Source organism: Nycticebus coucang, chromosome 12 (genome assembly GCF_027406575.1).
Source record: "Nycticebus coucang isolate mNycCou1 chromosome 12, mNycCou1.pri, whole genome shotgun sequence".
Lineage (NCBI taxonomy): Eukaryota > Metazoa > Chordata > Mammalia > Primates > Lorisidae > Nycticebus > Nycticebus coucang.
In genome coordinates, this window is record NC_069791.1 from 69,726,303 (window position 1) to 69,797,534 (window position 71,232).

General features: G+C 43.1%; 3 protein-coding genes and 1 non-coding gene across 8 annotated transcripts in view; 3 read left to right on the top strand and 1 right to left on the bottom strand.

Moving 5' to 3' along the window:
* Positions 1-1,150: 1,150 nt before the first annotated feature.
* On the top strand, positions 1,151-34,819 carry TMEM225B (transmembrane protein 225B). Of its 3 annotated transcripts, none has more exons than XM_053555381.1 (6): positions 1,151-1,217; positions 21,593-21,647; positions 23,522-23,732; positions 24,663-24,809; positions 25,569-25,706; positions 34,419-34,819. In XM_053555381.1, the coding sequence occupies exons 3-6, from the start codon at positions 23,525-23,527 to the stop codon at positions 34,586-34,588; spliced, it is 663 nt and encodes a 220-aa protein (XP_053411356.1). In that variant the 5' UTR covers positions 1,151-1,217; positions 21,593-21,647; positions 23,522-23,524; the 3' UTR covers positions 34,589-34,819. The 3 variants fall into 3 exon arrangements, with proteins under 3 accessions (XP_053411356.1, XP_053411357.1, XP_053411358.1); XM_053555382.1 differs by having other exon boundaries at positions 1,155-1,217; positions 21,593-21,770; XM_053555383.1 differs by lacking the exons at positions 1,151-1,217; positions 21,593-21,647 and adding an exon at positions 23,160-23,182.
* LOC128562837 (U6 spliceosomal RNA) lies at positions 32,778-32,884 on the bottom strand. The gene has a single exon (XR_008373537.1). It is a non-coding gene; the product is annotated as a U6 spliceosomal RNA (small nuclear RNA).
* Positions 34,820-35,936: 1,117 nt separating the features above from the next.
* Positions 35,937-37,849, top strand: LOC128561795 (UPF0415 protein C7orf25-like). The gene has a single exon (XM_053556383.1). It carries the CDS (start codon positions 36,249-36,251, stop codon positions 37,512-37,514), a length of 1,266 nt encoding a protein of 421 aa, XP_053412358.1. The 5' UTR covers positions 35,937-36,248; the 3' UTR covers positions 37,515-37,849.
* Positions 37,850-63,758: 25,909 nt separating this feature from the next.
* ZSCAN25 (zinc finger and SCAN domain containing 25) overlaps positions 63,759-71,232 on the top strand; it is a 14,242-nt gene continuing 6,768 nt past the window's right edge. The window contains exons 1-5 of one of the 3 annotated variants that reach the window (XM_053557443.1): positions 63,762-64,092; positions 66,260-66,694; positions 67,891-68,092; positions 68,677-68,768; positions 70,077-70,200. In XM_053557443.1, coding sequence (XP_053413418.1) covers positions 66,308-66,694; positions 67,891-68,092; positions 68,677-68,768; positions 70,077-70,200 — 805 coding nt within the window. In that variant the 5' untranslated portion in view covers positions 63,762-64,092; positions 66,260-66,307. The other 2 variants (XM_053557444.1, XM_053557446.1) reach the window with 2 other exon arrangements.

Here is a 71,232-nt window from a genome sequence, read left to right on the forward strand (position 1 = left end):
TAGGAATTGCATCCCCAAAGCAATCCCTTCTGGAGTCAGCAAACTCACATCTGTCTCTTTTTTCTAACTTTCATTATCATACTGCATCAGATCTTAAATTCCCTTCAAAATATGAGTGTGAGAAGGAGCCAATGTTTAGCCTAAGACTACGAATGATTTCAAACAGATGGTGCCCTTTACAAATCAACAAGAAAAAAAGTACTGGAATTTTAAATTTATTTTGGCAACACTTTATTCTCTTCACTCTTATATTTGAATTTCATTCATGTTAAGGGACTTTACCTAACAAATGTAATCAATGCAACCTGTTTCTTTGTACCTTCAATGAATCCCCAACAATAAAAAGAATTTCATTCATGTTTATAAATTTACAACTAGGATATAATTACAAGCGACTGTCTTGTGTTTTTCTTATTTGCTCATGTTACCAAATCTCCAGTCTTCATTGGCTCGGGCTCTGGGTGAGTAGGCTAAGGCTCAAATGCAAACTCTGCATCTGCTGGCGGGTAATATAATTTAAAAAAGCCACCTTGGTGGGATTGTTGTGAAGAATAATGATGTCAGTTTAAGTGCTCCATAACTGGTAGCTGCAGTTTCCAAGTTTAACAGGAGACTGTTTATCACAAACACATCTTTAACCTTTTCTTGTATTCTTCCTCCACGTATGGAACGTGCCTCTGCAGACCCATACTCTTGGTTTGGTAGGCGGTGAGGACCCTGGCCCTTTTCCTGAGGCTTTTGGTAGTGCGTGTCCTGCTCCTCTGTGTACTCCAGGCAAAGCTGGGAGGCGCTGGAGGAGCGACAGAGGGGAGGACAGGTTGGAAGTTCTGGCCCGGCAGGGTCAGCCTGGCCTTGATCATCAAGGGCGGTGGGGATAAGTGGTGACACAGGGTGGTGACAAAGGGCAGGACAACTGGGGAGCACACGGGGACAGTGGCAATTTCAAGGCAACAACCAAATTATATTCTGGGACCCCCTTTGGGTGATGAAGGGCAGGTAAAGAAATCGGTTCAGTGTTCCTCCAGTCCCTTCTCTGGGAAGGATAACGTACAGAGGGAGCCCCCACCCCTCAACCCTCTGGACCGGCTCCCCAGCGGATCCCAGAGAACCCACGATCGAGATTAGGCCTCCGAGCTGCCTAGACGGGCTCCGGAAATGCACGCCGCCGACTCCAAGGCTCGGCTTTCCCTCGGGGAGGCTTTGGAGCACCGTTCCAGGTGAGTGAGGGGCGCCCCGGCTTTGGGCCGAGTTGGATGGCTCCGGCTCCGCCCAGGATCCAGGTTGGGTTGACCAGGCACCCAGCGTTAGCATCGCAGAGGCCGGGAGGCCTCTGTTTTGTGCTCGCCTGGCTTCGCCCTGTGGTTAACCGTCAGGAGCCGTTGATTTCTCCCATCCTTTCCACAACAAAAACGACATTTCTAATGCCTTCTGGGTTGGAACTCTCTGGGGAAAGCTTCACCTACCATTGCCCTTATATATTTCCTCTTCTCTCACCCTTTCCTGAAGTGATTGCCTGTCTCTTACATCCTACTCTGAAGAACTTTATAGAGATCTTGGCCTTGCAGCAGCGTCAGAGATCGGATTCAGCCCTTGGAAAAGCTGCCTGAGCAGATGTCCCTGGAGTCCATGTGTCCATTCCCAGAACAGGAGCCTTGAAAGAGCAAGGGTGAGGAGGTGAACTAGCTGGCTTATCTTTGTCATTTAGACAAAGTTTAGGCAGAGTTTATTTGTTCTTCCAGCCATGGTCCCAGATCAGATGGACAAGATTACCCTTACATTTAGAGTTATCCTGGTGCAAGGCTACTGACTTTTTTTTTTTTTTTAACCTGAAGGTCTATCACATGTAAATAAATCTTGTAGCTAATGTTTCCCTGCTCTGTGGCCCAAAGCTGCTGCAGCAGCACTGTCATTGCACTGCTAAGAATTTGTCGTTCCAGCATCTGTTAACTTGCTTGGCATTCAGAGAGTCTCATTACTGTTACATGTTGTGTGAATAAACAAATGAACCCAGTCAAGTATGTCCCATACCCCAAATACAAGGTGAAAGGAGAAGAGTGGACATCTGCCTACTCTACCTCTACCCAAGAAATAAACTCCAAGAAGGCACCTTGTCTATAGAGGGCAACAAACAAGACAGCCACCTGCTGATGGAAAATGAAGTGAGACTATATTAACATTTAGATTTCATTCTGCCACCCCACCATTGTACAGTGTGCAACCATTTAGAGAAAATGAAGTTGGTTAATTTAATTAGGGGATAAAGGTTTGGATAATTTATTTCATGGACTTTGAGATGGCTTATGTTTAGAGGATTTTCTTTCACACGTTTAGTTTTCTCATGTGCTTAGGCCAATTTTTTTTTTTTTTTTTTTTGTAGAGACAGAGTCTCACTTTACTGCCCTCAGTAGAGTGCCGTGGCGTCACACGGCTCACAGCAACCTCTGGCTCCTGGGCTTAAGCGATTCTCTTGCCTCAGCCTCCCGAGTAGCTGGGACTACAGGCGCCCGCCACAACGCCCAGCTATATGGGGCCGGCGCCCTACTCACTGAGCCACAGGCGCTGCCCACTTAGGCCAATTTTTAACTTACTAAGTATTGAGTAATTATTATGACGTGCTGAGACTCTTTTTTTTTTTTTTTTTTTGTAGAGACAGAGTCTCACTTTATGGCCCTCGGTAGAGTGCCGTGGCCTCACACAGCTCACAGCAACCTCCAACTCCTGGGCTTAAGCGATTCTCTTGCCTCAGCCTCCCGAGTAGCTGGGACTACAGGCGCCCGCCACAACGCCCGGCTATGTTTTGGTTGCAGTTCTGCCGGGACCGGGCTTGAACCCGTCACCCTCGGTATATGGGGCCGGCGCCCTACTCACTGAGCCACAGGCGCCACGGGTGCTGAGACTCTTAATAATTGAGTTGAAAGAAAACTTAACCCCTTCCCACCTATGATTAGTATTGAGTTGAAATAGTCAACTATGAACGCTGTAGGACAATAAGCAATGCTGGAGTTCACAAGATGAGAGCAGTGTGAATGGGATTTTGGCCAGGGAGTGTTAGAAGGTCATGAATTTGGCCTTAAGAGAGTTTTGAATAAGAAAGGAATCAGAATTTAGATGAGGACAGAGGCCTTGTCATAGGCTCCCTGCTGCTATCTTTCTAAGAGGTCAAGTGTCTTTGTTAACCTGCCTGAAAGATTCATTTACTCAAGTAGTTCCTAGTGCCTGCTGGAATCCATACTCCCTAACATGAATTCAGGGTCCTCTTCAATCTGGCTTTAAAGTCTTACCTCAGTGGTCCCAAGATAAACCCAGACATTTTGTCCCATCCACCATTGTGGTTTTTTGTCCTTTGCTTATGTTCTCTGCCAGACCCCACACATCCCTGAATGTAATCAAAATGTCTTCCTTTCAATATTTTCTTTATCTTTGGGTAAAGACAAAAGTCATTGGACACCAGATCAGATGAGTAAGGAGGGTGTTCCAATATAGTTATTTGTTTGTTGGCTAAAAACTCCCTCACAGACAGTGCTGTGTGAGCTGGTGCATGGTCATGATGCAAGAGCCATGAGTTGTTGGCCGAGATTTTCAGCTAAGATTTTCCTAACTGCTTCTCTATTAAGATTTACTTGGATTGTCTTCTCACAGCTGACAATTTTGAAGCACATTTTGATGAACTGTTGCAATGTTTTGGTTAGTTTGCTGGTTACTGGCTGTCCTGACCTCTTATCATTAGTAATGCTATCTCTCCCCTCAGAAAAATGTATTATCCATTTGTATATTGCCATTTTCTTCATAAACTTGGACTAACGTGTCCCTGAATTCACTTCCACTCTATTCTTGCCAAGTTTAACAAGAAATTTAGTGTTTGTTTGTTGTTCTAATTCAACATAACAGCACACAAAACACCCAACAACCCTAATGAATGCCACTTAGCAGACACTGCCACACATTGACATGAATACAGCTGTGAGACGCTGATATACTAAGGTTATGAAACCTTACTGAGTTATTTGTATAGTGCTGCCAATGTAAGTGCATGGTGGCAAGTTTGTGAACTTAACTGTCAGACTTCATATATGCATGAAAAGTGCAGGACTTGGTGGTTGACTGAGCAGTAGCAGAAATCATGTGCAATCACCTGTGTTCCCTTCCTTATCATACCTCTTTAAAATAAAACCTTCACCAGTTGCTATTATCCTCTTAATCACCATTCACCTCTCCGTGCAGGGCGCTGCTTCTTTTCCATCAAAAGTGATTTTTATCAAAGTTATAGTGGGTTAATGCACAAATCCATTGGACACATTCTTTCAGCCCTTAATTTTTGAACCCCTTAGGTATGATCTTTCATTGCAACTCTTGTTCCTTGGTTTTGGAAGTGCCATTTTCATCTTGTCTACCTCTTGCCTTTTGTTAATTTTTGCCTGTTCCTCCTACTTCTCCATCTTTCCCTTTTCTCTTTCTTTCTCTCCCTCCCTCCCTTCTTTCTGACATGGGTCTCATTCCATTACTCAGCCTGGAGTACAGCGGCTTGATCATAGCTCACTGCAACCTCAAACTCCTGGGTTGGAGCTATCCTCCCTGCTCAGCCTCCCAATCCCCAAGTAGCTAGGACTATAGGCACACCCCACCACTCCTGTCTAAGTTTTAATTTTTTTATGTGTAGCGAACAGGGTTTTGCTATCTGGTCTAGGCTGGTCTTAAACTCCTAGCTTCAAGAAATCCTCCCACTTTGGCCTCCCAAAACACTAGCATTACAGATGTGAACCAGCATGCCAGGTTCCACCTGTTTTGTTTGTTTGTTTGTTTGCACTTTGTTGCCCTTGGTAGAGTGCCATGGCATCATAGCTCACAGCAACCTCAAACTCTTGGGCTCAAGTGATCCTTCTTGCCTCAGCCTCCCCAGTAGCTGGGACTACAGGTGCCTGCCCCATGCCTGGCTATTTTTTTTTAGAGATGGGGTCTCACTTTTGCTCAGGCTGGTCTTGAACTCAGGCAATCCACCTGCCTCAGCTTCCCAGAGTGCTAGGATTACAGGCATGAGCTATTGCACTCAGCCTTCCACCTGTTTCTTAAACATCGATTTTTCCCAAGACTGTTTTTAGCACTCTTTTCCCTTCACTCCTGTGGTGATCCTATCCCCTTCTGTGACTTTGGGTGCCACTATGTGGCCTGGCTTCCAGTTAACTCTTTTTTTTTTTTTTTTTGAGACAGAGTTTCACTCTGCTGCCCATGTTAGAGCATGGTGGCATCATCCTCTAGCTCACAGCAACCTCAAACTCCTGGGTTCAAGTGATCCTCCTGCCTTATCCTCCTGAGTAGCTGGTACTACAGGCATACATCACCTTGTCCAGCTCATTTTTCTATTTTTAGAAAAGAGGGGTCTCACTTTTGCTCAGGTGTGTCTTGAATTCCTGGGCTCAAGTAAGCTTCCTGCCTCAGCCTCCCAGAGTGCTAGGATTACAAGTGTGAGCCCTGGTGCCCAGCCCCAGCTAACTCTTGAATACTATATATTTATAGGTACACTTTCACATACATCCTTTTATGCTACTCTCTACTTTCTCATGACTACCTTGGTTAATCTTGGTAACTGGTTGTTCCAAGCTACAAAACTGGGAGTCATTCTCCTTCCTTCCATAATCATTCAATCAGCAAATCTTTTTTTTTTTAAATTAATTAATTTATTTTTATTGTTAAATCATAGCTCTGTACATTAGTGTAATCAAGGGGTACAATGTGCTGGTTTCATATACAATCTGAAATATTCTCATCAAACTGTTCAACATAGCCTTCGTGGCATTTTCTTAGTTACTGTATGTAGGCATTTGTATTCTGCATTTAGTAAGTTTCACCTGTACCCATTCTAAGATGCCCCACCCATTGCCTTTCCTCCACCATAACCTCCCCCCTCCCTTACCCTTCCTTGGCCCTTTCCCCATAGTCTTGTGCTATAGTTGGGTTATAGCCTTCATGTGAAAGCTATAATTTAGCTTCATAGTAGAGCTGAGTACATGGGATACTTTTTCTTCCATTCCTGAGATACTTTGCTAAGAAGAATATGTTCCAGCTCCATCCATGTAAAGATGAAAGAGGTAAAGTCTCCATCTTTAAGGCTGGATAATATTCCATGGTATACATGTACCACAATTTGCTAGTCCATTCGTGGGTCGATGGGCACTTGGGCTTCTTCCATGACTTAGCAATTATGAATTGGGCTGCAATAAACATTCTGGTACAGATGTCTTTGTTATATTGTGATTTTTGGTCTTCTGGGTATAAACCTAGTAAAGGAATTATAGGATCAAATGGCAGGTCTATTTTTAGGTCTCTAAGTATTCTCCAAACATCCTTCCAGAAGGAACGTATTAGTGTGCATTCCCACCAGCAGTGTAGAAGTGTGCCCTTTTCTCCACATCCACGCCAACATCTCTGGTTTTGGGATTTTGTTATGTGGGCTACTCTTACTGGGGTTAGGTGATATCTCAAAGTAGTTTTGATTTGCATTTCTCTGATGATTAAGGATGATGAGCTTTTTTTCATGTGTTTGTAGATTGTGCATCTGTCTTCTTTAGAGAAGTTTCTCTTCAAGTCCCTTGCCCACCCTGAGATGGGGTCACGTGTTCTTTTCTTGCTAATACGTTTGAGTTCTCTGTGGATTCTGGTTATTAGACCTTTATTGGAGGTATAACCTGCAAATATCTTCTCCCATTCTGAGGGCTGTCTGCTTGCTTTACTTACTGTGTTCTTGGCTATGCAGAAGCTTTGTAGTTTGATCAGGTCCCAGTAGTGTATTTTTGATACTGCTTCAATTGCCTGGGGAGTCCTCCTCATAAAATATTCACCCAGGCCGTCAATCAGCAAATCTTACCAGTTTTTTTTTTTCAGAAAAGGTTGATTCTGTTGTTTAATACTGCCACTTCCTTATTCCTTCCCTGTTATATTTTTCCTGGATTGTTAACATATTGCTGTGCTATTGGTCCATTCCCCACCCTGGCTGTCCTCCACATTGCTGTCAGAATAAACTTCTTTCAATTAAGTCTCATCATGTTATTCTATGTCCAAAATGCTGAGTGTAGATTTTAGGTCTTTTCATTCTCTGGCTCTATATTTTTCTGCCTTATCTCCTACTTCCTGCCCACATGGAGAATACATTTCACTTACACTGATTTTTTTTTATTACTCCTTAAACTTAGTTGGCTTTTATGTTTCTTTGACTACATATATGCTATTATTTATTACTGGGAATACTCTACCTTGTTGATCCTGATCATAGTTCAAGACCCAGCTTGATGTCATTCTTTGGGAATGCCATTCCCAACTCACTTTGGTAGAGGTGGACATTCTTAATTTTGTGCTTCCAAGCACTTTGGTCATATGTATCCATTATAGTCCTACCAGTATCTTATTGTAGTAGTTGTTACATAGATGTTTGTTGACTGGTGAAATAAAACTCTAGTCATTTCCCAGGGCTATGGTAACAAATCACCACAGTTGCATGGCTTAAAACAAAAGAAATATATTCTCTCACAGTTCTGGAGGCTAGAAGTCTAAAATCAAGGTGCTGGCAGGGCAGTGCTTCCTCTTAAGCGCTAGGGAAGGATCCTTCCTTAATTCTTCCAGCTCCTGGTAGCCCCTGCAATCCTTAGTGCTTCTTGGCTTATATCTGCATTACTCTAATCTCTGCCCCATTGTCACATGGCCTTCTTCCCTGTGTGTGTCTGTGTTTGAATTTTCCTCTCCTTTCTCTTATAAAGATACCAGTCCTTGGTTAGGGCCCCCCAATTTATTTTTATTTTATATTAACTATTTTACCTTTGCAAAGACCCTATTTCCAAATCAGGTCTCATTCTGAGGTTCCAGGTGGACATGAATTTTTAGGAAGACTACATTTGACTCTTCAGGAAGCATCACTTAATGTCTTCTGCTGTTAGAAGTAAATGTGCTTGGGATCACATAGCTTTGTAGTTAAACTATGTGAAGAACTTCATAAGTTTTTCCCCTTCCTTTAAATTAGAAGCATATCAGCCAAGAAACATTTTTTTTTAAGCATTCCTCCACAGGGACATATTTAATTTGCCTGTTGTATCAGAAGGAAGCTGCTCTCTTGCTGGGTTACTCTAGCTCTGTCAGCTGAGGCATTCCAGGGGCTCCTGCCATCCAAGTTTCTGATATTTCTTCTACAAGCTTTACAAGTAGTTCAGACCCCTTAGGAGACATACCTCTCTGAATTCTGAGTCTCAGTCCTGAAGACTGTTTAATAAATGGATATATTAGAAATTTATAGATTTTCATAGCCGGGCGTTGTGGCGGGCGCCTGTAGTCCCACCTGCTCGGGAGGCTGAGACAAGAGAATCGCGTAAGCCCAAGAGTTAGAGGTTGCTGTGAGCTGTGTGACGCCACGGCACTCTACCCGAGGGCGGTACAGTGAGACTCTGTCTCTACGGAAAAAAAAAAAGAAATTTATAGATTTTCCTTCTAACAGAATAGAACTTCCTTTTAATGGATTGCTAGGAATTAATCAGGAGCATTTTTAAGCACTTAATATGATAGTTCTTTACATAGTTCTTATGTTGGAGAAAAAGAAATGGAAGATAAGGCAGCGCCTGTGGCTCAAGGAGTAGGGCGCGGGTCCCATATGCCGGAGGTGGCAGGTTCAAACCTAGCCCCTGCCAAAAAAAAAAAAAAGAAAGAAATGGAAGATAATCTACAGACGGAAGCATCGACCAATATAGTCAGTATAAATTGAAGGGAACACACACTCTCTCTCTCTCCTCCCACCCGCGGGGAGGGGCCCAAAGACAGAATGTTACTAAATGCCCTAAGGGAGGCAGGAACTATATGCTTTACATGTTCAAAGGAAAAGGATCCCTTCCATCTGGGGGCTGGAGCAGTTTTTTCAGGTTTCAAGGAGGATGTTGCCTGTAGGCTGCACTGGTTTTGACACATAAAATTGTAATAGGTGAGGCTTATTGTACCCTCAATGAATCCCCAACAATAAAAAAAAAAAAATTGTAATAGGTGAGATAGGTGAAGGTAGAAGGGAGGCTGTTCTAAGTGGAGGGGTGGAGAAGGAAATGCCTGGGGATAGAAATGTTCAGGAAACAGAATCTTAGATTGACTAGAATTTGGAGACGATGTGACAGTGAATGAGATGGTGAAGGTGGAGTGGAGTGCGAGGTGGGAATGAATGCCAGGTCAAAGAGTTCAGATTTTGTCTGGGGGATGTCAGGGAATGGTTAACTTTTCATAAAGGAGAGTGGCAGATGAGCATTGTACGTCAAGGGAGATCAGTCTGATAGTTGCCTAGCGTGGTATGGGATAGGGAATTAGGAAAACATTAGCACACAGAGGCCAATAAGAAGCTGGAGATGAGAAGCTGGTAATTAGGATCTGATTTTAGGACAAAGCAGTGAAAACAGGAAGGCAGGGGTATAATCTTTCATGAGGGGATATAGGGGGAAGAGAAGAGAAGCATTTATTGTCACAGCCTTCCCCTGTGCGCATCTTGAAAAACAGCAGTGGAAGAGTTGCAAGAATATTATGCCCAATACCATACACCAGAGGGAGGAGCAGGTTTGGGACATGGTGATCTGAAGAGATTGGTACAAGAGCTATGTGGAGGGCAGCGCCTGTGGCTCACTGGGTAGGGTGCCGGCCCCATATACTGAGGATGCGAGTTCTGGCCTGGCCAAACTGCAACAAAAAATACCTGGGCGTTGTGGCAGGCGCCTGTAGTCCCAGCTACTCCGGAGGCTGAGGCAAGAGAATTGCCTAAGCCCAGGAGTTGGAGGTTGCTGTGAACTATGATGCCATGGCACTCTACTGAGGGCGATAAAGTGACACTCTGTCTCTAAAAAAAAAAGAGCTATGTGGAACTGTCTTTTTAGATTATTGGAGAAGCTGTAGCTGTAGCTGTATTCCCCATCTCGGTGGATAGTAACACCATCCTGCCCAGCTACTCAACTCAGAGAGAACTTTTTTTTTTTATTAGTCAATAATCCCATCGACATGATCATTTGCATTTTTTTCAGAATCCAAGTACTTCTTACCACTGCCTCTCCAGCAACCCCCCTCTCAATTGGTTGTCCTGCCTCTACCTTTGCCTCCTTGCAGTCTCTGTCCAGCATAGCAACCAGAATGATCTGTTACAATGCCACATCTCGTCATCCTCTGATTAAAACCCTCCACTTAGTAGAAGCAAAGTTCTTATAGCAACGCAGGACTGTCCTCTCTTCACCTTGAGATGTCTCTGCCTGCATTCCTGACTACTCTCTGCCTTGCTTATTCCGCTCCAGTCACACTTTTCTCCTTGAACATCCAGGGCACTTGCTGTTTCCTCCACGTGTAAGGCTCTTTATCAAGATATCCATTTTTCCCTCAAGTCTTTGCTTGCATGTCGTTTCTTAGTGAGTCCTTTGGCCATTTAAAATTGTAGCCCTTTTCCTACTCCTTCAGGGGCACTCTACTCTGCAGTCCTTGCTTTTCTTCTCTATAGTACTTTTATTACCTTGTGATAATAGGTAATTTAGGTAGCGTATTATCTGTTTCCTCTATTAAAATTAAAGATCTTAGAAGGCAGGATTTTTGTTCATTTTGTTCAGATATATCTCAGAGCTTGGAACCCGGCATATTTGGTACTCAGTAAAATGTACTAAATGAATATGTATGAGTGAAGTGTCATGATCATAAAGATGAGAAGAGTTACAGGAGAAGGGTCACTGTCAGCTTCATGGAGAAAGTGATATTGAGCAGGGCCTGAAAGCAGTAAGTAGGGTTTATGTTCTTGAATATGTCGGGCAGGTGTTTAAATCTGGCAATGGGGCTGGGTGTGGTGGCTCATGCCTATAATCCTAGCATTCTGGGAGGCTGAGGCAGGTGGATTGCTTGAGCTCAGGAGTTCGAGACCAGCCTTAGCAAAAGTGAGACCCCATCTCTACTAAAAATAGAAAAACTGAGGTGAGAGGATCACTTGAGCCCGAGAGTAGGAGGTTGCTGTGAGCTATGATGTCATGGTACTCTACCTATGGCAATAGCTTGAGATTCTGTCTCAAAAAACCAAAAACTAACAAACGAACAAAAAAACAGCCTGGTAAATCTCTGGCAATGGGCTAAATAAAAGGCCAACATTCTCTAGAGCATGTAAGCCTTAGCGTGTCATGGGAAACAAGGTCTGCTTCCATGGACAAAGAGGCCTGTGTTGGGGAGAAGATCAGCACAAGGCTGGTAAGACAGGTGAGAGCTTAGTCATGGAAATGAAGGAGAAACCCTCATTTTGATATTTGTTTACACTGAGTACAGAGGAAAGTCTACTGCTTTATGAAGCTTTCCACGTCCAAATGGGGGTACAGCTAGGTTGTTGCTCTTTCACTTGATAAGTTGGTGCAGATTCTGTTATCTTCTCTGTGTGGTGTTTTCTTTCATTTAAAGAATCTAGTTTTGTAGTGCATATAAGTTTCGGGTTCCCAAGCATTGTAGGAGAGATTTGACAGATTGAGAAAGCACAAGAGTTGTTGTGCTGCCCAGTAAGGTAGATGTTAGCCTCAGGAGGCTAAATTTAAGCTGATAAAAACTGAATACAATGAAAAATTCAGCACCTCAGTTGCATTAGCCACACTTTACATGCTCAGTAGCCACTCATGGCTCTTGGTTACCATATTGCACAATGCACATATAGAACCTTTCTGTAACGGTGGAACATTCTGTTGGACTGTGCTGTTCTAGGCATCTGTGAGTGATTTGAGTTTAGCACCAGTTTATTATGGTATCTTGCTAACAAGAATTGGCCTGCCTCGCTAGTATTTAGACTGATGCAATGTCTTTCTCATTCTTTTACGTTCCTAAATTTTTGAATCATTCCTGTTTTCCTAGAGCTTGTCTTCTATGTCTGACACACAGGTAAACACATGTGCAAGGGATGTAAAAACTTTAAAGCAGATTTAGATTGAACATACAGAAGATGAAGGTGTGTCTGGAGGTGCAGAACAAGTATGAATATTATCATGGATAATTATAATTCCTTAAAAGCAATGACCATTACCTAATAAAATCAGGGTTGTATACATTTTAAGCTTTCACTGCTGATGGAAATGCTGCTTTGGATATTCTTTAGCACCCCTTTTCTGGAAAGATCCCTGTGAGCAGTAGGACTATTTTCTCTATTATCATTGTGAAATAATTTCTCTAGCTTTAGTAAGCCATATTTAACAAGCAAATGTAAGAGGAGAAATATCCTAAAGCAAGTAGGAGATGTTTTTCTATCATGTCTCCCTTAAATGCAGCTAAGGTGAGGAATTCATTTTTTGTGTATTCTTTTTTTTGAGACAGAGCCTCAAGCTGTCGCCCTGGGTAGAGTGCTGTGGCATCAGAGCTCACAGCAACCTCCAACTCCTGGGCTCAAGCGATTCTTCTGCCTCCGCCTCCCAAGTAGCTGGGACTACAGACACCCGCTACAATGCCCAGCTATTTTTTGGTTGCAGCTGTCATTGTTGTTTGGTGGGTTTGGGCTAGATTTGAACCCACCAGCTCAGGTGTATGTGGCTGGTGCTCTAGCCGCTTGAGCCACAGGCACGGAGCCCATTTTTTATGTATTCTTTTAGAGTTTGAATAGATTTGGAAATATCTCTACTCCATGCTTCATATTATAAATAACTTTCTCAAAAAAATAAAAAAATAATAAATAAATAACTTTCTCTTATTCTTCCTCTTTATCAAATTCTCCCAATTTGCACTATTTCTAAAATGTGCTTATAAGGTATGAGTGTTTCTGTATTCTTGAGTGTGTTATATCTGTGTTTAGAGAGAGGTACTCTCAACAGTAGTGAGGAAGGTGTTGGTGTCTCATAATGTAAGGGAGCCTTGCCTGTTACTGCAGGAACCATCCATGTGACCAGGGGAGTATATGAACAGGCCCTCTGCAGTGAAGTTCTCCTCTTTCTATGTGTTTATTCAGTCCCTGCCTCTCCCAACATGTAGTCTCCCAATGTCACCCTTCTTGTGTTCTGAGATAATTTCACTTCCTTCAAACTCTGCTTTCCTTTTCTGCTAATCTCAGTATATCTATCTGCTTAGCTAGATAAGTATAATCTTAACTTTAGTTTCCCCACCACCTTCTCCAAATCTGCTCATCTTGTTTCCATGTTTTTCCTATATTGAAAGATCATTTCCAATAGGTTTTTTGAATCAGATATTTCTGGAATACTATAATCATCCTATTTCCCACTAGGAGTTGTTATATTATATTTGCCTTTTTTATATTTTGTTAGATGGTAAGACATGGACTGAAGATCAATTAATTATAAAGCAGGAAACTCTTGAAGTAGGGCTACAGCTACACGGAGGAGATAAATGAGAAGAGAATAAACATGAGGGAATCCTTAGTAGCAAGGAACCCTGCGAATACGGACAAAGCTTTGGTAATATCTCAAATTTCTTCCCACAGCCAAAAATTCCTACTGAAGGGAAATCTCAAATGTGTAATGTATGTAGAAAATTATTCAGATAGAACTCATACCTTATTCAGCATGAAAAAATCCACACCCAGGAGAAATCTTGTGTCATGAATATGGAAAGCCTTTGGCCATAGTTCAAACCTTATTCAGCATCAGAGAATACTGATGAGAATACTGAGGAGAAACCCTATGAATGCAGCGAGTGTGGGAACACCTTCTGGCGAGGCTCACACCCTATTTAGCATCAGATAATTCATACAGAAGAGATGCCTTGTATATGTAACGAATGTGGAAGAGCTTTTGGTCTCTGCTTAAGTCTTATTTGCCATCAGAGAATCCACACCAGGGAGAACCCCTGTGAGTTCTAGTAGAGCCCAAACTAATAGAACATCAGTGAGCTCACACCAAAGATAGACCATATGAATGCAATGACTGTGGGAAAACTTATAGTCATAACTGGCATCTCATTGGACATCAGAGAGTACATATGGGGGAGACTCCTTATGATTATAATGAGTGTGGGAGATCTGTCTGAGGAGTTCCTTCCTTAGTGGTACATCATGGAACTCACATGGAAGAGAAACTATGAATGTATTGCATGTGGGAAGGCTTTTAGTTGGAACTCCCACCTTACCCAGCATCAGAGAACTCACAGTGGAGTAAAGTGGCAATGTGGGAAAGCATGCAGGTAGAATTCATGCCTTATAGATCACCTGGGAAACCATAGAACAGAGAAATTATAAATGAAATGAATATGGTAAAACACCCTGATTGGTGTTCAACTCTTACAAATCAGAGAATTTGCACTGGAGGGAAACCTTCTGAGTGTGGTATGAGAAGGCCTTCAGTCCTAATTAAGACACCTGAGAATCCACACAATGGACAGACCTCATAGATGTTTTCAATTCATGAAAATGTTCAGAGTTCCTACCTTATCTAGCATCAGCAAGTTCCCTTTGGAGGAGTCTCTGGGGAGGGCCCTTGTTGTAGAAAGCTTTGCTATGTGTCAGAGAATCTGCATGAAGAGATGAAGAGCTATTGTGCTACACTATACAGGTGATGACCAGAGTGGGACCTTTAGTTAGCATGACTTTTTATTTGGTATTGGGGATCTACATCAGAGGGAGAGTATTGTATTCCAAATCTCCATAATCATCCTCTGAAAATAGAATGAGTTGGGTTTTCTTTTTTTTTTTTTAGAGACAGAGTCTCACTTTATCACCCTCAGTAGAGTGCCATGTTGTCACAACTCATAGCAACCTCCAACTGCCTGGGCTTAGGCAATTCTATTGCCTCAGCTTCCCAAGTAGCTGAGACTACGGTCACCCGCCACAATGCCCAGCCCTAAGAACCAGGGGAGCCAATTTTTTTTTGTTGAGTTTGGCCAGGGCCGGTTCAAACCCATCACCCTCGGTATATGGGGCCGGTGCCCTACCCACTAAGCCAGGCGCCGCCCAATGAGTTGGGTTTTCCTCTAAGGCAGTGGTTCTCAATCTTCCTAATTCTGCAAGCCTTTAATACAGTTCCTGTGGGTTGAAACCCATCGGTTGAGAACCGCTGCTCTGAGGAAAAGCAATCTGATTTTTTAAAAATCAACAATAAGCATTTATAACAAAGTAGATTATTCCTCTTAGACATCTAAAATGAATCAACAATGTAACTCAGTAGAGGTACTGTTGGAGCTTCTTGTAATGATTAAATTATTGATCATAAATGGGTGCTCAAGTCTGGTATGTTAACTACATTGTCTCAGTTATATATCACACTACTCAACTGCCTTGCAAGGCCTTCCTTTGACAAGTATAGAGTAGTGAAGCTCTACCTCAGTTTATGATAGAATTTTTGTTACATTCAAGTTTGAATGGTAGGGTTTTTATTTTGTTTTGTTTTGTTTTGAGACAGGGTCTCACTCTGATGCTCAGGCCAGAGTGCTGTGGCTTCAGCTTAGCTCAGTCTCCTGGGTTCAAGTGATCCTCCTGCCTTAGTATCCCAAGTAGCTGGGACTACAGGCGCCAGCCATCACATCAGACTTATTTTTCTATTTTTGGTAGAGATGGGGTCTCATTCTTACTCAGGCTGGTCTCAAACTCCTGGGCTCAAACAATCATCCTACCTCCACCTTCCAGGATTACAGGTGTGAGCCACCATGCTCTGTCTGAATGGTACCTTTTTATGACAGGAAATCTTGAAAATGATTCCAGATTGAGTATTCATTAAACAAAATGCTTGGGATCAGAAGTGTTTCAGATTTTGGAATATTTGCATTACCTGGTTGAGTATCCAAATATGAAAATCCAAAATCTGAAATGTTCTAATGGAGACTTCCTTGCAGCATCATGTTGCCACTCAAAGTTTCAGATTTTAGGTTTTTGGATTAGGGATATTAGCCAGTAATGAGGGTTTAGGAAAAAAAAAAACCCAAAAAACATAAAACCAGCCAGGAGTTAACCCTTTCTCTTCACCTAAACTTGAAATAAATGTGTATTTGTCATAAGGTTAATTTTATGTGTCAATTTGTCTGGGCAAGATAGCTAATTAAACATTATTTCAGTGTGTGTCTGTGAGGGTATTTCCAGAAGAGATCAGCATTTCAAACAGTAGACGGAGGAGTAGAGAAAATCTGGCCTCACCAATGTAGCCATCAATCAATCCATTGAGGGCGTAAATAGAACGGAAAGGTGGAGGAAGGATGAATTTGCTCTCTGCTTGAGCTGGGGTGTCCATCTTCTCTCAGTGCACTCAGATATGCCTAGTTCTTGGGCCTTCTGGCTCAGACTTGGGCTTAAACTATTGGCTCCCCTGGTTCTCAGGGCTTATGGTTTGAACTAGATCACACCACTCACCTTTCCTGGGCCTCAAGCTTGCAAAATGGGAGATTTTTGGATTTTGTAACCAACATGATCTCATGAGCCAACCCCTCACAATAAATCTCTTTCTATATATCTATTTATCTATCTAAATTGGTTCTGTTTCTCTAGGGAGCTTTGACTAATAAAGGTAGTTACCATATGTCCCAGTAGGCTTTAATCAGAGAAGTAGAAACACTCAGAGACATACAAACACTCATCCACCCTACATGCATATAAAAGGGATTTATTTATTTATTTATTTATTTTGTAGAGACAGAGTCTCACTTTATGGCCCTCGGTAGAGTGTCGTGGCCTCACACAGCTCACAGCAACCTCCAACTCCTGGGGCTTAAGTGATTCTCTTGCCTCAGCCTCCCGAGTAGCTGGGACTACAGGTGCCTGCCACAACACCCGGCTATTTTTTGGTTACAGTTTGGCCGGGGCCGGGCTTGAACCCGCCACCTTCGGTATATGGGGCTGGCGCCTTACCGACTGAGCCACAGGCGCCGCCCTAAAAGGGATATTTTTAAATCGTGTCTTTTAAAAAAATTTTTTTTATTATTTTTAAAAAAAAATTATTTATTTATTTTTTTAGAGACAGAGTCTCAGTCTGTTGCCCTCAGTAGAGTACTGTGGTGTCACAGCTCACAGCACCTTTGGAGCAACCTCCAGCTCTTGGGCTTAGGCGATTCTCTGGCCTCAGCCTTCCATGCAGCTGGGACTACAGGCGCCCGCCATATAAAAGGAATTTTTAAAACAAGAAATTGGCCTAATGCAATGGTGGGAGCAAGTTAAGCAATACATACAAGGTTATGGTCTCTGTGTCTGATGCTAGAGCCTGAAGTCCCTAAGACAGCCAGGATAGGAACATCCCAAGCATGTTGGAATCCACAAGCATGAGTTAGAACCCCTTGAGGACTGAAATCACATCAATTCTTCATGGCTCTGACATTGGAGTTGAGGGTACCTTGCAGAAGCTGGGGCCCTTTGCCACACAGCTAAACTCACATGCTCACAAACCTGGCCTAGTGAAGACAAAGGAGACTCAGCAAATCATTAGCAATGTGTGCAAGCTACAAAATAATCCGTTTTTCTTCTGCTCTCCAAATCTCCTGTGAAGCCCACCTGGGCAGGAACATACAAAAAAGGAAATTCTGGCAAATGCAGTTCAGCCTAGCCAAGTTGCCACATAACAAAAGCATGACATCATACTGAGAAATTATTTGGTTTAGAAAATTTGCCAACTTATTGAGTAATTTATGTCACATAAAATGAAAAGAGATTCAGTTGACTGCAGGACACTGAGAAGTGAAATACTGGTTCAAGGAGATGCAATAGCTACTTCCACTCACAATTACAATAAACAGGACAGAGGAGATACAAGGAAAGCTATTGGGTTCAAACGTCACCCTACTGCTTTCCTGATTGATGTGTCTGAATGTGGAATTCCCTGATTCCTTGTTTGGATGAATGATTATCTAAAAATCAGTGAAAATTATACCAACATTGTGGACTTCTGTGTTGAAAGTTGCCTCCTTTCTAGTTTGTCTCCACTCTCCCCTCAGCATTTCCTCACCCTCCTTCCTCCACCATCCTTTAGTATTCAGGTGTGTCCAAACTTTTGGCTTCTCTGTGCCACATTGGAAGATGAAGAGTTGTCATGGGCCACACATTAAATACACAAACACTAATGAAAGCTGAGGAGCGAAAGAAAAAAAAATATCTGTGCATAATTTTTTCATCACCACAGATAAGCAAAAAGTCCTCATATAATCCTCATGTATCCCTAATCCAAAAACCTAAAATCTGAAACTTTGAGTGGCCCTTGGGTTGGACATTGTGCTGGGGTAGGTGATTAGCACACTACAAAAAGAGCAAAATAAGGGTCATGTTGGCTCTATGGACTGCCTTGCCATGTGGACCTCTGGGTGGGGGCTTACGCTCTGTGAGGTTAGAGCTGAGCCTTGGGCTATTGTGCCCACTTACTCTACCTGGCGCCTGACCTGCTCAAGTCCTTCCCAGCCCTTATAGCACAGAAAGGGCCTGAGGTTGAGTGTGAAGGCAGGGCCCAATTCTGATTGGCAGAGAAAGGCAGTGGCCTACAGCTACACATGCCTGGGTCTAAGGGCAAAAGTGTCTATGAAGGCCAGGGAAGGGGAGCAAAGTGTCTGTCTAGCACCACCAAATAGCCCTGACGTGGGAGCTCTGGGTCTTTGGGCACACTCAGTAGGATCAAACAGATTAGTTCACCAAGCTGTTAGAACCCAGCCAGGTGGCTGGGTGCCCATAGCACAGTGGTTATACACAGAGGGTGGCAGGTTTGAACCCAGCCTGGGTCAGCTAAACAATAAGGACAACTGCAACAAAAAATAGCCGGGCGTTGTGGTGGGCTCCTGTAGTCCCAGCTACTCGGGAGACTGAGGCAAGAAAATCATTTAAGCCAAGGAGTTTGAGGTTGCTGTGAGCTGTGACGCCATGGCACTCTACCAAGGGCAACATAGTAAGACTCTGTCTCAAAACAACAAAAAAAAAGAACCCAGCTAGGTGAACATGAAGGTGACCCCTCATCCCAACTTGACATGACTTCCTAGGTCCTGGCACTGAAATTTCCACATCCTAGGCAAATCTGGACTTCTGGTCACCCAAACCCATAATGACCCCATCAGGAGTGACCCCATCAAGCTAACTACTTCCCTTGTCACTTTCCCCTTATAGCTCCCAGCTGCAAGAAGACACGACAGAGAATTTGCTACTTAGGCTACAGATTAGAATCACCTGGGGACCTGTCACAGGATTAATGCCTCAGCTTCAATCGCAGTGATTCTGTGTAATTGGTGTAGAGTGTGGCCTGGATATTGGGATTTTATAAGTTCCCAGGTGATTCTAATGTGCAAACAAGGTTAACAATCAGAGGATCTTGCTGTTTGTGGGTGTGAAGAGAAGGATACACGGAGAGCAAATAGGATCTGATGGCTTAGTCACTGATGGCTAGTAAGAGGGCTGGGCTGGGAGTATAGGAAGCAATGAGGGCCTGTGAGAGAGGGTAAGAGTGTCGGGGCTCAGGGAACGATGTGGGCAGCTCATGGATGAATTGCCTAAGGGCAGTGAGCTGGGACACACAGGAGCAGGCCCCTGTACATTTCCCGGTTCTGTTTCTCAGTAAAACCATGGTTGAGGCAACTCATGTTTTGCCTTTGGAGCTCTGGACCACGGATGCACACAGGCTGAAGAAAGTCAGAATTCTGCAGACCCCTGCCCAACTCATGGCACTCCAATGGGCAGTTCCCTCTTTCCTTGCCTATTCCTCTACCCTAGACCTGAGAACACAGGAATGTACTTCCAAAGGAGGATGTGACCTAAACTTAGGCACATACTTTAAAATGTGCGGTCCCTATGCGTCCATTGTACACAGGGGTGAGAGGCATTCCTTGGGCTCTGGTAATTTGGGAGGATAATAAACTCTAGCACCAGGTGAGGCATCTATTCCTCTACAGCAGGGGTCCTCAAACTGCGGCCCCATGGGCCACATAAGGCGGTGTGATTGTATTTGTTCCCATTTTGTTTTTTTACTTCAAAATAAGGTATGTGCAGTGTGCATAGGAATTTGTTCATAGTTTTTTTTTTTTAAACTATAGTCCGACCCTCCAATGGTCTGAGGGACAGTGATTTGGCCCCCTGTTTAAAAAGTTTGAGGACGCCTGCTCCTCAGCCTAATAATGTTTTAAGCAACTATCAATAATCCTTTGGGTAAATTCTTATTCTGAGGCTCAGTTTCTTCATCTGTAGTACGATAACAATACCTTTTTTTTTAACTGCTGTGTTTAAAAGTGTTATATAAGATAGTTCATCTGAAAATGCTAGCATGGTTTGCCCTAAGAACACCATTCTCTTTCCTTTAAGAACATTCCCACCCTGCATTCCCAGGTGTGGTCCAAACTGCAGGCTTCCCAGATAATTTTACTTGCCTGGGCACTGTGGGGTGCAGCTAGCTGGTCATTGTACCTCATCTCTTTTGGCCAGAATGGTATGTGCAAGTGACCCCAGCTAGGCTTATCAGAATACTTCCCTGGGAAATTTGGACGTAAGTAGGGGTGAGGAAAACATTTTCCCTCCAGGGTGGCCAGATGTGAGTTTTTAAAGTTGTTTGTGACTGTGTCCCCTGCCCCCGGGAGAATGAAAGCCTAAGGATAGGGGAGATCAAAGCTGTCTCTGAGATCAGGGGAGACAGCCAGACCAGGAGGACCACCAAGTGCTTCTGACTAGATAGGTAATTTTACTACATTCTGGCTAGTGGAGAGGGGCAAGGCCGCAGGCGTCCTCAAACTTTTTAAACAGGGGGCCAATTCACTGTCCCTCAGACCGTTGGAGGGCCCGACTTTAGTTTAAAAAAAAAACAAAACTATGAACAAATTCCTATGCACATTACACGTATCTTATTTTGAAGTAAAAAAAAAAAAAGGGCGGCACCTGTGGCTCAGTGAGTAGGGCGCCGGCCCCATATGCCGAGGGTGGCGGGTTCAAACCCAGCCCTGGCCAAACTGCAACAAAAAATAAAATAGCCAGGCATTGTGGCGGGCGCCTGTAGTCCCAGCTGCTCGGGAGGCTGAGGCAAGAGAATCGCGTAAGCCCAAGAGTTAGAGGTTGCTGTGAGCCGTGTGACGCCACGGCACTCTACCCGAGGGCGGTACAGTGGGACTCTGTCTCTACAAAAAAACAAAAACAAAAAAGGGAACAAATACAATCACACCGCCTCATGTGGCCCGCGGGCCACAGTTTGAGGACCCCTGCGTAAGGGGATCCTGGTTTTTTAAAATCTTAGGGAGTTATAAATGCATTTCCTGTGTGAACAAGGGGCACTGGTGACTTATCCAGCTGTAAGTCGCCATTCTTGTCACTAGAGCCAGCGCCCTACCCTCACCCCAGGATTGGAATCCAGTCCTGTCTCCAACAGACCCCACTTCTTGGAAGAGTTTCCCCAACTGGAAACCAGCAAGGCAGGTGGAATATCGCTGGTGTTGGTGAGAAGGGCAGACAGCCCTGTAGGAGGGTAAAAGGAGAGATGAATGTGAGCACGACCAGAGTGCCTGGGGGTGGGACGCGGTGGGGGTGCTGACAGGGTCTGGGGAAGGAGGATGACCCGACCCAACCCGCCCCGGGGAGTCGGAGACTCCTGCTTTATTCAGGCGATAGATATGAGCTGCAGTTTATGTGATTCTGTCCCTGTGCGGGAATCTTTGTCAGGCACATCATTGGACCCTTACAACAATCCAACGGAAAGAGTAACTATTTTTATCCGTTTTACAGATGAGGAAATCGAGACCCAGAAAAGAGAAGTGATTTACCCAAAGGCGTCCAGCTGGTAAGGGCACAGCTGAAATTCGAATTCAGATCCGTCTCTCGATTACTCCGTCCCCCCTCTCCCCCTCCCAGTGAGCGAGTCCTGTACTGCCAGTAAACCAGACGGGCAGGTCACTGTGGACAGGTGAGCAGCAGGCTGTGGGGAGGGCCAGGTCCCCACCATCTTGTGGGGTCGGAGCTGTGGGGGAGGAGCTCAGAGCCCAGGGCCGGGTTTCGGAGCCAACGGAAGCTCGGAAGCTCCGGACCGCGCCTGCGTTTGAAGGGGCGGACAAGGGGTCCAGGGGACCTGGGGAGAAACTCTGCACTGGACAGACAGGGGAGAAATATGGCGCCCCAGCGGGAGGGAGGGGGCTTCACAGGTTGGGAGGGAGTGGTGGGTGGTTGTGGAGGAATCGCCCAAACTCCAAACGTTGCCTGATTTGCAGTGTGGACACTCAAGGTAGGGTTTGAAGGCCTATGGCCAGCTCGGGCCCACCTTGGAGTCTGGAAATTGGCCTTTGGGGGTACGGAAGGGCGGCCTCCTGCCATTGTGAGGAAAGGAGAAGTTTGTCAGCAGGAAGGAACCTCTGAGCAACTCTGTGTCCGTTTGCAGCTATAGTTGACACAAAGTATAGGAAGGGACAATGGGAGGGGAGGAAGCACTGCCGTGGCGCACATTCCTCCAGGCCACCTCCCAACCTAGGATGTGCTTTAGGTCGCCCACCTTTTCACCCCTTCCCAGCATTTGCCAGCTGTCTCAGGAGGGCTGTAGGGACTAGGAGGGGCCAGGTGGGCAAGGTGATGAGGAACCTTCAGCTAAGCCAGTGATGCCAGGTGCTGGTCCTGGCACTAGGCCTATCAGTTCATCTACTCCATAGACTTAAAGGTGCTTTAAAAAGCAATAGTAAACAACAACAACAACAACAACAAACCAGTTAGGAATAGTAGATAACAGTTTGTTTTCAATGCCCCATATAAATAAAAAATGTAATCCCATGTTCCCCCATCCTCTCTCCTTTTTTCACACATGGACATACTTAGAATGAATTCACTGGCTCCACACAATTCCAGATGTGAGAGTCACTGAACTGAACTGCTGGCCATTGGTGGCTGGTGGTGGGTCAGGTAGCTAGGCATTGACTGCCCAGGGTGCAGGGAAAAGAAGCCCCCTGCCCCCCAGAGCCTTGGCTCCTGTAGTTGCTATGCACAGCTTGTAAACCTCAGTGCTGCCACTCACAGCCCTGTGTAGGCAGGAGTCTCCAGGCTTGGAGCTGGCTGTGATTTTGCAAAGGGCTGTCATCCAGGGTGCACCCCCTCCCACCCCCTCAGGTCTTCCTTTCACCTGAAGCCCTCCTATGCACTGCTAGGTAACCAGGGTGGTCACAATGCCACCTAGAGGCCTGCAACCAAACAGGCCTGTCCTCTCTGCAGCTGGGCTCCAGCCACCTCTCTCCCTCCCCGCTCCTCCCTGGCTGCTGCAGGAAAACTCATTTCTCAGAGCTGCCAAGTGTCAGCACAGAGAGGAAAGCAGACTCATTGAAGATTTGCCCTGAAGTTGTGAGTGGCTACTCCACAGGGATATCTGAATTTTAGAAGCAGCCTGCCCTCTGCCTTACCCTCTAGCTTTAACCAAGCATGTGAGTGCTGAGCACTGTGCTGGACACTTTGATATTCCTTATTGGGCAGGTGTTATAGTCTCCCCTTTACAAACGGGAGAAATGTAGAAATCAAGGTCCTAAGAGTTTGATAAAGTCCTCAAGATGACACATCTAGAAAGTGGTAAAGCTGGGACAAGGCCAGGCAGCAGTTACAACAGCCCCCATCACTTCTACTCTGTGCTGCAGGAGAATGCAGGTTGATATTCCCACCTCTGCTGTCATTTTCCCTTTTGTACAGGCAATGCTGACGTTAGAGGACAAGGACATGAAGGGATTCACCTGGGCCATAGCCCCAGCCTTGGCTGCCCTGGGCTACCTGCTCATGCTGCTGGTCTCCGTCTTTCCTTTCTGGGTGCGGCTCATGAATGAGGAGTCCCGCGAAGTGTTTTTCAGTGGCCTGTTTGAGAACTGCTTCCATATTAAGTGCTGGAAGCCTCGACCCTTATCCAGTAAGGAGGGATGGGGGTGAGGAGGGAGCTGGGGAAGGACTGGGACAGGTTGGGAGCAGAGAAGATAAAATTTAGTAAGCCTATAAGGGCATTTGCCCATGTCTCTCCCAACTCTCTTCGGGTTAGAGGAAAGTAGGAGCCTGGTTGACCACTGGAGTCAGAGCAGATATGTCAGGAACAGTTTATTTCTATGCTAGGAGTGTTCTAGCTAGGAGGAGGTAACACCAGCTCTCAGGGATGTGATTAGTCTGAATGGACAGTGTCCTTTTGGGTGGGCACAGCTCCAAACCAGGGAACAGGCTAATTAGCAGAGAATGGCTGGACTTCGGTCCGTACTTGTCTCCTTGGTCACATATCTGCTCAGCTGTAGGTGGCAGCTCTCCAGGTATTATGGGCCAGCCTGTGTGATCTCCTTGATTCAAGATTCCTTGACCTGGAACTACTGATGTTTGGGTTGGGTCATTTTTGTTGTGGGGCTTTCCTGTTTCCTGCAGGGTGGTTAGTAGTTCTATGCCCTTTTCTACCCACTAGATGCTACAGGCTTTGCTAACTAAAATTATCTACAGGCTTTCCCAAATATTTTTGAGGGACAAAATTGTCCCCACTTGAGAACTACTGTTTAACCTGAGGGTAGATTCTGGATACCACTTTTCCCCACGTGGTCTTATGCAACCAGATTGATATAATACTATATGTAAGAACTGATGAATGGTTTCTGTTTGATATTGTCAGTCTAATCTTTTTTTCTGTATACTTTCATGTTGTCGGGAACAAAATGGTGAGGCCAAAGCATTCTTGGGGTTACAACCTGTCCCATGGCCGTGCTTTTGGACTTGAGGATGGTCAAGGCTCCAGGGGCCAGCCTTAATCAGCCTCTGCCCTTTCGGGTGAGGGGCCCCAGCTCCAGCTCCAGCTCTCTCTCTCCTACAGTTTACATCCTTCTCGGCCGGGTTTTCCTGCTTTCTGCAGTCATCTTGGCTTTCCTTACCACCTTCATCATGGTGTCCTTTGCATCTGAGCTCTTCCCGAGGACCCGGAAGTACAACTTTGTGTCAGCCTTCATCAGCTTTATCACAGGTGTGGAACAGCCAGGCAGTTCCTGTCTCTTGACAGGATCTGGGAATGGGTCCACAGGAAGAGGGGTGAATGGTCTCTGGGGTGTTAAGAGAGGCATAATTTTTAAGGCTCCTCCTTTGTAGCTGTGTCTGTGAAGTAACTCACCCTCACTCTTGCCTCTCAAAATTTAGGATTTCACTTCTTTGGGATTTTTCAACATTCCATTTCCAGCTAGCCAGTCCTGACCCTGCGGGCTTGGCAGGTCCTTTTATCATAACCTGTCTATGCCAGTGCTGTCATAGAAGCTGGCCTAGAATTATAATTGAAATATATCATATAAATGAAATAGAAATGTTTCTTGAATGAATGATTGGAAAAAGACCATCTCTGCCCTTTGGAACATTTTTGACATTTTAAAGGGGTGACCCAGAGCAAATGGAGGAGGCAGAACACATACAGTGGGAAAATCAGGGTGTGTTTCATCCAATGTCATACTCAGAGGGCCAAACCTGAAGTCAGCCAAGAGTACAGATGCAGAGAGCACCAGGGAAGGAATTCTGAAGATGGGCCCCTGGGAGGGGAGGCTTTGAGATGAGTTGGAGAGGAGGGAGGGACACGCATGTGCGGTGAGGATTGTTGCTTGGAGAAGGCAAGGGATCCAGATGGAATAAAGGAGCCTCTGGAGGAGCAGCGGGGGCTGTTACTTTAAGTCTGAGGAAGGTGGGACCCAGGGCAAGAAGCCTGGGAGAAGAGCGAGGGCACCTCCCTGTGACCTTGCAGGGGCTTGCGCCTTCCTGGCTTTGCTGCTGCATGCCCTGGAGATCCAGAATCTGAGGACGAAACCCAGCCCCCCGCAGTTCTTTGTGCAGTGGCCTTACTACGTCCTGGGCTTTGGGATCCTTCTGTTCATGGTGGCTGGTGAGTATACAGGGCTGGTGCCTCTTCCTGTCCTCCGTTGGGGTTTGGGAGCCTCTCTTGTGAGGATTCTCTCTAGAGCCACGCCATTCCAAACTATGGCCATGAGCTATTTAACTTTAATTAGTTAAAATAAAAAGGTTTAAAATTCAGCCACACTGCAAATGTTCAGTAACCACAAGTGTGTCATGGTTATCATACTGGGTAGTGCAGATAGAATAGAGAAATTTCCTTCTTTGCGGAAAGTTCTACTGGACAGTGCTACTCTGGAGTCTTGTTCCTGCCCTCACCTCTCTGTTCTTGTCCTTCTTTCTTTGTCCTTTTTGACTGTAGAACCAAAGTCTTCCAGTTTTCAGACTCTCCCTCACACCATCTTGATTATTAAAGCTGTTACTCCTATCTCTAATTTTTTTTTTCTGTTGTTTTTTGGCCGGGGCTGGGTTTGAACCCACCACCTCTGGCATATGGGGCCAGCGCTCTACTCCTTTGAGCCACAGGTGCTGTCCTTCTATCTCTAATTTTATCTTAAAATCTGCTCTTGTTCTTTACCTTGCCACCTTTGTCTTCAAAATGCCATTACCATCTAGATTCTTAATCCTGTCTAGTTTGGTTCCTATACCTAATCCTTTCCTTACTATATTAATGTGACCTATGACCATATGCTATTGTAACTCAGTTTTATTCTACATTGACTATATAATATTTATAAGATATAAGTAATTAAAAAATAAACTGTATGCTGATATTTCTGGGATATAGTTATGTCAGTGTACAGTTGGATATTTCTAGCCATATTTTATCAAATTCATTGTTTATAAGTCACACCATTATTTTACATATTATGGAAAAAGAAAAATTAATGCCAAGCATGATTTTAAGATGCTACAGCTTGTGAGACACATCCTTACCTCAAAGATGTTAAAATGTGAAGAAAAAATTGACTCCTCAAAACTAACAAAATACGGTAGAACATAATCTGTGTCTTTCCCCACAGCTCTTCCTCATCTCATCCTCTTTTCTCCCCTCCATAATCAATTATTATAAAATTTATGCTACTCATAATTTCTACACACATATATATCCTTAAATAATATATTTATTTTTGCATGTTTGGAAATTATATATATGTTATCATACTGTATTCTTTTGGAACTTACTATGTTTGATCAATATTATATCTCTGAGATTCCTTCATGTTAATAAGAGTAAACTGAGTTTCATTCATTTTTATTGCCCTGAGAATTTAATTGTATAAATATTCCACAATTTATTTTCCTGCGAATAGACTTTAGAAGATTGTTGTTTTTTTCCTGTTATGAATGACACCTCGAGGAACTTTCTTATCCATGTCTCCCATTGCATGTGTGCAGGATTCTCTCTAGGATATATTCCTAGAATTGGAGTTGCTGGATTCAACATACTATGTATTTTTGGGGTTTTCCAGATGATGCCTAATAGATTTCCCAAGAAATTGTAACAATTTAAACTCCTACTAGCAAGGCAAAAGAATTCTTGTTTCTCTACTCCCTTGTCGACATTTGAAATCATCAGACTTTTTAACTTTGCCAGTTTAATTGGTATAAGGTGCTATCTTATGCTATTAATGTGTTTTCTTGATTATTAATCATGTTTAACATCTTTTCATATGTATATTGGTCATTTGTATTTCCTTCTCTAAGAGGTTCCTATTTAGTGTTTTGCTTGTATTTTCATTCATTTCAGACTGATTTATAGGAAGTCTTTATATATTTTAGATACTAATCATTCCTTAGTATAGGTGTTACAGATATCTTCTCCCTGTTTATGGGTTGGATTTTTACGTCTTTTATGGTGTCTTTTGAGGAACAGAAATTGCTAATTTTACTAAAATTAAATTTATTGATATTTTCTTTTAAATAGTTTATGTCTTTTGTGCATTATTGAAGAAATGTATCTTTGGTGAGTCCTTAAAGATATTTTATTTTATTATATTATCTTCCGACGTTTTGTAGTTTTGCCTTCTATATTTAACTCTTTAATTCATGTTGAGTTGATATATGGCATGGTATAGGGTTCACTCTCATTTTGTTTTTCATATGAATATCCAATGGTCATAATACTGTTTATTACTTATCCTTTCTTTACTGATCTGCATTGCCATTTTGCTCATTCATCAAATTTGCATATTCCACTAATCTATTTTAGAGCATAAACCACACTTTCATAATTACTGTAGCTTTATACTATCTTTTTTTTTTTTTTTTTTGAGACAGTGCCTCAAGCTGTCACCCTGGGTAGAGTGCCGTGGCATCACAGCTCACAGCAACCTCCAACTCCTGGGCTCAAGCAAGTCTCCTGCCTCTGCCTCCCAAGTAGCTGGGACTACAGGCGCTCACCACAAAGCTTGGCTAGTTTTTGGTTGCAGCCATCATTGTTGTTGGTGGGCCTGGGCTGGATTCGAACCCACCAGCTCAGGTGTATGTGGCTGGCGCCTTAGCTGCTTGAGCCACAGGCGCTGAGCCTTTATACTATCTTGATATATGGTAGGAAGTTATTCTTAGACTTTTTTTTTTTTACATAACTGATTCTAGCTTTTAAAATCAGGTTGTAACATTTCGCAGAAAAAATTCTGACATTTATTTGGAATATACAAAATTTATGATCAATTTAGGAACTGATACTTTTTTGTTCTTATATTCATCTGAAATCCAGAGAACCGATTCTTTTTATTAAAAATTAATATTGAATCTTCCTATCTATGAGCATGGTATTTTCCCCCTATTTTTAAAGATGTCCTTTAATGATTTTTTTTTAAGAGATGGAGTCTCACTTTGTCACCCTCGGTAGAGAGCTATGGCATCACAGCTCACAGCAACCTCCAGCTCTTGGGCTTAGGGATCTCAGCCTTCCAAGTAGTTGGGACCACAGGTGCCTGCCACAACACCTGGCTATTTTTTTGTTGCAGTTTGGCCAGGACCGGGTTCGAACCCGCCACTCTTGGTATATGGGGCTGGTGCCCTACTCACTGAGCCACAGGTGCTGCCCTCTTTAATGATTTTTTAAGAAGTTTTATAATTTTATATTTTTGCTTGATTTGGTTTCCTTAGAGATTTGCACCTCCAGTATAATGACAGCAGAATCGTGATTGTAAAGGAAATGTCTTTGATGTTTCATTATAAAGTGGAGTGTTTGTATATATTTTGGGTAGGCTGTCTTTTAATAAAAACAAAGCAGGAAGAATCACACTACCAGACCCCAGACTATACTATAAATTGATAGTGATCAAAACAGCATGGTACTGGTACAAAAACAGAGAGGTAGATATATGGAACAAAATAGAGAACCAAGAGATGAACCCAGCTACTTACCAGTATGTGATCTTTGACAAGCCAATTAAAAACATTTAGTGGGGAAAAGATTCTCTATTTAACAAATGGTGCTGGGTGAACTGGCTGGTGACCTGTAGAAGACTAAAACTCTACCCACACCTTTCACCATTAACTAAGATAGACTCACTGGATTAAAGATTTAAACTTACGACATGAACTATAAAAATACTGGAAGAAAGTGCAGGGAAAACTCTTGAAGAAATTGGTCTGGGCGAATATTTTATGAGGAGGACCCCCTGGGCAATTGAAGGAGCATCAAAAATACACTACTGGAACCTGATCAAACTAAAAGCTTTCTGCACAGCCAAGAATACAGTAAGTAAAGCAAGCAGACAGCCCTCAGAATGGGAGAAGATATTTGCAGGTTATGTCTCCGACAAAGGTTTAATAACCAGAATCCACAGAGAACTCAAACGTATTAGCAAGAAAAGAACATGTGACCCCATCTCAGGCTGGGCAAGGGACTTGAAGAGAAACTTCTCTGAAGAAGACAGGTGCACAGCCTACAGACATATGAAAAAATGCTCATCATCCTTAATCATCAGAGAAATGCAAATCAAAACTACTTTGAGATATCATCTAACTCCAGTAAGATTAGCCCATATCACAAAATCCCAAGACCAGACATGTTGGCGTGGATGTGGAGAAAAGGGAACACTTCTACACTGCTGGTGGGAATGCAAATAATACTTTCCTTTTGGAAAGATGTTTGGAGAACACTTAGAGATCTAAAAATAGACCTGTCACCCAATCCTACAATTCCTCTACTAGGTATATACCCAGAAGACCAAAACTCACATTATAACAAAGATATTTGTACCAGAATGTTTATTGCAGCCCAATTCATAATTGCAAAGTCATGGAAAAAACCTAAGTGCCCATCGATCCATGAATGGATTAATAAATTGTGGTATATGTACACCATGGAATATTATGAAGCCTTAAAGAAAGATGGAGACTTTACCTCTTTCATGTTCACATGGATGGAGCTGGAACATATTCTTCTTAGTAAAGTATCTCAAGAATGGAAGAAAAAGTATCCAATGTACTCAGCCCTACTATGAAACTAATTTATAGCTTTCATAGGAAAGCTATAACCCAGTTATAACCTAAGAATATGGGGAAAGGGGAAAGGGAGGGGAGAGAGGAGGATGGGCAGAAGGAGGGTAATTGGTGGGACCACACCTATGGTGCATCTTACAAGAGTACATGTGGAACTTCCTAAATGTAGAATATAAATGTCTTAACACAATAAAAAAAAAATAAACTCACAAATTCTAGAAAAAAAAAAAAAAAGAAAGTCATCTTTGGCTTGGTGCCTGTAGCACAGTGGTTACAGTACGAGCCACGTATACCAAGGCTGGCGGGTTCAAACTCAGACTGGGCCAGCTAAACAACAATGAGAATAACAACAACAACAACAACAAAAAATAACCGGATGTTGTGGCTGGCACCTGTAGTCCCAGCTACTTGGGAGGCTGAGGCAAGAGAATTGCTTAAGCCCAAGAGTTTGAGGTTGCTGTGAGCTGTGACGTCACAGCACTCTTCAGAGGGCGAAAAAGTGAGACTCTGTCTTAAAAAAAAAAAAGAAAGTCATCTGCTTAGTGGTTTGTTGGATTACATGATGGCTTTCCCTAGCAGCTTCCAAGGCAATGTCCAAATCACTGGCAAGAAAATGTTGCTGGAACTGCAGGCAGGATTGTAGAGGTTCCTCCCCACAGTTAAGGAAGGGTTTGTTCCAAGTTTGATTTTTCCAGGCTTGAATGCCATCAGGTCTGACCGTTCTAGGAATAGTTGCTCCAAGACTAGTTGTTCCAGGTTTGGTTACTCCAGGTTGGGTTGCTCTAGTTCAAGTTGCTCCAGGTCTAGTTGCTCCACACTAAGTATTTTAGCTTCCCACAAAGGATGAACTCATTCCTAAGTTACCCAATGAACATGCAGCCTAAAGATGTGTGAAGATGGGTTTGTTACTCAATTTCAGCATTTAAGTCTTTGGTATCTCATTGATTTAGAATTGCTTTATTTTGCTGATGAAGTTTTTATCATTATGTAGTAATCATTTTTATTTCTACTAATGATTTTTATCATAAAGTCTATTTTATTGGATACACACATTACTATAGCTATCTCTACGCTCTTTAGGTTAGTATTTTCCTGTAATACCTTTTTAATCTTTTACTTTAAACTGTTCTCTGTCTTCGTGTTTTGGATATCTCTAGTTTATAGCTGGATATTTTTTTTCACCTAGTCTTACAATCTTTGTTTCTTCACATTTATTGGGACTACTGACATGTTTGTAGTTTTTCTACTACCTTAATTTATGCTTTCAGTTTTTCTGCTACCCACTCCTCTCCTGCCTTGCTTTTGATTCATTGAGTTTTACTTAAATACAATTCTTATCATGTTTTCCTGCAATTTAGTTTGCAAGATATACAGTATATTTTTATTTATTTATTTTGAGACAGAGTCTCACTATGTCGCCCTTGGTAGAGTGCTATGGCGTCACAGCTCACAGCAACCTCAAACTCTTTTGGGTTTAAGCGATTGTCTTGCCTCAGCCTCCCAAGTAGCTGGGACTATAGGTGCCTACCACAATGCCCGGCTATTTTTTGTTGTTGTTGTTGCAGTTGTCATTGTTGTTTAGCTGGCCAGGCTGGATTGGAACCTGCCACCCTTGGTGTATGTGGTTGGCGCCACCACTGTGCTATAGGCGCCTTCCTATATAGTCTATTTTTATTTGTATAGTAGTTGCTCTTGCTGTTTTAACATGCTTGCTTAAGAAAGTTGAAAACTGATTTCTTTTCTCTCAGACTTTCTTTGATATTTATTCTGTTTGTAAATAACACAAGAACCTCCCCCCCTACCAATTTATATGCTTTTTTCCCCCCAATATTTTAGTATTTTTTGTTTTATACATTTGGCATTACTATTATTATTTCATGTATTTAATATTTGTTTGCTTACATTTATGCTCATATTTGCCAATTTATTTGCTCATTATACCTTCTCAGAGTTTTTATCCAAGATTATTATTCTTATGTCAGAAATATATTCTTTGATCTCTCTCACCTCTTCATGAGACCCACTTCCAACTCTTTGAAGTACTTTCTTTTCTTAAATAAAAGTGTTTTTTTTTTTTTAATGTATTTTTTATAATGCTTGTTAGTGAGGATCCATTAGAAATACACTCTCTAAAATTTGGTTATATAAAATTTTCTGGTTTATATTGTGAGTTATATTGGTTTATATTGTGAGTTTAGCTAATGCCTGTAATCCTAGCACTATGGGAGGCCAAGGCAAGTGGATTGCCTAAGCTCACTGGTTCAAGACCAGTCTGAGCAAGTGTGAGATGCTGTCTCTTAAGAAATAGCTGGGTCTTGCAGGTGCCTGTACTCCCAGCTACTCGGGAGGCTGAGGCAAGAGAATTGCTTGAGTCCAAGAGTTTGAGGTTTCTGTGAGCTATGATGCCACAGCACTCTACCGAGGGTGACAAAGTGAGACTGTGTCTCAAAAAATTTTTTTTCTTTCATTTATTATTTTTCTGAACATACATTTTTATGACAGTTATTCTCAGCATTCATGATATTATTCCATTATTTTTCCATTTCCATTGTTGGCTACTAAGAATTTGTCTCTATACAAATATCAACTCTTTTAAAGATAATATTTCTTTTTTTTATTAAATCATAACTGTGTACACTAATGCAAAAATATGGGATGCTTCACGACTTTGTGTGTCATCCTTGCACAGGGGCCATGCTAATCTTCTCTGTATTGTTCCAATTTTAGTATATGTGCTGCCAAAGCGAGCACAATATTTCTTTTCTCGCAGACTTTCTTTGATATTTGTAGGGTATGGATATTTGTGTTATGGTTTATTGTATGAACTGAATCTGAGGAGTAGTATCTTTCAGCATTTCTAGAACATTTTTATCTTCTCCCCATTTTCTTTTCCCTTGGAGGATTCTAGTTAGATCTTGTTACTCTATCCTACATGTGTTAATTTCTCTTTCATATTATTTTTTCTCTTTGTCTTTATAGGCTGCATTTCTGAATAGCTTATTTGGATGTGTCTTCTATATTACACATTTACTCTTACCATATTACTAGATATTTACCCATATCTGATGTGTTATTTAACCTATTCACTAAATTTTTATTTCAGTTAATCTATTTTCATAAATCTTATCATTTCTTAGACTTCTTCTTCCTTACTTATACTTTTAACAATTATACAAATATATTTTTACTAGACATCTAAAAAAAACTTATTTTACATTCTGTGTCTTTTAAGTTTCTTAAGTGAATTATTGCAGATCTACTCTGTTTTCTGCTGTTTCTATAGGCTCTTCCTTGTGATGTCTTGTGTCGTGGTATGTTTTGTGTTTTTTCACTGTGAATTCATTTTGCTTGGAATTTTATTGGGTTTGAGACCTGGATTTAAGTGTTTTCTCTCAAAGGATTTGTGGTTGTTTCAGCCTGGTGCTTGAGTTTGCAACCAGCCCAGGATTTAAAACTATTATATTGTGAGTTTAGCTGCAGACCCACATAATAGTCAATTGATGTTTATCAGTCTCAGCCAACACAGATTACTGAGTGGTTCCAGCTTCAAAAGGCAGGTTCTTATTAGATTCCCCATCTTGAGCAGGCCTTGGGCCTTTTCACCTATTTTCTGTGCTCCAAATGGCCAACAGAAGGAAACTCAGGATTACCTGGGATGGGTGCCAAGGTAAAGGTTCATTGTATGTTTGCTTAACTCTCTACATTCCTGTTTTTTTATAGTATTGGCATCTAAGAATATCTTACTTTGATGCCATGTTGGCGATGCTTTTAAAAATGTTTTTAGAGGCATGTTTTATTTATAATTTTTGCTGCTTTTATTAGAGAGTATCTAATGTGTGATAATGCTAAAAACAGTAGTCTTTTGTCTTAGTCTTAACCTTCACACAGCACTGTCATTCACGTAAGATAGTTTTATTTGTTCATATGAAAACCAGTTGTTTTTTCCTTTTTTTTTTTTACTGAGTCTTGACTTGGGCATCAAGTGGCCTGGGTTTTGTGTTAGACCTTCTCTCTACACCCTTGTTTTTCTTACTTATTAATGAGCTAGACAGTTGCAGAGATGCCTTTGAGTGCTGGCCATGGATCTGTGATTTTATCCATCTATTTGTATTCCTTGTCTTTTGGTGTATTCTGTTTTTCCTTCCGTGGCTGTAATAACTCTAGGTTAGAGGGGAGAAGGAGGGAGGGCAGATCTAGAACCAGAAGGATTCACTCCAGGAGTTCCTGACCTCCAGGGCATGGAGCTCAGCATTCTGTCTTGACCCAAACCTTTGCTCTTGCCTAGGTGCCATCTGCCTCTCTCAAGAAATAGCCTGCCCTAGCTGCCGTTTATTGCCCGTGTCCCAGGATATTGATGAGACCCAGGGGAGCCTGCACTTGGACAAGCTGGAGAGTTTGGGAGAACTGAGCTCAATACAGAAGGAGACACTGCTGAAAGAAGAAACCATTATCTAGCCCAGGATGTTGTCTCTCTACCCTCTTCAAGCTGTGTGAGTGCACGTGTGTAAGTGTATGTACCTCCCACTCCTCTGCTAGCATCTGCTACCTTTGAGGAGCTTCAGTCCTTTACTTCCCCTTACTCAGAGTGATTCTGTCTTGGTTATATGTGAAATTTGTTAAAAGATCTTTGAACTCTTCTGAGCTTCCTGAGTGACTTTTTTTTGGGTTAGTGTTTTCAACAAAAGAAGGGCTACTCTGTTAAGCCAAACCTCAAAAACTGAGCCTGGAGGGCAAAAGGGGAGGAAGGACTATTACAAGATGATCATGTGAAGTGAGATTTTGTATAACAAAAATTGAGTTGATAACATTAAAAAGGAAAAGTGACATCCACAAATAAAAGGGTGACTCAGTGAACTTTTTAAAAAACATGTGTTTTTTTTTGGGGGGGGAGGTGGAGCATGATGGCAGACGAGCAGGATCATTCAGCTGAGCTTTCCTAGAATAGGGAAAAAGAGAGAACCCAGCCATACCTGGTGTGGGGATCATATCCAGAGTCATAGCTCAGGGAACACAGTGAGGAGGTGGTGAGCTAGATACAGTGCATGATTCAGAATGGTGTAAATCTGATGAATTAGGCAAGTGATTGCAACCAACTGGGTTTGGCTGGCCTCCCACAGAGGTCTGGGATGGGAGGAAGCATTTCTGGAGTTTTCAGTTGCTGGGGGAAGCTACATGTTGAGTGGAAAGCTTAGAAGAGTGGGTGGACTTAAACAGTATACAGCAACCAGATTTGAATGCTAGTTGGAGTGAATATGCCATAGGTTTGGTGGCTGGCAAGGCAGCCATACAAGGGTCTAGGTGGCCAGAGGGCTGCCATTGTGGGAAGGTCGTGAGAAGGTCTTAGCAGGGGCCTAAATCACAGCTATCTTAATTCTGCCCACTGGGATCAGAACTCCACTCTTGGGACAGGCTGAGGGACTCCTGCACCACATGGGAACTGGCATAAAGGGGGCACTGTCAGACCTGCCCCTGAAGGATTCTTGTGAGCTTTAAGATCCCAACCAGGTAGGGTCTGAATGCTGAGGAAACAATTAGGTGAAACAATTAGGCATCACTACACAACTAAGTTTGGAATAAGGACCATGAAGGTTGCTGGCTGTGCTGTCTCCTAAAAAACCCCACAGCACTACCTGGTGTCCTGGTGACACATTACAACATACTGTCATCAAGAGCAAGGACTTCTGTTTGAAACAAAGGAGGCAGTGAGAAGTAAATAGGAGGACACAGAGGTGAATAAGAAGAAAGAACACATGAGGAAACAACAGAAAAATTCAGGCAACATGAAAACCCAAAACAGGCCCGGGTGGAGCAGCCTCAGTGCAGGAGCTGGGAGGGTGCTGCCCGGGGGAGGTGTCCCGGTGGGTCTTGGCCTCTGCGTGCTCGCGCCCGCCTGCTCACGCTCGCGGTCCTGGGCGCTGCCGGACATGGCGTATACTCCAAGGCCATCAAGCTGAAGAAATGAAGGTCCTGATTTGATCCAGTATACTTAAAGAAGAGTTCAAATGTATAGCTGCTGTCCTTTCCTTAGCTATCAGAGGAAGGAGTCATTCCAAAATCAGACATATGGAAGCACAGGTTCATAGACTCAGCCTCTGAAAGGAATAATGCCGTCAGCATGTCTGCACACTCCATGTTCTGTGAACGAATTGCCATAGCCAAGGAACTGATCAAGAGAGCAGAATCACTTTCTAGATCAAGAAAAGGTGGCATTGAAGGTGGTGCAAAGCTGTGCAGCAAACTGAAGGCAGAATTAAAGTTCTTACAGAAAGTAGAAGCTGGGAAAGTAGCTATTAAAGAATCCCATTTACAGAGCACTAATTTAACACACCTGCGAGCCATTGTGGAATCAGCAGAAAACCTGGAAGAAGTTGTTAGTGTTCTTCATGTCTTTGCTTACACAGATACCTTGGGAGAGAAGCAGACCCTTGTGGTGGACGTGGTTGCAAATGGTGGTCATACTTGGGTGAAAGCCATTGGCCGAAAAGCTGAAGCTCTGCATAACATCTGGCTGGGCAGGGGCCAGTATGGTGACAAAAGCATCACTGAGCAGGCTGAAGACTTCCTCCAGGCGAGTCACCAGCAGCCAGTGCAGTATAGCAACCCTCACATCATCTTTGCATTTTACAACTGTGTCTCCAGCCCCATGGCCGAGAAGCTGAAAGAAATGGGCATATCTGTGAGAGGAGACACAGTAGCAGTCAACTCTCTGTTAGATCACCCTGAAGAGCTCCAGCTCAGTGAGAGTGAATCAGATGAAGAGGGCCCTCAACTTCTGCCAGTGACCAGAGTAGACCGAGAAAATATACTGGCGAGTGTTGCGTTTCCAACAGAGATTAAGGTTGATGTATGCAGAAGAGCAAATCTGGACATTACTACTTTAATCATATATGTGTCTGCCCTTAGCTATGGAGGCTGCCACTTTATTTTCAAAGAAAAAGTACTCACAGAACAAGCAGAGCAAGAGAGGAAGGAACAGGTTCTGCCTCAGCTGGAGGCGTTTATGAAGGACAAGGAGTTGTTTGCTTGTGAATCTGCTGTCAAAGATTTTCAGTCCATTCTAGATACCTTAGGAGGACCTGGGGAGAGAGAGAGGGCAGCTCTGCTAATTAAGCAAATTATTGTGGTTCCAGACCAGCCTTCTGAGCGTGCCTTGAGACTAGTGGCCAGTTCGAAAATTAATAGCTGCTCATTAACGATCTTTGGGACAGGAGACACCCTGAAAGCCATCACAATGACCGCCAATAGTGGTTTTGTCAGAGCTGCAAACAATCAGGGTGTTAAATTTAGTGTGTTTATCCATCAGCCCAGAGCACTTACTGAGGGCAAAGAAGCCCTAGCCACCCCCTTACCAAAAGACAACACTGCTGGCAGCGAGCACTAATGATCCTTTAAATTTTGTCATGGGAATAAGTTATTTATACCAAAGGCTGGGGCTTCCTATCTAAACTGGTGAAAAAAGAAGGTCTATTAGTAAAATCAATACTTAAACCAGTAGAGTTTGTTTTGTGTCTCATCTATATTTAAAGTATGTAACTGCCAAAAGTAGAAAAAGCACAGGAGACAACCTTATTTATCAAACTGTGTGTGTTAGAGCAATTAAGAACAGAAAAACATCTATATAAGGCTTTTAGCTCTATTGTAACACTCTTGTTTGATTCTGTATGGCTTCAGTGCCCCTACTGGTAATCAGATTTCATGGAATATGGCTATACTGCATCTTGCATCAAATATTTGGAGGAAAAAAAAAAAAGAAAACCCAAAACAGAGGAACTCCCTTGAGGGACCATGAGGCAACTACTGCAGAAAACTCCACCTATAAAGAATTAATGAACTTGATAGAAAGGGAACTTAAATATGGGTGATAAAGACAATAAAAGGAATGGACAAGAAAATGGAAAGACAAATATATGCCAATAACAGTCAAGATGAAAGGACACAATTCCTTTCTCAGTAGCTTCAAAAAAAAAAAAAGAAAGAAAGAAAGAAAGAAAGAATTACCTAGGAATATACATAACAAAAGAGGTAAAGGACCTCTATAAAGAAAATTATGAAACCCTAAGAAAAGAAATAGCAGAAGATATTAACAAATAGAAGGACACACCATGCTCATGGCTGGGAAGAATCAACATTGTGAAAATGTCTATACTACCCAAAGCAATTTACAGATTCAATGCAATCTTCATTAAAATACCATCATCATACTTTCAAGACTTGGAAAAAGTAATTATTTTGTGTGGAACTAGAAGAAACCCTATATAGCTAAGGCAATTCTTAGTAATAAAAACAAAGTGGGGGGTATCACCCTACTAAACTTTTGGCTATACTACAAGGCCATAGTGATCAAAACAGCATAGTATTGGCCCTAAAGTAGAGACATTGACATTTGGAACTGAATAGAAAACCCTGAGATGAAAGTAACGTCTTACAATCGTCTGATCTTTGATAAAACAAATAAGAACATATACTGGGGAAAAGAATCCCTGTTCAATAAATAGTGCTAAGAGAACTGGATAACCACATGTAAAAGAGTGACATTGGACCTACACCTCTCACCACTCACAAACATTGATTCAAGATGGATAAAAGATTTAAATCTTAGGCACGAAACAATAAAAATCCTCAAAGAAAATGTGGGGAAAACACTGAAGATATCAGCCTGGGGAAAGATTTTATGAAGAAGACTTCCATGGCAAGTGCAACAACAACAAAAATTTATGGGACTTAATTAAAATTAAAAGCTTCTGGACAGCTAAGGAAATAACCAAAGCAAGAGACAACCTTCAGAATGGGAAAAGATATTTGTATATTATGAATCAGACAAAAGCTCGATAACTAGGATCTATAGAGAACTCAAATTAGTCAACAAAAAAAGACCTAACAATTCCATATATCTCTGGGCAAGAGAGATGAACAGACCTAATAGTTCTAAAGAAGACAGACGAATGGCTAACAATTTGATCCTGCATTCCCATTACTAGGCATCTACCCAGAAGAAAAAAAATCATTGTATCATAAGGACATTTGCACTAGACTGTTTATTACAGCTCAATTTACAATTGCCAAATTGTGGAAACAACCTAAATGCTCACCAACCCAGGAATGGTTCAACAAGCTGTGGTATATGCATACCATGGAATACTATTCAGCCTCTAAAAAAGATGGTGACTTTTACATCTTTTGTATTAACCTGGATGGAAATCAAACATATTCTTCTTAGTAAAACATCTCAAGAATGAAGAAGCAAGAATCCAATGTACTCAATTCTGATAGGACAATTGATGCTAGCACATGGTGGGGGATGGGGTAATGGGGGAGCAGACAGAGGGAAGGAGAGGGGGGATGGGGGTTCATTGTGTGTGACACACCTTCTGGGCGTGGGACACAGTTATAAGAGGGACTTTACCTAACAAATGCAAGCAGTGTAACCTGGTTCTTTGTACCCTCAATGATTTCCCAGAAAAAAAAAAAAAAAGACAATAACGCTTAGGGGTTTAAAGGGAGCGTCATAAGTCAAATCTGCCACATTCAGCATCTTTGCACTCGAAGTACAGTTCTCTAACAGAAAAAAAAGGACATTTTTACTTAAAAAACAATAGAAGAAAACTTTCTAAGGGTCCTTACAGCTCAAAAAATTTGTTGTAGGATTTAATGTAGGTCCTTATAGCTCAAAATTTATTCTTAGATTCAATATAAAAATCAAGAAAATTCTATTTAGTGAAATACATTAACATGGATTAATTTGTTACACATTCACGTGTTTGTTTTAAAAGCTAGAATTTTAAAAATTAATCTTACTAAACTTTAGGCTTCTGTGATGTGACATACAACATTGAAGAGGAAACACTTTTATTTGCTTTGGACAGCTTTTTTAATTTTTTTATATTTCTAGGCATTGTTGTGAAGTGGAAAGAACACCGAATTAGACAGCAGGAGGAGTGGGTTCTATTTCTGATAGTTATTCATTCACTGGGGGGCTGTATGCAAGGCATTTAAACTACAGTTTCCTCTTTTGCAAAACAGTATATTACTTACAAAACCTTGAGTTACAGAAGTTTAGTAGAGAAGCATTGTTAGCTCAGGAGATAATAGTATGAACTGGAGTCAGAGTTCCTGAAACCTCTTTTACCCAAACATCTGTTTGTTCTTCTTTTCTAGGTTTATGACAGTTAAGAACCAGAAGTCTCATTGGAAAGAAAGATTAGAAAGAAAGAGAGAATAGATAGACTCACAGCTTTCAGTAACAATAACTGTTTGGAAACAAATAACTAATTAGAGCAAAATTTAACTTGACATTAAACAGGAAATGATGGGAATTGAATATTAACCACCCTACATTATATGGGAGATTTTTTTCTTCCCAGTGGTGCTTGGGGTCCTGTTGCCAGAAATAATCTCACTACTACCAGAGTCACATTTTCTCAGAGTTTTGCTTTCTCTATCTTGCTCTTCTTTCTAAGCAACTATCTGCTTTTCCTCATCCCTTCCCCTCTCTTTTTGTTCCTTGTCTCTTCTCCTTTGTTTTCCTTGTCTTCTCTCTTGCTACTCTTTCCCCTACTCTTTTTCCTTTCCCCTTTCTGTTGATTCCTCCCACAAGAACACAGTCATTAATTAAAGACCTTAATAAACAACCAGAGCAAAAAAATAATACATGTTTAGGGGTGGTTTTGGTGAAAAATTTCCCAGGACAGTTCAGCTCAGACTGGAAGCCTCAGCTCAGGGAGTCTGTTTCTGGGGAAGGCATAGGCAAGTCAGCCAATGTATTGGCTTCCAGCCCCACCCAAAAGCCAGAGGTCTGGTAAGTGTACCCCTAGAGCGCCCTCATCCACAGACTGAGGTGCATTCAGCCTCTCCACCAAGATGGGTGTAGCTGGGAAGAGGAAAATGCCTGGGGCCATGGAGAAGCTGGACTGGTGACCCAAGCCCTCCAGGTGCTTCATTGCCATCCATCATCTCAAAGATACCACATGGCAAGGACTTTCTATTTTTCTTTTTAATGAACACCTATGTGAAGCAAATCCTTAGAATTAGGCAATGCAACTTCAAAAACAACTGCAGGGAGCTATGGGTGTCTTTTTGGAGAGGGGAAGCAATGGACATGACTAAAGTCAAATGGGCTCTCTCATGACTATTAAATAGTGTTCACTGAAGGTGGACAGCATGAAGTACACAGAGTTATCAGAATCTGTCCCTGTCCTCCAGAGCCACATACTAAACAGAGGAGCTAAGAGATATATGGTATACGCTTGAAAGACTAACAGGTGCTAGATGTTTTAGTTAGATTTTTTTTCTTTTCGGTTTGAGAAGGGTCTTGCTCTGTTGCCCAGGCTAGAGTGCAGTCACATCATCATAGATCACTGCAACTTCAAACTCCTTAGCTCAAGTAATCTTCCCACCTCAGCCTCCCAGAGGGCTAGGATTACAGGAATGAACCATCATGCCTGGTCAATTTTTTGAAGATTCTTAGTATATTTCTCTCCAAAAGGTATCAGGGAGTTCTTATGGGGGATATTGGTGACAACCTAGTTCCAAGTCTTCTTTTTCTTCTTCTTTTTTTTTTGTATTTTTTTTGAGAGTGAGTTTCACGTTGTTGTCCTTGATAGAACGCCATAGAATTATAGCTCACAGCAACCTCAAACTCTTGGGCTCAAATGATCCTCTCGGCTCAGCCTCCCAAGTAGCTGGGACTACAGGCACCTGCCACAACACCAGGCTATATTTAGAGATGGGGGTCTTACTCTACTCAGGCTGGTCTTAAACTTCTGAGCTCCAGGTGATCTGCTCACTTTGGCTTCCCAGAGTGCTAGGATTACAAGTGTGAGCCACTGCACCTGGCCCCTTTCTTCTTCCTAAAAGAGAAATGTAGAAAGTATAATTGTCACTGAAACTAGGCATAGAAAAAAAAAATCTGTAAACTCCAACTTATATATTTGTAGCTCATATCACCCCAATCCAGCAAAACCAGTGTGGGCAAGCCACAGCTGGGGGTCTGGCTTTGTGGGCACAATGGGGTACATCAGAGAATATATCCTGTACTACTGTGATAAAGTCCAAATCATTAACTCTCAGATGCCTGAGAAGGACCCACCATCCACTACAAACAGTATAGACAGCAAACACATGGGGACTTGTGTGTTGGAAAGGCCTAGAAGACATGGAAAGTGCATGGGGCCTCTAAGAATAAGCCTGACTTTTAGTAATTTTAGCTTAAAGTTAGAATAAACTAATATTTCATGACTCAAGTCCCTCATCTTCTCACCCAAATTCCTGTAGAAATAAGAAAAGGATGGACATTCAGAACACCAGTGAAAACCAAGATTGATCATGGATTTATTGCCAGAATGTGGGAGGAATTTTTACTATTGGGCCCGTAGAATTGGTCAAATAAAAAATTAAATTAAAATCAGATCCACAAAGATTAGAAATCAGTTTTAAGTAATTTTGGTGAGTTGAGCACCCTCATATTATATTTCATCAGAATATAAATTGGTGTAAACTTTCTGGAAAGCATTTTTTATTTTATTTTATTATTATTTTTTTTTTGTAGAGACAGAGTCTCACTTTATGGCCCTCGGTAGAGTGCCGTGGCGTCACACGGCTCACAGCAACCTCCAACTCTTGGGCTTCAGCAATTCTCTTGCCTCAGCCTCCCGAGCAGCTGGGACTACAGGCGCCCGCCACAACGCCCGGCTATTAGCATTTTTAATAATATGCATTAATAGGCTTCAAAATATTTATACCTATTTATCCAGGAGTTGAATTTCTAGGAATTTATTCTCAGGAAATAACCAGGGAAGAGGTCATGTTTTTATATACAAGGCTTGTTCAAGGTTATAGTAAATAGTAAAAACTATAGTAAATAGTACAATAAAAGAGTGTCTTCTAGATTATTTCTACCAAATTGGAATAATTTAAGACAGTACACTTTATTTAAGGACAGAATATTATGTAGACATTAAAAATAATTTTTACTATACTAATTGGAAGAGGCAAAATATATCAATAAAGCTGGAGAAATCATACCTCTGATAACATGGGAGAGACTAAATATTTGGACTAATTCTTCTGCCAACAAGAACAGAAATGATAAAATATATTATGACACCAAAAAGTATCAAAGTGGGAACAAAATAGTAAAGGATGATCAGGTAGCATCAAAGGGAAGAACAATACCTAGAGAAACCATTTCAGGGAGATTTTATTTTTTAAAGCTATGCCTAGAGCTCACCCAAGGAAAGGTATCTAATAAGAGATTTTTCCCCTGTAAGTCAAAGACTGCAAAGGGCTACATCATCACTTTTTCTAGGATGAGTTTTCTAATTTACTTGTCTGACCTTGTATATATAAATAAAGGCTTGAAAGTATCTGCAGGAAATAGGATATATTTTAAAAAAATAAATCTAGGGGAGAAGGGGATGGGTAAATTCATGCCTATTGGGTACAGGGCACATGTCTATCTGGGAAAACTTATCACTGTGACTCAATCTGGACAAAAAATATGTAAACAAAACATGTACCCTCTAATATTCTGAAATTTAAAAAAAGATTGATCTAGAATAGTTGAAAAAGAACCAAATAGAAATTCTAGAAATGAAAAAAAAAATATTTTCACAAAGCTGCAGAGTTCGGATTTTGTAGCATATTGGAAACAGCTGAAAAGTGGATTCCGATTCTCCCCTGAGCCTAGCAATCTGGAAGTAAGAGACTGACAAGACAGTCAGACTTGAAGGAGGTAATTTTCCAGATGTGAAGATTATTCACATTCTATGTCAATCCAAACCAGAGTTTAGACTAACTTACAAATTCAGTTTTATCTCTAACCCTTCATCCTAAACTCTGATCCTGAACCATCATTTTCACTTTTGATTCTCGGACTTTGTTGATCTTGCTTCCATAAACTACTTATCATGCCCATGGTCAGGCACAGAAATCTCTTTGACAGTAAGGATGTAGGTGATTGTGTTCAGGGAGTAGAGTGCATTTGGAATGTGGCTTTGGACTTCATCATACCTAGGACCTTTTGTGTTACTTAAAATCTAAACTTATAACCATGCTACAAACATTACTACATGTCAGCATTATGAGACCAGACCTCATTTTAATTCTTAATTATTTTTGTTTCTTGGTTTGTTTTATTTTGTTGAGACTGGGTCTCCTTTTTTGCCCTGACCAGAGGGCAGTGGTGGCATCATTAGCTCACTGCAACATCCAATTTTTGAGCTGAAGTGATCCTCTTGCCTAAGCCTTCCCAGTAGCTGGGACTACAGGGGTGCACCACCATGCTTGGCTAGTATTTTTCTATTTTTAGTAGAGATGGGATCTTGCTCTTGCTGAGGCTGGTCTTCCTGACCTCAAGAGATCCTCCTGCCTTGGCCTCCCAGAGTGCTGGGATTACAGGTGTGAGCCACCATGCCTAGCTTCTATGTTTAGCTAGAATGCTTGGCCTAAAATGGCTAGCTGCATAAGGTTGAAACCAGTCTTTATTTAATCCTCTGTGCAAATTGATAACTCTTAAAAAGTCAATCATAATAATCCACCCTGAACTAATATTTCTTTTTTTTTTTTTGTAGAGACAGAGTCTCACTTTATGGCCCTCGGTAGAGAGCCATGGCATCACACAGCTCACAGCAACCTCCAACTCCTGGGCTTAAGCGATTCTCTTGCCTCAGCCTCCCAAGTAGCTGGGACTACAGGCGCCCGCCACAACGCCCAGCTATTTTTTGGTTGCAGTTCAGCCGGGGCCAGGTTTGAACCCGCCACCCTCGGTATATGGGGCCGGCACCTTACCAACTGAGCCACAGGCACCGCCCTGAACTAGTATTTCTTAATCTTCCATCATTCTGAACCTGACAAACTTCCTTGACCATGGACTTGAGGGGGGAAAAGTGTAATTATATAAAATGAAAAATTGGTGCTGAAGTAGTGAGTCAGGGGAGAGGAAGGATTCAAAAGTGGTCTGGCCATAAGCAATTTGTTTAGAAGCAAATTTGGATAAAAAGTTATGATTTTTCATTTGTCATCGGACATGCAGTTGGTTCCATCCTACTGTTAAACATTTACTTTGTTATAAATAAATCTGTATAGTTGGTATCCCTAAGGGACTAAAGGCCAAAAATGAATTAAAGAGAAAGTGAAAACAATACTGTATATGGGGGAAAATGAATTTACCATTAAAGGATATTCACTTTTGACAAAAATCATAATTCTGTCAAAGCTGTTCTTTGGTCCCAGTTGCTATGGGTTAATAGATTTTGGACATCTGTGACAACCTGGTTTTCCTGACGTCTGGCTGGATGGCCTTGCTGGCTCCCAGCACGTCTCACTGAGGCAGTGCCTATGTCTGGTTGTTAGTATGTAGCAGTGAAGCTGAGTAGAGGGTCTGGCTGTGTTGTCTGGCCAGGCTATTTCCCAGCATGTACAGCATGGATGTGGTGGGTGGGGTGGTCAAGAGTGGGCCAAGCAATTAGGTGCCTCAGCTCTCCTCAGTAGAAAACAGATCATTTTCTTTGGCACAGAGAATGCAGAAGTATCTTCCCTCAGGCCATGACCTGAAGCTCTAGGGTGTGATCTCACCCCCACACCTGGAGGCTCAGATCATTAGCCTGGATCTGGAAAGATAAACAGCCTCATAAAAGATGATGACTCCCCAGGAAGGCCCCTTCCTCCCTTTATCTAGCCTGATCACTTCTGCCCACCCCCCACTCTACCCCCCAAATCTCTACAGCCCAACCCACGTCTTCACACTCTTCCTGGGAAACTCTCATCCTCCAGCCCATGGAGCAGATGAATTGATAGAGCAATTTGTGGATCTGCAGATGCTGGAAGTGGCTCTTCCCTTAGACGAATGAGAAAATGGATTGTTTAGGGGCCTGATTGACCTCCTCCATGTCATTGGCCAGGTAGCTGGAGAAAGAAATCAGGTTGCTTGTCAGGGACACCACAGAAAGGCAGAGAAGCACCTCCACCAGAGGTCAGCTTCCCATAGAGGAGGGTAGGCTGCCCATTTGCGGCCTGGGACACGAGTCAGCCCTACCCAGAGTCACAGAGCAGCACCCCTTCATCAGGAGGCTGCTGGAAGGAGACCCGAAGGATATCTTGCACACCTAGACAATGAAGACAAAGACACTTAGGAAGGCCCCAGTCCAGATCTCCTGCCATCTGGACACAAGGAAGCTGGCATCATAATTTCCCCAGCCCCTTCCCATCCTCCTTCCCTTCAACTTGTCATAAGTATACACACTTGTCTCCTCCACTATATCACAAGTGCCCCAAGGACAGGAACTGATGGATTTGTTTCTATATTCACCTCTCTCCTACCAAATGGCTAAAACGGGTTGGTTCATGTCGATGCATCAATTCAACATACATTTCTTGGATCCCTCTTTCTGTCACCTTATATTCCCTGGCACATGGGATGCACTTCATAAGGATTTGTAGAATAAATGAATGAATGAGTGAATGAATGAAAGCTTTATTTTAAAGCCAAATGCTATACTGACCCCATAGGCTCAATATAACACAAACACTTGGAAAATGAAAAGAATTGTGTTGTTTTAAGAATTCCTTGATATTTTGACAAGACCCTGCCTTCAAAAGGTGTCTAGTCTAGTGGGATTGAGGAAAGGGGGGGGGAGATAAGAAACTGCAAAATGCGATCTTGTGATAGGATTTAACGGAAGCGCTACTGGTAAGCAGCAGTTGGATGATCAGGGAAGGCATCACTGAAGTTTTGGTGTTTGAACTGACTTTAATTTTTTTCAGATACATGTGTGTAGAAGATACTCAGACAGAAAACACAATCTAAAAATAGAGGGAAGGGCATTTGGAAGGAGCAGTGAAACAGAATGAAGTACCAAGCTGGTAAGCAAGTTTGGTTGTAGAGAGGTTGTAGAAAGTGTTAAATTCAAACTGAGAACCTTGGCCTTGACTTTAGAAAGTAGTTAGCCAGTGAGTTAAGGAGAGCAGTGAGTGGTCAGACCTGTGTTTGGAAGGATATGCAGGCAACACATATACAGTCCATTGGCTTAGGGAGAAAGACTTGAAACAAACACCAGCAGGGAGCATTTCAAAATCTCTATGTGGTGAAGGGGGGCCTGGATTGTGGCATCTGTCATGGGAATCCAGAGAAAGGAGACAAAAAATTATATTTGGTGTTGATGTGGGGAGGAGAGAGACAGAAGAATAAGAAATAGCTGTTTGCTTAGAGAGCAAGGTTGTGTCAATTCTTTTTCCTTCTCCTTTTAGGAGGAGTTATGTTTTCTGTCATTGTGTTTAGGTTTTTTTTGCCATTAAAATTTTTTTGGGTTAAGATGAGGTTTCATACAATTAGTTTACATTGTTTTCATTTGTAAGGTAGTCCAAGTCATAGTTGAATCCTTCACCCAGGCAGTGTACCATATACACCTACATTGTACCTGTTAGGTAGAAACTTGTCAAATCTTCCCCCTTCCTTCAATTTGTGTTTTTCTCTCCTTTGGGCCTGTGGTTGTTGATCTACTCATTTTGAATTAGTCCTGAGTACATAGGATGTTTCCTTTTCCATTCTTGAGATACTTTACTTAGGAGAATGTTCTCCAAATCTATACAAGTAAATACAAAAGGTACAAAATCTCCATCTTATTTTTATAGCTGAATAGTATTCCATGGTATACAATATTAATCCATTCATGGGTTAATGAGTACTTGGGTTGTTTCTACATCTTTGAAATTGTGAAGTGAGCTGCTATAAATGTTTGGGTTCAAATGTCCATATGGTAAAACGACTGTGTTCAGTTTTTTTAACTGATTTTTGGGTTGTTTGTTTTTACAAAGAACCTAGAAGAACACTTAGTATAAGCCCATCATTTTTATACACATAATAAACAGTTCAAAAAGGCTAGAAACAGATGAAAAGTTAGAGGCCCACTTCTCTCACCCTCCCAGGATACTGAATATTTATTAATGGGATGAGGCAAAATACTCACAGTGCTATGAAGAAATGAATTCATTGGTATTGCCAGAAGAAGAGGCCAGCCTGGTTAAAATAGGCTATGACCATAGACAGCAGATACTAATGGAGAGAGGGTATAAGCAGTAGGAGGTGGGGGAAGAAGAACATGGGGAAAAGGAATGGGAGGCAGAGGCAGAGACCCCCTTGTTGGGTGCCCGTGCTCATTTGGATTGGGGGGGATGCGTCTGAAAGTCAGTTGTAAATCATAGAAGCGAGGTCCATGATGCTCCCAGGATGGTGACCTCTGCTGGCATCTCTAGAGGGAATGAGTTTTGGATGACTGATGTCAGGAGGGTCTTTGGTGAGCTGAGCAAAGGACAGTTGCAGAGAGCTGGGAGGGGGCCAGGAGCTCAGGATGGCAAAAATCAATGAGGTAACATCCACACCAAGACTGTGTGGAGGGCTCAGATGTCAAAGGGCCCCTACGAGTTTGCTGTGCAGGAGACCACCTAGAAGGAAGACATTGACAAGTCCTAAATAGGGCAGGACTGTGGGAGCATTTGTGGGACATGCACACAGAGAGAGAGAGAGAGGGGAATTGCCTACTAGAAAGCCCAGCCCTCCCCAGAAGATGTGTTGGAGCAGAATGACCTTACTTCGTCAGATATCCTCAGATTTTTATCCCAAGCCAGGAAGTTTTTAATGACAGATCCTCTGTGAAAAGATCAGATGTTAGGTTGAGAGGTGGGACAGAGTTGCTGTGGGAGCAACTCTGAGCAAAGAGAACTGTGCCTCCCTGGGAGAAGGTTGGGGATTGTGGCCAAGGGTCAGGCAAACTGAAAGAGGAGAGAGAAAATTCACTGGGCAAGGGACAGAGGCTTCTGCTCTGAGATTCTCCTAAGGAGTGACTGAGGGGTTGGGTGTCAGGGGCACATCTGCACAAAGAAGATGCCAGATGTCCCTCCATCTTACAAAAATGCACTACTCTAGAGGCTCCAGAGTGATCCCTGCCTTTTCCCATTGGATAGTCACATCAGGGCAGGAACACAGCCTTGCTGTCCCCCTCTACAGGTGAAGACACTTAGCTTCCCAAAAGTCAGCAAGAGCTAGTAAGTTTCAGAGGGTACAGCCGAAACTACGCTTTCTCATGCCAAGGGCAGACCTTTTTCAAGTCTAGCCTGGTCTACTATCTTAAAAGTGTCCCTGATAAACGACTGATATTATATCCCCCAGGGATGGAGATTGTGCCAACTAGCAGGGCATTCTTGTCCACTGGAAAAGTATAGTATTAGAAGTTTCTTCTTTTTCCAAAGGATAGGATTAGAGGGTACTATCTGGAGTCTCCTCATACCAAGCAGCCTGGTGGAAAACCTCAGGGTGCTTGGGAAGCATGGATGACACATCCTGTTTCTTCAGCTTCACCCTGAGCCCACACAATGACTCAACTACCTAAATGTCCTTAGGCTCAGGGCTTACAAGCTCCTCCCCCACTGCACGTCCTTGTGATCTGATGACTACTCCCTCTTCCTTTTTTAGCCAGGGGACTGAGACAGGGACCTGGGATCTAGCCAAGGGGCTGAGCAAAGAGACCAGGCTACAGTGTAAAGCTCTTGTCTTTGGAATTCAGCCCCTGGCCCCCAAACCAAACCTCTCTTCCACCCTCTCCAGCCTCATAGAATGAAGCCTTCCCCAACCCATCTTTCCCTTCCTCTCCTTTGTTGATATCCATTGCCCTGCATCCACATGGCTACTCTTCCATCTCTCTGACCTCAATCTCTTGATCATTATAGAGAATTACTTCCTCTGGGGAAAAAAGAAAAGCTTCCTTTGAGTTCCTCTTCCCTTGTCTTGGACTCATCTCCTAACCCCAATGCCTTGCTCCCCAGCTTTCACTTCCATTTGGACCTCCTTGTCCCACCTCCAGTGCTCTCCATCTCCAACTCTGGTTTCCTGAGGCCTTCTTTTCTTTCCCGCATGTCTTCCTGATTTCAGTGATCCTTTCTCCCAATTAGCCAATCCTCCCAAATCTCTTCTTCCTCTGGTCCCCTCACCTAAGTGTCCTGGGTGTTTATCATCTACCACCACTTCCAGGAGGCAGAACCCTGAGGTGCTGGGCTAGGGGCTCAGTCCTCAGACTCAGAGTCCAGTTGATAAAGAACAACTATCCCCTCTCCACTTTCCTACTGATGTAGTTTTGTAAAACAATGGCTATAGTTGTACTGCAGAAATATGATTAAGGTGAAACAGAAACACTCGGCAAGTGCCAGCCTCTCAGCATAGTGCTCACATGGAGAAATGTTAAAGTGCAGGTGCCTAGACGTGGCCTCATAGGTTCTAATTCAAGGGGACTGCAGGAGAGGCCAGGGTTGGAAGTTGCAACAGAGATCCTAAGGAAAGCAAAAATCTCTATGGAATGAAATACACAGGTGCAATATGGTCTGGGCCTAACATGGCAGAGCTGTAGCTAGGCCTTGAGTCCCTGGTTGAATGGGAACTTCTGAAACAGCCTTCAAATCTGCTGTTTGCTGGGGGCCAAAGCCCCTCCAGAGGCCTTATTGCTGTGATGAGCAGACCTGCAAGTGGGGCTCAGTCAAAGTACCTGCCTGCAGCCTTCTCCACTCCTTGCCAGGGTCTGCTCATTCTGACCTCTTCTTTGTCCCCTCGTGAGTAATGGTCTCTGTACCCCCTGGAGAACTTCCCTTTCTGTGACCCATAAACCTAGTGAAACATAGGAACATGGAACACAGGAACAAGAGAATCAGTCCCAGCAGAGAACTCTGTGATGGAGAGATAAAAAAGAGGCTCTTGACCTTGACCTCAGAGGTCTTGGGTCTGAAGCTCATTTTTAGGGGCAAATATTGCTCTTTAACTTTTACACTCTCCTGCGCCCCCATCTCTGACCTAAGATATTGTTGGTGGATCCCAAAATAAGCTTAGTTGTGCTTGGTTATTCTTCTCAAGTGTTCTAAAAATTTGCCTAAACACCAGTTTCATTTATGTTTCTAATATTGTTTTGAAATTGAAATTTATCATTATTACACATTTGCAGGAAGATTGCCTCATTATCTTTATTGAGAAAGCAAGTGGGTTTCTAGTATTTGTGTTTCAGAATTCAGAGAGGTGAGGTGGGAAACTGAGGTGGGAATCTGGGGTTCCTCCCAGCTGTTCTAATGTCAATTGTCTATTTGCTCTGCCACCCAGTCCACATCTCCTGACCATTAGAGATCCAGAGAGAATCAACTAACAGTTACAATTCACTTACCAAAAGGAAGGGGAAAATGGGAAAGTGGTTGTTTTATCACCAAGTAGCATATTCTATCACTTGAGGCCAGTCCTTCTCCCTATCTGGACTTTCTTTTTCTCATGTATAAAAAATTTTTGTTTAGATAAAGCAGTGTTTAAGGGTCCTTTCCATGCTCACATATTCAAGATAGTGAGGGAGCAGCTCTCTGAGAGAGGTTTGCCAGTGTTAGGGCTTGAGGTGTATCTTACATACCTCCCCACTCCCAAAATCATGTGTTGAAGTCCTAACACAACTCACCCCCAACGTCAGAGTGACCTTATTTGGAAAGATTTGGAGTCAGGCCTCACCAGAAACCAACCCTTGGTTTTGGACTTCATGCCTCCAGAACTGTGAGAAAATAAATTTCTGCAATTTAAATCACACAGTCAATAGTACTTTGTTATGGCAGCCCAGGGAGGCTAATATCAGTAAGGGTCAAATATTGTCTCTCTCTCTATATATATCAGGGTAATCATAAAGTTCGTATGCAATTTTTAATAGCACACTATATAGCACTCTCTCTATATATATACATACAGGGTGGCCATAAAGTTCATGTGCAATTTAAATAGCACACTTTTTAAAATTGCACATGAACTTTATGGCCACCCTGTATATATATATTACACACACACATGAGATGTTTATTCTGAATTATTTGTGAATTCTGTGTTCATACTCTTTGCTATTTTTCTTTGTTTTTTTTTTCTTATTGATTTATAGGAGGTCTTAGAAATACTATCCCTTTCAAATAGGTATTAAAATGCATTTTCCAGTGTGTCATTTGTCTTTTGACTTGGTTTAAATCGCTCTTTATCAAAATTTTAAAGTTTTACAGACCTAAGACTGTGTATCTTTTACACTGTGGATTTTGGTTTTCTTAGTTCTACAGAAGCTTCCCCCACATAGAAATTATACAAATATTATTATGCCAGGGGGCTATAAAGACTGGAAATATAAATTTTATGTACATATATATGTATTATTACCAGATTCTGGTTGCATCACTCTACTCTCTGCCTCCATCTTCCCAAGAGGAAGGTTAGGATAATTGAACAACTAAAGTGGGAGCTTTAGTCATGAGGAAGCAGAGATGTAGCAGTTCATTGTGGAAAAGGCCGAATGGATGGGAGCAGCTGCAGAGGGAATAGAGCAACAAGTTAGGGGAGAAGCTGAGTGGATGAGAGTGGCTGCGGTCACAAGTTGTCCTGGGTTGCCTGGTGGACTCTGTTGTGTCACTCCTGTCATATAATTGTACCTTTTTCAACATTTCATCTTCCTAAAGCTGCTTACCTTTGCTTGTTCCCACTCTAAAGTCACCAAGACCTGAGCTATCTTTTCACCTGTTATTGCTACTGTCACCTGGGACCCTACTTGTCTTCTGAAGTCCTGTGGCATCATTTTCTCTCCTCGGGCAATATTTGGTGTCTGGTCCTGTATTCCGTTTGAGGTTTCTCAAGGCATCCACTCTCCGGAATCGTCTCCTCACCAACCCCTTGCCTCCCGCCCTCCTCTGGATCTGGATCCTCCCCACTGCGCCGGCTCGGCTTGGTCTAGGCGAGGTCCCTTACGACTCCTGTGGCTTCCCCCGCTCCTGCCCAGGCGTTGCAGGTCCGCCTTCTGGGGGCCCAGGAGCTCCACCTCCCTTGCCTCTGGGGGCTGCTTCCGGGTCCTGGGAGTTGCCGCAGCTCCGTCCCCTTTCAGCGGCCTCAGCCTCATCCCAGATCCCGATCACGATCCGGATCCGGGCTTCTCCGCCTCTGGGCCGCCGCCCCCTGCCCAGCCCCGCCTGGCGCTCTCAGCCCCACCTGCCCTCTGTGCCGCGCCAAGGTCGGGTCCCTCTGCGGCGCCCCGCGTGGCGGCAGAGTGCTCTCCTCCCCACGAGTCTTCCAGTTCAGCCTCCTTGCCTCTCTTGTCTCTAGAAGTCACATCTGTTTCCAAGCTGCTCCCTTCGGGCCGTTTCTCCTCTCAGTTTTCCAGCCGCCCCCACAACTGCAGAGCCGAGTCCGCGCGTCCTGCGTCCGCTGCTGAGTGCGTCGCTTCGGGGCTGTCCCCCGCACGGGCTGGGGTCCCCTGCCGAGCTTCGGGCTGGGGTGCTGTGCTGTCTGCGGTTACCGGGTGCTCACCCGCTGACCCCGTGTGTCACGCTGCTCCTCCACCCCCACTCCCCCACACTTTTCTTGTTTGGCTCCTCTTGGCCCTGTGGCTCACCCGCCACTGGCTGCTCCTAGGCACAGGGCCGCTCATCTCCCTGTTCCTCAGATCCCTGGCTGCCCAGGCGCCTGTGCGCGCCCCTTCTTTTCATTCCTCCTTCCTTCCTCTCCTCCGTCTCCCTCTGTCTTAGTGCCATCCTGAAACATACCTGTATCCACACCTGTTACCTGCCCTGATTACCTGAGTTCTGACAGAGCTCCGGGCCACGGTTGGTGTGTTGCAGAAGAACGAATGTGGCTGGTCTTCCTTGCTGGTTCCTGGAGGGAGCCTCTAATCCTTGCAATTTCTTGGGTGATAGAAGTGTCTGTGACTCATGGGTGACCTTGGAACCTCACCTGAGTTTATGCTGACTTGACGTGGGGGCGCCAGAAAGACCATCCATGTGATTAGAGGGGTGTGACTTTGAGCCCCGTGGTATCAGTCCAATCTCCAGGAAGGAGAGGGGCTGGAGATAAAGTTCAACCGCAAGGCCAATGATGAAATCCATCCCACCCACATAATAAAATCCCAATACAAACTCTGGACACTGAACAACTCAGGTGAGCTCCCTGGTTGGTGGAACTAAATTATGCTGAGGAAGCAAAATTGTGGCTGAACACACAGTGAGGAGCTCAGAGTGACCTTAATCTGAGCTGGGGCGCATTATCATGCAATTAACATTGCAAATTTCCACCTTCCGCCTTCTACAGGAAGATGCTTAAGGAGTTTTTTTCTCTAACCCCAACCTGTCAATCACCCCACAAGCGGAAATGACAGCCAATAATGCCAGGACAAAGGTAGGACAACCTTGTTAACATACAAAAGGTCTCTTCTCCACTTCCAGAATGGGATCAGTCTCACTCTTTGACGTGTATTCTTGCTGTATTTTACTTTCCTATATGTTACTGCTTTTTTTTTTCTTGAGACAGAGTCTCACTGTGTCACCCTTGGTACAGTGCCGCGGCATCACAGCTCACAGCAACCTCAAACTCTTAAGCTGAAGTGATTCTCTTGCCTCAGCCTCCCAAGTAGCTGGGACTACTGGCGCCACAATGCCCAGCTATATTTTGTTGTTGTTGTTGCAGTTGTCATTGTTGGTTTGCTGGCCCAGGCTGGGTTCAAACCTGCCACCTTTGGTGTATGTGGCTGGCACCGTGACCACTATGCTACGGGAGCCAAACCATGTTATTGCTTTCTATCTGTGATCTTTTGTCATGGGCTTGACTGGGTACCAGTATTCATTCTTGACACTGGGAACTGGGGAACCAGGGGATATCCAGCCAGACCACTGCACCTTCAAACTTGTAGACCAGGGGTCCTCAAACTTTTTAAACAGGGGGCCAGTTCTTTGTCCCTCAGACCGTTGGAGGGCTGGACTATAGTTTAAAAAAAAAACAAAAAACTATGAACAAATTCCTATGCACATATCTTATTTTGAAGTAAAAAAACAAAATGGGAACAAATATAATATTTAAAATGAAGAACAAGTAAAGTTAAATCAACAAACTTGCCAGTATTTCAATGGGAACTATGGGCCTGCTTTTGGCTAATGAGATGGTCAATGTTTGGTTCCATATTTGTCACTGCTAGTCGTAACAAGTGATGCAAGTGTGCATCAGTTAGTCTAGATGTGGTTGGAGATTTCAGATGTTTCATTCTGGAAAAAGTTTGTTCACAGACATAAGTGCTACCAAAGATGGTTGCCATTTTGAGTGCATGGTTCCTGAGATTAGAATATGTCTCAGAGGGGAGAGATGCATAGAAATTAGGAAGGCTGCTTGACTTGAATGCATCTTTCAGAGAGTCACAATTCTGCAGTTCAGCCAGTTCCATTTGGTAAATTGTATCCACATTTTCAATGTCAATAGAAAATGGGTTACAGAAAAGCTATATGTCCTGTTCATGGAGATGAAGCTCTTTAAATCTAAATTGGAACTCCTTTTGCAACTTTTCCAGTGAATCCACACGTTTTATTTGGGAATGCAACCAATGGATTTTCTGCTAACAGATTTTGAGTTGTGGGGAGATGGCAGAAATTTTCCTCTTTCACTTGTTTGATGAGGAGGTCTAATTTTACTTCAAATGCTTTCACATGTGATTGCATATCACAGATGATCTTCCCCTTTCCTTGAAGTTGCACATTGAAATTGTTGAGTAGCTCTGTTACATCTATCAGAAAGGCAAGGTGACATTTCCATTCTGCATCATTGAGCTCTGGTACTTGTTTTTTGAAAGCAGAAAAGCTATAATCTGTGGAAGTAGGTCACAGAAATGTTTCAAAATTCTCCCTTGACTCAGCCAATGGACTTCTGTGTGGTACGGAAGATCTTCACAGGCAACATTTAGTTCAGACAGAAATTCCTGGAATTGTCTGTGGTTTAGTGTATTACCTCTAATGAAGTTAACACAAGATACCACAGTTTTCATAACAGAGTCCTATTTCAGTGGTTTACTACACAGCGCTTATTGGTGGATGATGCAGTGTATGGCTATTGGATGAGAATGGTTATGTTTGTCCATCTCTTGGTTAATACGAGCAATTACTCCTTTCTTAGACCCCACCGTGCTAGGAGCACCATCAGTTGTCACACTGGCTAGTTTTGCCCAGTCCAGCTCCAAACTATTCACAGTTTGGCAAACCTTTTCATAAATATCCTCTCCTGTAGTTGTTCCTTTGATGCTTTGCAGTACAGCAAGCTCTTCTGTGACTTAAATAGTCATTCGTACCACGAATAAAAATTAGAAGTTGTGCAGAATCACGAACATCATTACTTTCGTCAAGTGCCAAGGAAAAATAGGAAAGGTTTTTTTGTGGAGTTTTGCAAATGCTGATGCAAATTGTCTCCCATTTCTTCAATCCTTCATGTAACTGAGGGTCCTGAAAGACTCACTGTACTAAATAAATCGGCCTTCTCTGGACAGATCTCTTTGGCAACAGAAAGAAGGCATTCTTTAACAAATTCTCCTTCCATGAATGATCTGCCAGTGCACACTATTATCTTGGCAACTTGAAAACTTGCACACAGTGATGACATATTTAGCTGTTTCTGCTTCACAAAAGTATTTTGCTGAATTGTCAATGTATATTTCAGTTTTAATATTTTATCTTTTCTCACTTCTCCGACCAAACTATCATATTTATCTTTATGTTGAGTTTGATAATGTTGACGCAAATTGTATTCTTTGAACACAGATGCTATATATTCTGGCATATCAAACTACACAGATCTTTCCTTGTATTGCATGAAAAAGTAATCATAAGTCCACTGATCTTTGAATATCCTACACTCCGAGTCAATTTTTCTCTTTCTTGATATCATTGTTTCCTAGGGATTCCAAATTGCTGTTAGTAAAATACCAATATATATATACAGTGCTCCAAAAACAATATACCAGCAATAACTTTGCCCACACAGAGACATATAGACTGCACTTCCCATCAATGCAGTCTGATCAGTGTCTATCAATGCAGCCTTGCCAGTCCACATCATTTCAGCCTCGCCAGTGCCCATATGGTGGAACTCTGCTTTTACCTCAGGCTCACACTGGTGTGGTGCGGGAACAGGCACAATTACAGAACCAGTTCCTCCACCACCTTTCCAGTTCACACTACCCTGTGCAAACTGCACTGTGATCTGTGAACTTGCACAGGAATCTGATCTCATGGGTGAGAAGACCCATGTGATCAGATTCCACTGCAGGAAAAAAGAAGGCACGTATATCTTTTTTCTTCCAAATCTAATGCGAGTTCAGCCATTCAAGCATATGGCTGAACTCGCACTGCTCAGAGATCACAACAGTGTGAACCGGAGCTTACACAGCACACAACATACAACATCATACACAACTGAATAGCAATCAGAATATAAATGCACTTACTGGCAATTAAATTGGGTTTCCTACTCCTCGGCTGTCTGCAGAGCTGGGTTAAGTTCCCATGGGGCCCTAGGCAGATTACCAGTTTGGGGCCCCCATGTGATAACACTGAGCACTGACCATTTGCATTAACACTGACCACTGACCATTTGCGATAACACTGACTGCTGACAATTTACATTAATACCGAGTGCTAACAATTTGCATTAACACTGAGCACTTACAATTATCAAAACCACTGATCACTGACTATTTGCATTACCTCTGAGCACTGACAATTTGCATTAGCACTGAGCGCTGACTATTTGCGTTATCACTGTGATGCAACCCTCCTAGAAACTACCCCCAACCAACTAACCAACTTAAAAAAAAAGGCTTTCCTAACTTCAAAAAAAAAGGCTCTTCTAACTTCAAAAAAAGGTGACCCCATCTGCCAAAAAAAAAAACCAACAAAACAACGAAAAGATCTCCTAACTTCAGAAAAAAAGGCCCCCCTTAACTGCAAAATAAAAAAAAAAGACCTCCTAACGTCAAAAAAAAAAAAAAATCCTAACTTGTTCCTACCTCAGTCTTTAGGCAGCAGCAGGCTCTGCACAGGCAACCTGGTGACTCCTCCGATTACCCAGAGACTGAGATGAGGAGTTGAGAGCTAGAGAGAAGGAGGGGTAGGGAGAGACAGAGAGAAGAAGCGGAGTCGGAGAGTAGGAGGGGAATTGGGGAGTGTGGGGCACATTCTACACATGCGCACTGTGGCCCGAACAGTGGGTTGCTAAGCAGGATGACAATAACACCTGGCGGGGAGAGACAGAGAGAAAGAACGGAGTTGGAGAGTTGGCGCACATTCCACACATGCGCACTGTGGCCTGGGTGGACAAGTCGGCTACTAAGCAGGACAGGCAGCTGTGGCAAAAACACCCGGCGGGCCGGATAAATGTCCTTGGCAGGCTGCATGTGACCCGCGGGCTGTAGTTTGAGGACCCCTGTTGTAGACAGTTGGTGAGAAGTATACATAGACTGGGAACTCTGGAATTTGAGCTTAGGAAAGGATTCCTATAATGATTAAAATATCAAATATTGGGTTGTGCCTGTGGCTCAAAGGAATAGGGCGCTGGCCCCATAATACTGGAGGTGGCAGGTTCAAACCCGGCCCTGGCCAAAAACTGCAATATAAATAAATAAATAAATAGCAAATATTATCATTTGTCTATATGTTTCCTTGCTTTGGACCATTTTCAGGAATATACCTCTTGCTGAGACCCCTTTCCTTTATTCAGCATTTTTGGATTGTTATCCAGGCACCTATAGAGTTTTCGTCTCTTCTATGCTTCCTGGTTTTTCTCCCCTCAGTATCTTCTCCTTGTTTCCTAGCTTAGGGTCTGCTTAGGATCTGCTTCCTCTACTAATTTTTTTCTACATGAAAAATAATTCAAGATTATTCTTCAGAGTTAATAAATTTGGTCAAATAACCACCACCTCATTAAGTAACAATGTCATTTGACAGCAAACAAGCAACTCAGACCAATATGATGATACACATTGTGAAAGTGAGGGGGAGTTTTCATCTTCATTATATTTCTCTAAGAGACGCACTGCACCATCCTCTTTAAAAACACACAACATTTTTATAGTTTTATGTCTTAAGTTTAAGTCCTTTAACCAGGGAAAGTCATTTTTTTGTTAGAGGAGAAAGGTCCAGTTTCAGTCTTCTACAAGTCGTCAGCCAATTCACCCAGTACCATTTGTTAAAGAGAGAATCTTTCCCCCAGTTTATATTTTTGATAGGCTTATCAAAGATCAAATGACGATAAGTGTCTGGGTTCATCTCTTGGTTTTCAATTCTGTTCCAATCATCTACCTCTCTATTTTTGTGCCAGTACCATGCTGTTTTGATCACTATAGATTTATAGTATAATCTGAAGTCTGGTAGTGTGATACCTCCTGATTTGTTTTTATTTCTGAGTAATGTCTTTGCTATTTGAGTTTTTTTTCTGTTTCCATATAAAATGAAGTACTAATTTTTCCAGATCTTTAAAGTATGACAGAGGTACTTAAATGGGGATTGCATTAAATCTGTCAATTGCTTTGGGAAGTATAGACAAATGGATCAATAAATTGTGGCATATGTATACCATGGAATACTCTGTAGCATTAAAAGAAGATAGAGACTTTACTTCTTTTATGTTTACATGGATGGAAATGGAAAATATTCTTCTGAGTAAAGTATCTCAGGAATAGAAAGAAAATAGCCAGTGTACTCAGTACTACTATAAAACCAATTTATAATCACTCACACTTTCATATGAGAGATGAATCACAACTGTAGTCCAGGATGAAGGAGGAAAGGGGAGGGTGATGGGAAGGGGGGGGTGGTTCGATAGAGGAAAGGTTAATGGTGGGACCACACCTATGGAGCATATTGCAAGGGTACAAGTCAAATCTATCAAGTATTGAACACAAATGTCTTAACACTGTGATTAAGTAAATGAGGTGAAAGATATGTTAATTAGTAGGATGTAAGCACTCCAATTTGTACAAATAATCAACGCATTGAATCCCACAAAGGCATAAATGTATTCATGATCTATGTATATATGTATATATGACTTAACAAAAAAAAACACAGCATATGATTTATAGTGTATAAATCTCTCAAGACAAATTTGGAAATTATAGCTAAAATCTTATAATCCCATAATGAAGATTAAATATCCAACAAAAATGAATATTTATAAGAATTTGGGGAAATAAACATCTAGCTATAATAGATAAGTGTGTATAAGTAAATAGATAAGAAGAAAAAACTCTTAAAATAAAAAATTAAATTTATGTATGTATAGCTATCATAACATCCACCATAAAACTTATAGGGCATGTGTATTTTCTAAACAGCAACTATTTCAAAACTATTTAAAATAACTATAGTAGTAATTCTATGGGCAACATTTTCAAAATAAACCAGTAAATTTTATGCTATATATTAAGCTACTTATTATCTTCCTATGGCTCTAATTTTATATTTTAGAATTTTCTCCCAATTTGAGCCCCTATAGTTTGCCTTCAAATGGTCCTGGACTATGGGAACCAAGCATATTGAAAAAGAGACCTTCACTCCTCAAGAGGAGATTTGAATTCAGCACTGAAAATTTAGGTTGTGTTACAAGAAGAGAAGGAACCTAGAAAACATCCTGGTTTCTCACAGTCCTTATGTAGACTCCTGAAAATGGCCACAGTCCATTGGTTCTTCTAGATTATCTACACTAGAGGTTCCTTTCACTAGAGCTTCTTTTCTTCCTTTTTCTTTTCTGTCATTAGGATAGATTCCCTGCTGAAAATTTGATTCTCTCCTGAGATCTGGAGGAGAGAGATTATATCAGACTTGAAAGAGGCAATTCTCCAGATGTGAAGATTATTCACATTCTAAGTTAATCCAAACCAGAGTTTATGCTAATTTATAAATCTAGTTGTATCTCTAATCCTTCATTGTAAACTCAATCCTTAACCATCATCTTCAGTTTTGATTCTTAGACTTTTGGCTCCAAAAACCAAGTAATAAGCCCAAATTCAGGCCCAGCAATCTGCTTGATAGTGAGGATTTTAGGTAATTGTGTTCAGGAAGTAGAACGCATCTGGTGTGGGGCATCATACCTAGAGAATTCTTCTATTTTTTTTGTAGATAAAGTCTCACTCTTGCTCAGGTGGTCTCCAACTCCTGTCCACAGGCAATCCTCTCTCCTTGGCCCCCCAAAGTGCTAGGTCTATAGGCATGTGCCACCCTGTCCAGCCTAGATTCTTAAAATTAAAAAAATAAAGGTGAAAAAAACAAAATTAAATCTTGTAGAGAAGAAATATATAAAAATATAATCTAGAGACATGGAAGATAAAGGGAAAAGTTTTAACTTGTATCTTATCAGAATTGAAAAAGATAATTTATTCAATAAATATTTTTTGGCAAATACTGTGCCAAACACTTTAAGTGCCAGTGAAGAGTAAGACAAACAAGTTTCCTGCTTCCCGAGTGGATTCTGGAGCAACACTGAGCATCCAGTCAAGACCAGCTACATCAATCTACACTCCCACATTATTCCTACCTTTGAAAACTACTTGTCTTCTTTTTTTTCTGAGAACTGGCTTTTTCTTGTGTTTCTATGAAGCTACTTATCACTTTCTTATTGATGTATGAGTTTGGGGGACATTAAATAAATTGGCATACTTCAAACATATCTCTTTCTTTCATATAGGTCCCTTCTCAAACCCTAGTTTCTCTGACTCTAATTTTCTCTTTTTTACCCTCACCTGCTTGGGAAAATCCTACCCATCTCTGTAGTACCATCTGAAATATCATCTGTTCTGTGACACCTTCTGAGACAACCATTCTCTTACAACCAAAATTTGATGCTCTTTATTTTTCCAGAAACTATTATCTCTTTATAGTATTATTATACATCTCTTTAAAGTACTCCCGCCTCTTGTTTTTATAGACAGGGTCTTACCAGGTAACCCAAGCTGGACTCAAAACTCTCGGGCTCTCGCCTCAGCCTCCCCAGTAGCTGGGACAATAGGCACATGCTACCACACCTGGCTTGATTTTGCTTATAACATTTTTCTGGACAGAAGTTTTTGATATTTATACAGTAAAATGTCTTTATATTTTCTTTCATGATTTCTGGATTCAAGTCATAATTATTAATAGAACTTTCCACTTTAAGATTCTAAAAGGATTCTTCTGCACTGTTATAAAAGTTTTCTGTCTTACATTTAAATCTTTGATCCCGAAAGGATGGCCTTGCTAAAATAACAGAAAGAAAAATCTAACCCCACAATCTCTCAGTAAATGCTAAGATCAATCATCTTCTGAGGTCTCTTGCTAACACATCCTGTGGGTGTTCTGTTTTCACAACATCTGAAAAGAGCTAAACAAACAGAAAGAAAAGGTAAATCTTTCTGTTTTAAAACTTTTGAGAATCTGCTTTACAGCCTTGAAAGTTCCTGAGCAGTCAGCAGCTGGTGGAAGCTTCAGGCCTCATGGCAAAATCACACCCCCAGCGACAACCCTCCAGGCAAGGGAAAGACAGCCACTTCTGTTATCAGCCTGCCACTAAGAAAAATAGCATGTGGGGGCAGTTTTTCACAGCCTCTTCTGTTATCAATTGGCAACAATCACTATTCCCCCCTACCCACTTTCTCTTTATCCGCATAAAACTGTAAGCTGCTTGGCCTCAGCCGCTGGCACCTACTTTCTCTTTGCGTGGGGTGCCGCCATCTCCCGGCTTTTTCCTCCCTTTATGCCCCCACTCCCATTCTCTCTCCATCTCTCTCCTTCTAAGATAAACTTTTAATTTTTCTCCACTCACGCCATGAGCTCCTTTTAAGTCTCCACTCTAACAGATGCATTTAGAGTTTGTCCCAACATGTGGTGTAAGATAAGGACCCAAAGATTCCATATGACCAACTCGTTTTTAATAAGTCTATTGTTATGGGCGGTGATCCTCGTCCTTCACTGAATTGCTCCATCCTGTTCATCATCTTCCAGACCCAATCAATCCTCTCACCTTGCCAATTTTGCCTCCCAATCAGATTTCATACCTAAACCCTCCCTCAATCCAGTCTCACTGGTGGCACCAGTTCTCTCTCTCATGGTTTCCCTCGTGGGTTGTATTTTTACTTAGTCCTCTCGTTTCCCAACCTTCCTCTCCTACCGATCAGTCTTTCTAAAAATCTGTTCCTTCCCTCCGTTAAGCCTTTCAGCAGCCTCCCACAACCTGAGCCACGACCTAGCATAGCCCGCTGCCCTGGCGGCTCTGGTATGGCAATGCGGTCCACCCTTCCCTACGCGCCAGGCTCAACCTGCTCCCTCTGCCGGAGGCGCCCATACCTCACTTTTGGCCAAAAGGTGCCAACTGTTACTGGAAGCCTTCCCTGCCAAAACACACACACAGACACACACACACACACATATCAGGGTCAGGGCCCTCTTCTTCTTTTTTTTTTTTTGTAGAGACAGAGTCTCACTGTAGCGCCCTGGGGTAGAGTGCCGTGGCGTCACACAGCTCACAGCAACCTCCAGCTCTTGGGCTTAGGGGATTCTCTTGCCTCAGCCTCCCGAGTAGCTGGGACTCCAGGCGCCCGCCACAACGCCCTGCTATTTTTTTTTGTTGTTGTTGCAGTTTGGCCGAGGCCGGGTCTATGAGGCCGGCGCCCTACCCACTGAGCCACAGGCGCCGCCCAAGGGCCCTCTCATGGGAAGCCATAGGTCCTTCCATCCCGTTCGGCCCCGACGCCTCGCACAGGGCACCAATAGCGCGGAATAGCCACTCGTAGACCGACTGGACTCTAAAGCCGCTGAGGGCGGCGCCGTGTCGGGTCTCGTGTGTAGCGATACGTCGAGGCCTTTCCACAGAATGAAAGCAGGTGCAAAGGCACGGAAGCGCAAAGGAGCCTAGCGAGAGGGCGTTTTGAGAGGGTCTGTGAACCCCCGGGGAGGAACCCCCGGTGGCCCTGCCCCTAAGGGTTTGGAATCCCCTGCAAGGACGAGCGACCATCGAGACACACTTCCGTGGCCTCCGAGAGTCCTAGAGAGGAAACGGAAGCGGTTCTTTCCTCACGCACCTGTCTGATAGCGTCCTCAGGCCACTTCCGGTCTGCGGAGGGCAAGAGAGAGCGTGGCGGGGTGAGGGGCAGTAGGTGAGAGGCGGGTCAGGGCCCCAGCGGGAGGCGGGCGCTGGACCCGGCTGTGCTGCCGCTGTGGGCTTTGGCGGCGGCGGGGTTTCGCGACAGCCTGTCTCTCTCTGCGCAGCCTTAGCTGCGGGCGGTGGGTCTCCTCGCCACTGCCTCTCGCGGTACCCAGGCCCTCCGGGTCAGTGCTGGAGGGGCCGCGCGGCGGGAGGCTCAGGTAGGAGCGAGGTTGAACCTGGCCGGTCAGGCTTGGCTTAAAACAGGGGGTTCTGCGAACCCCTGGAGATCTTGAACCAAAGCGGAACTCTGAAAATTGAAAATATTCATTTTAGAACAAGCCTTAAGACACTCATTTGAAGAATAGCAATGAGACACCTTGTGTTTGTCAAGTGTGAGAGATGAAAGATAAATCAGGATCTTTCTTGCCTTCAGGGCATCTCTAAGGCGGAGACACACTGATAAACTCGTGCGCTGTAGTTCGATAAAAGCGCTAGTGGAGCGAACAAATGCAATAGCCAAGAGTCATAAAGTAGACATAATCAGTTGATGCGGCAGAGAAAATGAATAGGGTGAAAATGTAAAATTGGGTTTTTTTGGGGTGTGTGTGTGACAAATAAGTACAGAAATGTCCAGTAGAGTATTTAGCAGAAGCTCGGGCGTACCTTCCGCCAGTAGCTTTTTCTCTGCTCCAGGCAGGGTGATTTTTCCCCCTTTTTGATGAGAAGGGCTCCTTCCCGCTGCTTTGGACTTTCAGGTTTGTCTCTCCAGGCTAGGTCCTCCCAGCTAATCTCCATGGAGGTAAATAGGACTCATCCTTTGCTATGGGCCTCTTTCTCTTGAATACTTGGACTGATAGTAACCCTTTCTCTCTTTTTGACTTCCCATGTTTCTTATCTATACCGTGTATCATGGGAGGCAGTCATCAACATCTAACCTTTTTTGTGTGTGTTCACCTGCTCTCTAAATAGTAAAGCCTGTACAAGTTAGAAATCTTTTGGTCACTTATAATAATGGTACATACGTTGTGTGATTGTGTTCCTTAGGTGGAGCACACTATCATGTCTAAGCCACTAGCAAGTTTGTTGGTTTTACCTTCAAAATGTCTTGATTTTGTCTTCTCTGCCACCACCCTGATCTGAGACTCATCATCTGCTTGCACTGCCGTAGTCACCATTTTCCTTCGTTCTTCCTCTGTTCTAGTCTCTATTGACACAGGCAGAATGACTTGTAAAGCATGTAGCTCCCCACCAAACTAAGAAACAAGAATCAAACTCCTGTTTCTTTTTTTTTTTATTTGTTTTTTTTTTTTTTTTTTGGCCGGGGCTGGGTTTGAACCCGCCACCTCCAGCATATGGGACCGGCACCCTACTCCTTGAGCCACAGGTGCCGCCCTCAAACTCCTGTTTCTTACTGTGGCCCAGGCCCTCAGTAATCTGGTTTCTGCCTACCTGTGCCACCTCTTTGTGTGTGGCTCTGCCCCTCACTCACTCTGCTGAAGTGAGGAGTTAGGCTTGTTCTTGGACTGACAGAGTAATTTCTAGCCTTCAGGCTTTGGCTGGGTATGCTTTTTGAATGATTGGCTCATTCTTACCTTCCAGTCTCAGTCCAGTATCATGTCTTCAGAAAAGCCTTCTCCAAGGCAATTGGCCCCAACTAACAGTGCACCCTACTTATTTCTTTCTAGAACTTACCCCACTTGCAACTTATTTGCTTACATTTAATTTTTTTCTGCCTGCTGCATTAGCATATGCATTTCAAGAAGGCAAACTCCTTGTCTGTCTTGTTTTCTATTGTATTTCTAGTTTCTGCATGCCTAGCATATGTACTATATATGTGAGAGTATGTTTGTGTATTGAATACATGTTTCCTTTAATATTGGAACAGTGGGCCCTGGTGACTAACCTATTTTATCTTATTCCCTGATTGCAGTGCTATTGTCCCAGTCAGATTCTAAACTATTTGTGGATATAGGGTAAATTTTACACATTTTCTATTCACTCTCTGCACCTAATAGGTGCTTAGACACTGAATTGAATTGACATGACTTTCAAGATCTATGTTCAGTCTTTTGACAATGCCTCAGAGAAGGTGATTACCATGTTCACCAGCAGAATATTCACGGATGTAGAGACAACTGGGGTGGACTGACCTTTCATGTGTCTCATGTTCTCAAAAGGTTTCTCAGAAGACTGTCATTCTCAGTCTTCCTGGAGGGAACGGAAAGATGCTTAAAGAGCGTCCAGGGATGGCAGAAGAGCCTCAGCAGCAAACAAGTGTTCCTGTGGTGAAACTGGAGAAAGAGTTACCATGGGGCCGGACCAGGGAAGACTCTAGTCCTGAGACTTTTCGTCTGAGGTTTCGGCAGTTCCGCTACCAGGAGGCAGCTGGACCCCAGGAAGCCCTCAGGGAGCTCCAAGAGCTCTGTCGTCAGTGGCTGAGGCCTGAGTTGCACACTAAGGAGCAGATCCTGGAGCTGTTGGTGCTGGAGCAGTTCCTGACCATCCTGCCTCGAGAGTTCTATGCCTGGATCTGGGAGCATGGCCTGGAGAGTGGCAAAGCCCTGGTGGCCATGGTGGAGGACTTGACAGAAAGAGCTCTGGAGGCCAAGGCGGTGGGTGAGAAGGGGGATCCAGGTCTTCTGCTGTTGGTGTGGGAAGGGATTTTTAAAGAATTAGAAATTTGATTAAGTGGTGGGAGTGGGTGAGGCATAGAACCTCCCTTTTCTGCTCCCAGACTTCCTCAAGTACCTTCTGGAGAGCAGTGGGCTTTTTAGTATGAAAAGCCCTTTCCAGGGAAGATACTGGGGTACAGGATACAGAAGGGCCTGAAGTCTCTGTTTGGCCATTAAGGCAGAGGCCTGGCCATGTTTACTTTGTGAGCATTAGGCACAAAGAAGGCATTGTTACTGTTTAGGGTCACTCATGGAAACGACTCCCCTTTGGGCAGAGATGCCTGTGGGATTGGCATCCGAGATGCCTCTTGGTGAATATTCTTAAGAATATCCTGAGAAGAAGTATCCATAGATGTGCTGTTTCTGCATCTGAGATCTTGGCTTATAGGGCCCCTGAAGTGATTTGGTCATGCTGTTCTCATGACACCAAGTGACTGTGTCACAGATGCTTCCTTGGACTTTGGCTGTATTTCTGTCACTCTGGTACAATCACCCAAGGGATGTCTGGGAAAGGAGATGGGACTGATGTTACTGTGTTGCTCACAAGTCCCAATCATTTCATAGATCAACTTCCCTTCCATACTTTTGTCACCTTTGACTTCCTGTCTTCCTAGAGAATTAGTCCTAAGAGAATTTTTTTTCTCTTCCCAACTCAGAAGCTTAAAAGCAGACAGGGAAGAGCCTTGTTTTGTGAATGTGTCTCAGTGTGAGGGTCCTGATTTCCTTGTACTTTTAAAGTAATTGTTTCTCACTAGTTCCTTTATTGTAGAGGCTAGGCTTTGCATTTTTATTTTTAGCTTTTGTAGTGGGAATTTTTTTCCTCCAGTAGTGAGTGCTGAGTTTCTAGCATGCTGTTCTCTCTTGATGTTATTCATGATAAAATTTGATCAATATCAGGTAGGCAGAAGGGACCCTTTTTCAAATGGCACGGTCAGATAAAAGTTGCTTAGGGCCTGATGAAGGAAGTTTGGCTTCCTTTTCACTTCCTCACTGATGTACTGGGGAGGAGCTCATCTGGCTTTCAGGTGAAGTTGGAATGGTTCTTTTCTTGATTTTCCTTTTAGGTTTTAATTCAACTCTCTTCATAACAGTCTTACCCAGTCCTCATTCTAATTGGTATTGGGGACTATTCTTAGGTTCCATGCCATGTGCAGGGAGAGCAGGAGGAGACAGCACTTTGCAGAGGTGCGTGGGAGCCAGCCGTTCACCTGGGGCCAGTAGAGATCAAGCCTGAGTGGGGGATACCCCATGGAGAAGGAGTTCAAGCCCTAGACCAAGGCACTGAGGAGCGCCTCAATCAGGACCCTAGAGATGGGACCGAAGACTTCCAGGAGCAGGGTAAGATGCAAACAGCACATAAGGGCACAGAAAACTGCTTTGCAGCCTATCCCATTACCTCGTGCTTCAAAAACCCAGTGATGGTTAAACAAAGTTACTTGCAAGGTGTAATTCAGAATTACTTCCTTGACTTTGGTAGGAAATAGATGAAGTTTCCTCTACCTGTTCTCTGGTTTCTGGAAGGGATATCTGGGATCATGTTCTCTCATTGTTTTTCTCTTCTCCTTCCCCTTAGATCCTTTCTAGAAACCATCAGGAAATATTCAGCTGACACATGGGAATAGTTTTTAAGTGTACAGATAAATCATATCCCTCAAAGGAATATATGACTTTATTTTGTTACTGACTTTTGAAGGAGCGTATTCCCAGAGTATTACTAGGGAACATGAGAGGCTAGGGCTGGGATGGTCTTCTCAGCTGAGAACAGGGTGGGGGACACCCCTGTGTGTGAGAAAGTGTGATGCCAAATTGATTCTATCTGGAGTGTCCTAGTTCCTGTGGTTGTGTGTCAGGTGGGGGATGCCTTTGAACAAGATAACTGCATGACAGTGCTAATTCTTCTTGTGCTTTTTGTCCTTGCTCAGCCCTGCCCATTCTTCAGGCAGGTCCTGGCCTACCCCAAGTGAATACCAGAGACCAAGAGATGACAGCTGGGTTCTATACAGCTGGATCTCAGGTGAGCTATGACTCTGCCTTTCTAGAGATCATGTTGTTGCTTTTATCAAGGTTCACTTTCCCCAAGGTTTCTCCACACAATAACATGCCTGCTACTTCCCAAAGTTGAGTCATTCTCTTTTCTAGTCCTGGTGGACCTGATGGTATCATTTTTCCTCACTGTATCACTATCTCCAATTGAGCCTTATCTCTGGACTTTAAGCCAAGATTGATTTGTTGGTGTTATTTTTATAATTGTGAAGAAGACGAGATTATTGAGAGAAACCCCACAGGGCTAGGTAGGTTGTGATGGTAGGCCCTGAGATAAAAGATCTCTTTGTGTGGATGCTCTTTGTGGCTGCTTCTGTTGCTGCTGTTCCTTTGGACACCACCACCCCATCAGAAGGAATGTTGCTGACCCAGGGTTGGGGCTCCCAGAAACACTGAGCAGGATGGTCTCTTTGGCCTACATAGGCCATAAGAGGAATTTAGGCCTTGTTGACACTTACCCCCCAGAAATGGGGGTAACTGAGGCATAGATGGCGCACTCACTTTTCTACAGGGTGCTGAATGTTACCAGGGAGGTGAGAGGGGGCTTCCAGTGGCGTACCTTTCTGAAGGGGGCAAGTATTAAAGAATTTCCTAAAGAAGAAAAGGTGTTATTTGAAAAAAGTAAGTCAAAAGTAAGACCTAGCAGAAGCTGTATTTAGGCAAGGTTTGATGCCAACTTCATTTCTCATTCCTCTTTTCCCAGGACATGGTTTAGAAGGGATGGGAGATGACATCATTAATTTTTTATTTGGTCAGACCTTTGCCGTCTGCCATGATAGTTTATTCATGGCATAGTGAATGGGAAAATGAGAATGCATTTGTTTTAATGTGGCATTTTTCTTTCTTTTTTTGGCCAGGGCTGGGTTTGAACCCACCACCTCCGGCATATGGGGCTGGCAACCTACTTCTTTGAGCCACAGTGCTGCCCATGTGGCATTTTTCTTAAGATAGGGCTTGCCTCAGTGTGAATTTGCCCCTTAGGGAAAATCAGTTCTAGATGAGATGGTAAATAGCTCCCAGGCTCTGTCAAGCTTGAGGTGCGAGTGCAAGTGACTGTAGAGTGGAAATGGGGTGCTACAGTTGTTAGGGGCAAGCTGAAATGTCACAGCTCTCATTAAACTATCGGGAGGTAGGTGGTTGTGCTCCCACAGCATAAGGGATGAGGATCCTTCAGTCATGCTTTGCTCTTTCCTTGTTTCATCCCCTCTTTGTCTCCTGCTTTCAGACTGTTCCTTCTTAGGATTCTTTCTTTAGTCATAGCAATCGCTTTCTGTTTCAGGGGTTAGGACCATTTAAAGATATGACTTTGGTCTTCCCTGAGGAAGAGTGGAGGCACGTGACCCCAGCTCAGATAGATTGCTTTGGGGAATATGTGGACCCACAGGACTGTGGGGTGTCTGCAGGTAAGACTCTTTTTCTACCCCACAGGTAAGAAACTGAGGAGTTTTGAAAGCTCAGATCTGAGTTTCTACCCTATCCCTGGTATGACTAGCAAGGGATTTCATGGGAGACAAGTGAATAGGTTCCAGGGGAAAGAATGTGGCCTAAGGGATGGCTGGTTGCATTCTTGTGTGGGGAGAGGATCCAGATGATGGAGCAGGAAAACATGAGGCCATTAGTCTGGTTTCAATGAGACAGGCCACTCATTAGTATCCCCAAATACTTACTGTGTTCAAGGTTGAAGGGTGCTGAGTGCTTGAGAACAAGAGAAAGACAGCAAAAGAGGGAATGTCTGATCTTGTCCATTTGGTAGATGTTTATGAGCACTCGCTGCATGCAGGTCCCATGGTAGTAGCTTTGTGTTGGGGCAGGAAATGGTCAGGACTGATGTTCATGAACCTGTGGGAGTGCATAGTATGTGGTAGTGGAGGATGCACAGTGGAAGTTTAGCCATGGGAGGGGCTGGTATAGGTGGAGGCCCAGAAAAGGTAGAGCCTTGCTGCCCTAAGGTGGCTAGGTTTGACCTGGAGTCAGAGTCTGTGGGGATGGAGCTGTCTGGTGAGTGATAGCAGCTCCCGGAGGCCTGCAGGGTGAAGGCCCATGGGGCAACCTGCAGAGGGTGCCATGGGGCTTGGGGCCTGCCAGGGCACAGTGTAGATGGATGGAGGAAAACAGCAGAGAAAGGCGCTGTGGTGGGAACGGCCTTCTCCTTGTGCCCCTGAGTCTCTTCTTTTTCCTTTCATAACTTTTTAAAAAAAATTTTATGTTTTATTTATTTATTTTCTTTCATAAATTCTTACGAGTTCTGCCCTGCCCACCCCTCTATACTGACCCCCACCTGGCCTTTCCTCATTTTGAAATTTGTTGAGAGATAAGCAAGAGTATCATCATACTTCTTCCAGGAAATTAGAGAATTTATCCTGACTTGACCACTTAACTAACCATGACCTTGGGCATCTTTAGCTTTTCAGGTCTAGTTTTCCTCGGTTGTGAAA

Bases quoted from the DNA above. Each gene is read 5' to 3' on its own strand.
- TMEM225B (XM_053555381.1), top strand. From the start codon at position 23,525: ATGCTGACGTTAGAGGACAAGGACATGAAGGGATTCACCTGGGCCATA. The intron at 23,733-24,662 runs GTAAGGAGGGAT...TCTCTCCTACAG, and splicing joins GAAGCCTCGACCCTTATCCA to TTTACATCCTTCTCGGCCGG. The intron at 24,810-25,568 runs GTGTGGAACAGC...GTGACCTTGCAG, and splicing joins CTTCATCAGCTTTATCACAG to GGGCTTGCGCCTTCCTGGCT.
- LOC128561795 (XM_053556383.1), top strand. From the start codon at position 36,249: ATGTCTGCACACTCCATGTTCTGTGAACGAATTGCCATAGCCAAGGAA.